This window comes from Lolium perenne, chromosome 2 (genome assembly GCF_019359855.2).
Source record: "Lolium perenne isolate Kyuss_39 chromosome 2, Kyuss_2.0, whole genome shotgun sequence".
NCBI lineage: Eukaryota > Viridiplantae > Streptophyta > Magnoliopsida > Poales > Poaceae > Lolium > Lolium perenne.
The window spans coordinates 190,461,306-190,533,394 of record NC_067245.2 but is presented as its reverse complement, the minus strand read 5'-3'; the positions used below and the strand labels follow the sequence as shown (position 1 = coordinate 190,533,394).

General features: G+C 43.6%; 5 protein-coding genes across 5 annotated transcripts; 3 read left to right on the top strand and 2 right to left on the bottom strand.

Moving 5' to 3' along the window:
• Positions 1-27,207: 27,207 nt before the first annotated feature.
• On the bottom strand, positions 27,208-29,585 carry LOC127309446 (uncharacterized). The gene is made up of 7 exons (XM_071825160.1): positions 29,401-29,585; positions 29,268-29,325; positions 28,543-28,662; positions 28,172-28,218; positions 27,841-28,056; positions 27,689-27,766; positions 27,208-27,611 (listed from the first exon to the last, which is right to left on the bottom strand). The coding sequence occupies exons 4-7, from the start codon at positions 28,209-28,211 to the stop codon at positions 27,448-27,450; spliced, it is 498 nt and encodes a 165-aa protein (XP_071681261.1). The 5' UTR covers positions 28,212-28,218; positions 28,543-28,662; positions 29,268-29,325; positions 29,401-29,585; the 3' UTR covers positions 27,208-27,447.
• Positions 29,586-37,615: 8,030 nt separating this feature from the next.
• On the top strand, positions 37,616-38,363 carry LOC127306854 (uncharacterized). Its single transcript, XM_051337560.2, has one exon. It carries the CDS (start codon positions 37,645-37,647, stop codon positions 38,164-38,166), a length of 522 nt encoding a protein of 173 aa, XP_051193520.1. The 5' UTR covers positions 37,616-37,644; the 3' UTR covers positions 38,167-38,363.
• A 2,181-nt stretch (positions 38,364-40,544) lies between these two features.
• On the top strand, positions 40,545-44,059 carry LOC127310210 (uncharacterized). The gene is made up of 2 exons (XM_071825557.1): positions 40,545-40,728; positions 43,450-44,059. Exons 1-2 carry the CDS (start codon positions 40,545-40,547, stop codon positions 43,854-43,856), a joined length of 591 nt encoding a protein of 196 aa, XP_071681658.1. The 3' UTR covers positions 43,857-44,059.
• Positions 44,060-50,549: 6,490 nt separating this feature from the next.
• Positions 50,550-51,072, top strand: LOC127310209 (preprotein translocase subunit SECE1-like). The gene has a single exon (XM_051340899.2). The coding sequence runs from the start codon at positions 50,690-50,692 to the stop codon at positions 50,921-50,923; it is 234 nt and encodes a 77-aa protein (XP_051196859.2). The 5' UTR covers positions 50,550-50,689; the 3' UTR covers positions 50,924-51,072.
• Positions 51,073-59,249: 8,177 nt separating this feature from the next.
• LOC127306853 (probable ribose-5-phosphate isomerase 2) lies at positions 59,250-60,400 on the bottom strand. Its single transcript, XM_051337559.1, has one exon. It carries the CDS (start codon positions 60,256-60,258, stop codon positions 59,470-59,472), a length of 789 nt encoding a protein of 262 aa, XP_051193519.1. The 5' UTR covers positions 60,259-60,400; the 3' UTR covers positions 59,250-59,469.
• Between the last annotated feature and the right edge of the window lie 11,689 nt (positions 60,401-72,089).

Here is a 72,089-nt window from a genome sequence, read left to right as displayed (position 1 = left end):
AGTTCCAGAGCCGCCGCCATCGCGAAGCCAAGATTCGGGAGACAGAAGTCTCTGTTCCGGCACACCGCCGGGACGGGGAATTGCCCCCGGAAGGCATCTCCATCGACACCACCGCCATCTTCATCGCCGCTACCGTAGCTATGTGGTTCATCTCTCTCTTTGTGATCAAGTTGAATATCATCTATGTGCTACTCTAGTGATGTTATTAAAGTAGTCTATTCCTCCTCCATGATGTAATGTTGACAGTGTGTGCATCATGTAGTACTTGGTATAAGTTACGATTGTGATCTCTTGTAGATTATGAAGTTAACTATTACTATGATAGTATTGATGTGATCTATTCCCACTTTCATAGCCTGACGGTGACGGTGTGCATGCTATGTTAGTACTCGGTCTAAATTGCAATGGTCTATCATGCACTCTAAAGGTTACTTAAATATGAACTCCGGATGTTGTGGAGCTTGTTAACTCCGGCATTGAGGTGCTCTTGTAGCCCTACACAATGAATGGTGTTTGTTATCCAACACGAGAGTGTAGAGTAGTTTTATTATGTGATCATTGTTGAGAGTGTCCACTAGTGAAAGTAGGATCCCTAGGCCTTATTTCTAAGCATCGAATCTCCGTTTATTTACTGTTCTGTTACATGTTTGCTTGCTGCCATCTTTATTTCAGATTGCAATTACTACTTACAATCATCCGTATTACTTGTATTTCACTATCTCTTCGCCGAACTAGTGCACCTATACATCTGACAAGTGTATTAGGTGTGTTGGGGACACAACAGACTTCTTGTATCGTAATTGCAGGGTTGCTTGAGAGGGATATCTTTGACCTCTACCTCCCTGAATTCGATAAACCTTGGGTGATTCACTTAAGGGAAACTTGCTGCTGTTCTACAAACCTCTGCTCTTGGAGGCCCAACACTGTCTACAGAAAAAGAAGCCAACAGTAGACAACAAGCTATTTTCTGGCGCCGTTGCCGGGGAGGTAAGGTAAAAGGTATTCACATCCTCCGACTACTAAGCTATTTCCTAGCACTGTTGCCGGTGTGTGAGTGCTCGAAGCTATTTCCTTTAGATCCTGCAATTATATCTTTTTGTTTCTTGTTTTTATTTCACTAGTTAGGCTTAATGGAAAACAACAAAAAAATTAGAGATCTTTATGAAATTTATATTGAATTAGGATATGATGTTTTTGAAGAGAAAATTACAAAACCTATGGAACTTTATATGCATGCTAATGGCAATGTTATTAGTATGAATGCTTTGAACACTATTGTTGCTAATGCTATGAAAAATTCTAAGCTTGGGGAAGCTGGTTTTGATGAGCATGATATTTTTAGCCCCCCCAAGCATTGAGGAGAAAATTTTCTTTGATGATACTTTGCCTCCCATTGATGATGATTATAATGATAGTGGTATTTTGGTGCCACCTACTATGGAGAGGATAAAGTTTATTATAATTATACCATGCCTGCAATTTATGATTACAATGATGGCTGTGATAGTTTTATTCCCACTATTACTAATAAAATTGATTATGCTTATGTGGAGAGTAATGATACTTTTATGCATGTGAATAAGAATGCTTTATGTGATAGTTATATTGTTGAGTTTGTTCATGATGCTACTGAAAGTTATTATGAGATAGGGAAATATGGTTATATGCATCTTAATAATATTAAGTTTCCCCTCTTTATGTTGAGAATCTTGAAGTTGTGCTTGTGTTGCCTTCCTATGCTTGTCACTTTGTTCTTCATGAATTTGTTTATTTACAAGATTCCTTTTCATAGGAAGTGGGTTAGGCTTAAATTTGTTTCATACTTGCTTTTTGATGCTCTCTTTTGCTTCAACTCTTATTTCTTGCGAGTGCATCATTAAAATTGCTGAGCCCATCTTGATGGCTATAAAGAAAGCACTTCTTGGGAGATAACCCATGTTTTTATTTTGCTACTGTTTTGTTGTGTCTTGGAAGTTGTTACTACTGTAGCAACCTCTCCTTATCTTTATTTTATTGCAATGTCGTGCCAAGTAAAGTCTTTGATAGTAAGGTTGATACTAGATTTGGATTACTGCACAGAAACAGATTTCTTGCTGTCAAGAATTTGAGTAGGATTCTCAGTAGGTAACTCAGAAAAATCTGCCAATTTACGTGAGTGATCCTCAGATATGTACGCAACTTTCATTCAATTTGAGCTTTTTCATCTGAGCAAGTTTAGTGCCCCAGAAAAATTCGTCTTTACAGAATGTTCTGTTTTGACAGATTCTGTCTTTTATTTCGCATTGCCTGTTTTGCTATGTTTGATGGATTTCTTTGTTCCATTAACTTTCAGTAGCTTTGTGCAATCTCCAGAAGTGTTAAGAATGATTATGTAATCTCTGAATATGTGAATTTTTGACTATGCACTAACCCTCTAATGAGTTTGTTTTGAGTTTGGTGTGGAGGAAGTTTTCAAGGATCAAGAGAGGAGGATGATACAATATGATCAAGAAGAGTGAAAAATCTAAGCTTGGGGATGCCCCCGTTCATCCCTGCATATTTCAAGAAGACTCAAGCATCTAAGCTTGGGGATGCCCAAGGCATCCCCTTCTTCATCGACAGCTTATCAGGTCACCTCTAGTGAAACTGTATTTTTATTCCGCCACATCTTATGTACTTTACTTGGAGCGTGTGTGTGCTTTTATTTTCGTTTTTGTTATTTTCATTCTCTGAATAAATTCATGCTTGTGTGGGAGAGAGACACACTCCGCTGTTGCATATGAACACATGTGTTCTTAGCTTTACTTTTAATGTTCATGACGAAGGTTGAAACTGCTTCGTTCATTGTTATTTTGTTGGTTCAGAAAATGTTGCATGTGGTAGTGGTATAATGAAACACTTGCATAATCTTGCAGATCATTGAGCTTTGATAACTTGATTCTTTGCAAGCGTTTTGAGGTATTTAGATGGTAAAACTTGCTGGATAAATAAGTTAAAATTAGTAGTGGATTGTTGTCTTTAAGCTTGTGCCGTACTACAAACTCTACTTAAATAGTTGAAGGTGTAGTTGGACTTGATAGCTTTCCATGTCTAAGATTTCATCGTAATAACTAAGTTGTGCTGAAGGTCGAGGGAGCTAGCGGCGTACTTGTGCCACCGTGAACGGTCCTCCTTGGAGTAAATTTTAATCATGCTCTTAATATTGAACCTACTAGTTGTTTGCAATAAGCTTGTGAGTTCTTTTTGACTAATGTTAAGCTACAGTTTTTGGCACTTCCACCATATAAATTTGCTAGCCTCTTCGGTACTGTGCATTGCCTTCTGCTCACATTGAGAATTGTGCATACTTCGCCAATACATCCAAACCCGTGGGAGGACTTTCTCTTGTTCTCCTACACATAAGCCATACATCTTCCTAAAAACAGCCACCATACCTACCTACCACAACATTTTCATAGCTGTTCCGAGATATATTGCCATGCAACTTCCATCTTACATTACATGACTTGTTTTCATTTATTATTTATATATTGCTTTGCATGATTCTATACAGCTGATGTGTGGTTACCCATGTTACGCTAGATCATTGCACATCCTGCTACACTGGCAGAGGCATACAGTTTTATACATCATGTTTTGTTCATTATGAGTTATTTGTACCAAAAAGTGTGTTGTCATATTAGGATGTTGCCCCTAAAAGTGAAAAGAGCCATGGAGGCCATCAAAAAGAGAAACAGAAAAAGAAAAGAAAGAAAAAAATAGAGAAGAAAAAGAAAAAGAATAAAGAAAAAGGGGGCAACATCACTATCTTTTATCCACACTTGTGCTCATGTTTTAGCACCTGCAGTATTCATAGTCATCATTTGTGCTCATCTTTAGCACCTACACTCCATATGAGAGAGTTTTCATGTTTTACTAGTATAACTATGTGGGGAATTTACACTATAGAACTTGGGTTGTATATTCCAATGATGAGCTTACTCAAAAGTGCTCTAGGTCTTCGTGAGCAACCAAGTTGGATGCACCCCCACTAGTTCCATTGGAGAGCTTTCATACACACATAGCTCTATGTGCATCCGTTGCATGGCAATCACTACTCCTTGCATAGCTTCGATTATAAGACTTCCTCTTGTCTAATAATCACTTATAGCTTTGTGATACTTTCTTTCATTGGCCTTCCAAACCCCCATTAACGTTCGTTTTGCCATAACATCCTGGTGCCAATACCAAATGCTTGCGCTCACCGGTTGAGTAGACTTCGAAACAGTTGATTCATGACGTTCATGTTTATGTTTACTTGACTGAATCCTTCTTTATTGTGAAAATTTACTTGATGCTTGGAATGAAGGATAGAACTTCTATGCTGGATACTTAAAACATCTTTAATGAACTTTGTATGGTTTCATGTCTTTAAAGCAATAGTTCATGAGAACTTCTAGCTTGTTTGACTCTTGCATTATCATCTCTTATATCAATATAGACATTTGCTTTGAATGATTTGATCTCAGTTCATATGCTTTACATCATTATTGGATCAAGATTATGTTGGTAGCATGTCACTTCAGAAATTATCTTTGTTATCGTTTACCTACTCGAGGGCGAGTAGGAACTAAGCTTGGGGATGCTGATACGTCTCCAACGTATCTATAATTTCTGATGTTCCATGCTTATTTTATGACAATACCTACATGTTTTGCTCGCACTTTATAATGTTTTTATGCATTTTCCGGAACTAACCTATTAACGAGATGTCGAAGTGCCAGTTCCTGTTTTCTGCTGTTTTTGGTTTCAGAAATCCTAGAAAGGAAATATTCTCGGAATTGGACGAAATCAACGCCCAGGATCTTATATTTCAAGGAAGCTTCCAGAGCACCGAAGAGGGGCCAGAGGGGAGCCAGGGAGGCCCCACACAACATGGCGGCGCGGCCAAGAGGGGGGCGCCCCCCTAATGTGTGGGCCCCCCAGAGCCCTTCCGACTCCGCCTCTTCGCCTATTTAAGCCTCCGTGACCTAAAACTTCGACACGGATAAGCCACAATACGAGAAAAGTTCCAGAGCCGCCGCCATCGCGAAGCCAAGATTCGGGGGACAGAGATCTCTGTTCCGGCACGCCGCCGGGACAGGGAATTGCCCCCGGAAGGCATCTCCATCGACACCACCGCCATCTTCATCGCCGCTGCTATCTCCCATGATGAGGAGGAAGTAGTTCTCCCCCGAGGCTGAGGACTCTACCGTAGCTATGTGGTTTATCTCTCTCTTTGTGATCTAGTTGAATATCATCTATGTGCTACTCTAGTGATGTTATTAAAGTAGTCCATTCCTCCTCCATGATGTAATGTTGACAGTGTGTGCATCATGTAGTACTTGGTATAAGCTATGATTGTGATCTCTTGTAGATTATGAAGTTAACTATTACTATGATAGTATTGATGTGATCTATTCCCCCTTTCACAGCCTGACGGTGACGGTGTGCATGCTATGTTAGTACTCGGTTTAAATTGCAATGGTCTATCATGCACTCTAAAGGTTACTTAAATATGAACTCCGGATGTTGTGGAGCTTGTTAACTCCGGCATTGAGGTGCTCTTGTAGCCCTACACAATGAATGGTGTTTGTTATCCAACAAGAGAGTGTAGAGTAGTTTTATTATGTGATCATTGTTGAGAGTGTCCACTAGTGAAAGTAGGATCCCTAGGCCTTATTTCTAAGCATCGAATCTCCGTTTATTTACTGTTCTGTTACATGTTTGCTTGCTGACATCTTTATTTCAGATTGCAATTACTACTTACAATCATCCATATTACTTGTATTTCACTATCTCTTCGCCGAACTAGTGCACCTATACATCCGACAAGTGTATTAGGTGTGTTGGGGACACAAGAGACTTCTTGTATCGTAATTGCAGGGTTGCTTGAGAGGGATATCTTTGACCTCTACCTCCCTGAGTTCGATAAACCTTGGGTGATTCACTTAAGGGAAACTTGCTGCTGTTCTACAAACCTCTGCTCTTGGAGGCCCAACACTGTCTACAGGAAAAAGAAGCCAACAGTAGACAGCAGTGGCCTTTCTCCGCCGGAGGTGGTTGGCCTGAGGCTAGGTTGTCGGATCGCGAGATCCACTATCCAGTTCTGGTTGCGAGTCGAAAGACATAGTTGCTGGTGAAAACTGAGCCGATTGGCGGGCGATGGTGGTGTTCTACATCGTTACCTTGATGAAGACATCGTTGATCAACGGTTGCCGACCTACTCGTGTTGCTCTGGGGGAAACCCTAGGTTCTGGTCTTACATACCCAATGTTCAATAAATCATTAATCTTAACTTATCGGTCGGCCTTAAAATGAGGATTAATCGCTTATCGGCTGATTAATCGATTTTATCGGTCAGCCATTTATCGGCTTATTTTTTTATAAATCCTAATTATCGACACTAAATTTTCTATGATATGCTATGCAAAAAATAATATTTGAGCGTTGCACATAAGTATTACCTTGATTCCTTGCATTTGAATCAATAATAATGGAGATTTTGAGCTAATGCATAATTTAACACAACCATAGGATGAAAATATGGATCGCCATACCAAATTTCATTGAAATTTCACTAACAATCAGAAGAAATATCGGCCATGAGAGTGAAAATCGGACGAAAAAATCGGCTGAAATGCAGAAAATCGGCTGAAATATTGGTGGCGCGATAAATTGGCCGATATGCTGAAATCTTATCGACGATCACCCAATTCACGATAAATCGGTATCTCGGCCGATTTTTTGAACAGTGTACATACCAGACGATGGTGGCACTACGATGTCGTTTTCTCTCTTGGGAGCATCGTTTGTGGAGCAGCGCCGGATGTTAGAGGCTGAAGGAGGAGAGGTCAATTCATGCCTAGCTAACAGGTGCTACGATCAGTCATGCGTGTCAGCCAGGTGCTACACACGACGAATCTTCCATGGTTGTGTCAACAACAGGTCTGGTGCTATACCAATCTTTGCCCTGAAGATGGACCTACGGTTCAATAGTGGTGACGGCTTATGAAGCGAGGGCATAAAGCGCTCGTCAAGGGTCTACCAAGCTGGTTGTGAGCTCCCGTTTTCGCCATAGGGTGCCCACGAATGCCCTTGGTTTTCAGTTGGTGCGGTGTTTGGAGACCCTAACAACATGTTACTTCACCCATTGCTGGATTTATAGATATTGAGCGGTGGCTTCGGATTTTATGATGCATAGTCTTGATAGTTTCTTGTTGCATCGTTTTGATTGGTGTTACGGAGGCATCTATAGAGGGAAACACACGAAACAGTAGTTGGTTTACAACGGTTTAATAAAGAAGGAAAATGCTTTGCTGTGGAGGGACCGAGCCGCACGCGCTGTTTGAGGGATTTTTTCGCGCCGCGCCATTTAGAGCAGGTCTAACAGGCCCCTTATTTCTATGCCCCGTATAACGCGAGTTTTTCCCCGTATCTTAAAAGTGCGTCTTGCTGAACCATTTCGTCTAGCAGATCCCGTATTTCGTCCTGTATTTTTAAAAATTAAAACCCTGGGAAAATTAAACCATAGTTCATCTTCATTGATCATACATTGGATCATACATATACATAGCGATCTACTCGATCCTAGCTACTCGAGGATGATGAATGGCACGAAAGGCTCCCTGGCGGCAGCCTCCTCCTCTGCCCTGGCGGTAGCCTCCTCCTCCGCCCTGGTGGCAGCGTCCTTCGCCTGGAATTCCGCCACGGCGGCGATGGCCGCCGCCTCCTCCTCTGCCTCCGCCCGAGCTTTCTCGGCGGCATCCGCCTAGGATTCGGCCACCGCACGTCGGTAGGCCACGTCCTCCTCCGCCGCCTCCGTGTCCTCCTCCGCCGCCTCCTCTTCCTCCTCGCCGCCTCCGCTTCCACCGCCGCTGGTGCTGCCGATGGTCGCCCTCCATGCCGCCTTCGCCGCGCGGTCGCGCTGCCACTCGGCGCGCCACTTCTCGAAGGCTTCGCCGCTCATCGGCTTGAGCGGCGGGTCTTGCCGGTACCACCGCCCACCCGCGGCGTACTCCCGGAGCGGATCCGGCACGTACAACGCGCCGGCGTACCGGCACGCCGCACGGCGGCTCCCCGCGGCGGAAAGCTTGCACTTCAGCCGCCAGGCTTCCTCCACGGTGTCCGGCGAGCGGGATCGCTTCGATCCGCTCGCCGGAGAGGCTCTATTACGGCGGCGGCGGTCCATGCAGGTGGCGGCGGGTGGAATGCGGCGCGGGGGAGCGACTAATTGCTCGCCGGAGCAGGAGGAGGAGGCGGCGGGTGGAATGCGGCGCGGGGGAGCGACTAATTGCTCGCCGGAGCAGGAGGAGGAGGCGGCGGCGCACGGCGGAGCTAGGGTTGCGAGTGAGGGGTTAACCCCTCACTCGCACCTGCGCCCGATATAAGTAGGGGACGGAGGGGCTGATTTCCTGGGCCCCGTATTCCGCCGAAATGGGGCGGCCCGAATACGGGGCCTGCTAGATGACCCAAACCGCGCCTGCCCCGTATCTCGCCGGAATTTTACGGGGTGGGCGGGTTATAAGGGGCCTGTTAGACATGCTCTTAGCCCGCATGCGCGCCACACTAGCACGCACCACCGACGCACGCACGCATGCGCCTCTGATACGTCTCCGACGTATCGATAATTTCTTATGTTCCATGCCACATTATTGATGTTATCAACATGTTTTATGCACACTTTATGTCATATTTGTGCATTTTCTGGAACTAACCTATTAACAAGATGCCGAAGTGCCAGTTGCTGTTTTCTGCTGTTTTTGGTTTCAGAAACCCTAGTAAGGAAATATTCTCGGAATTGGACGAAATCAAAGCCCAGGGGCCTATTTTTCCACGAAGCTTCCAGAAGTCCGAAGGAGAGACGAAGAGGGGCCACGGAGGGGCCACACCATAGGGCGGCGCGGCCCCCCCCTTGGCCGCGCGGCCCTGTGGTGTGGGGCCCCCGTGCCGCCTCTTGACCTGCCCTTCCGCCTAGAAAAAGTCTCCGTGACGAAACCCCCAGTACCGAGAGCCACGATACGGAAAACCTTCCAGAGACGCCGCCGCCGCCGATCCCATCTCGGGGGATCCAGGAGATCGCCTCCGGCACCCTGCCGGAGAGGGGAATCATCTCCCGGAGGACTCTACGCCGCCATGGTCGCCTCCGGTGTGATGTGTGAGTAGTCTACCCCTGGACTATGGGTCCATAGCAGTAGCTAGATGGTTGTCTTCTCCCCATTGTGCTATCATTGTCGGATCTTGTGAGCTGCCTAACATGATCAAGATCGTCTATCTGTAATTCTATATGTTGCGTTTGTTGGGATCCGATGAATAGAGAATACTTGTTATGTTGATTATCAAAGTTATGCTATGTGTTGTTTATGATCTTGCATGCTCTCCGTTACTAGTAGATGCTCTGGCCAAGTAGATGCTTGTAACTCCAAGAGGGAGTACTTATGCTCGATAGTGGGTTCATGCCTGCATTGACACAGGGACGATGTGAGAAAGTTCTAAGGTTGTGTTGTGCTTGTTGCCACTAGGGATAAAACATTAGTGCTATGTTCAAGGAAGTAGTCACAAGTTACATAAAGCACCATACTTAATGCAATTGTCTGTTGTTAGCAACTTAATACTGGAGGGGGTTCGGATGATAACCTGTAGGTGGACTTTTTAGGCATAGATGCAGTTGGATGACGGTCTATGTACTTTGTCGTAATGCCCAATTAAATCTCACTATACTCATCATGATATGTATGTGCATGGTCATGCTCTCTTTATTTGTCAATTGCCCAACTGTAATTTGTTCACCCAACATGCTGTTCGTCTTATGGGAGAGACACCTCTAGTGAACTGTGGACCCCGGTCCAATTCTCTTTACTGAAATACAATCTACTGCAATACTTGTTCTACTGTTTTCTGCAAACAATCATCTTCCACACAATACGGTTAATCCTTTGTTACAGCAAGCCGGTGAGATTGACAACCTCACTGTTTCGTTGGGGCAAAGTACTTTGGTTGTGTTGTGCAGGTTCCACGTTGGCGCCGGAATCACTGGTGTTGCGCCGCACTACATCTCGCCGCCATCAACCTTCAACGTGCTTCTTGACTCCTACTGGTCCGATTAAACCTTGGTTTCTTACTGAGGGAAACTTGCCGCTGTGCGCATCACACCTTCCTCTTGGGGTTCCCAACGGACGCGTGTCGAACGAAAAGACAATACGTCAACCACGCGCATCAAGCAAATTTCTGGCGCCGTTGCTTTGTTTTTGTCTTGCTTAGTTTTATTTACTACTTTGTTTGCTGCACTAAATCAAAATACAAAAAAATTAGTTGCTAGTTTTACTTTACTTGTTATCTTGTTTGCTATATCGAAAACACAAAAAAATTAGTTTACTTGCATTTACTTTATCTAGTTTGCTTTATTTACTGTTGCTAAAATGGCCAACGCTGAAAATACTAAGTTGTGTGACTTCACAACCACAAATAATAATGATTTCTTATGCACACCTATTGCTCCACCTGCTACTACAGCAGAATTCTTTGAAATTAAACCTGCTTTACTGAATCTTGTTATGCGAGAGCAATTTTCTGGTGTTAGTTCTGATGATGCTGCTGCCCATCTTAATAATTTTGTTGAATTATGTGAAATGCAAAAGTATAAGGATGTAGATGGTGACATTATAAAATTAAAATTGTTCCCTTTCTCATTAAGAGGAAGAGCTAAAGATTGGTTGCTATCTCTGCCTAAGAATAGTATTGATTCATGGACTAAATGCAAGGATGCTTTTATTGGTAGATATTATCCCCCTGCTAAAATTATATCTTTGAGGAGTAGCATAATGAATTTTAAACAATTAGATACTGAACATGTTGCTCAAGCTTGGGAAAGAATGAAATCCTTGGTTAAAAATTGCCCAACCCATGGACTGACTACTTGGATGATCATCCAAACCTTCTATGCAGGACTAAATTTTTCTTCACGGAATTTATTGGATTCAGCTGCTGGAGGTACCTTTATGTCCATCACTCTTGGTGAAGCAACAAAGCTTCTTGATAATATGATGATCAACTACTCTGAATGGCACACGGAAAGAGCTCCACAAGGTAAGAAGGTAAATTCTGTCGAAGAAACCTCTTCCTTGAGTGATAAGATTGATGCTATTATGTCTATGCTTGTGAATGATAGGACTAATATTGATCCTAATAATGTTCCGTTAGCTTCATTGGTTGCACAAGAAGAACATGTTGATGTAAACTTCATTAAAAATAATAATTTCAACAACAATGCTTACCGGAACAATTCTAGTAACAACTATAGGCCATATCCTTATAATAATGGCAACGGCTATGGTAATTCTTATGGGAATTCTTACAACAATAATAGGAGTTCACCCCCTGGACTTTAAGCCATGCTTAAGGAATTTATTAGTACACAAACTGCTTTTAACAAATCTGTTGAAGAAAAGCTTGGGAAAATTGATATACTCGCTTCTAAAGTCGATAGTCTTGCTGTTGATGTTGATCTTTTGAAATCAAAAGTTTTGCCTAATGAGAATCATCATAATAAAATTACTACTACAGCAAATGCCATTCAAGTTAGAATTAATGAGAACATAAGATTAATGGCTGAACTGCGTGCTAGGTGGGATAGAGAAGAAAATGAAAAATTAGCTAAAGAGAAGAATATAGCTAAAGTATGGACTATTACCACCACTAGTAATGCTAATGCTACACATGTTGCTGCACCTCCTACTCATACTAATAAAAGAATTGGTGTTAGCAATGTTTCCACTGTAATGCAAAGAGCGAAAAACTGCCTGAAACTGCTAAAACTGCTGAAACTGCCTGTGATAAAGCTGCTGAAATTTTTTCCAACATTGGGGATGATGATCCCATTGCTTTAGATTATAATGGTTTGAATTTTGATGATTGCCACATCTCTGAAGTTATAAAGTTCTTGCAAAAACTTGCTAAAAGTCCTAATGCTAGTGCTATAAATTTGGCTTTCACGCATCATATTACAAATGCTCTCATAAAAGCTAGAGAAGAGAAACTAGAGCGCGAAGCCTCTATTCCTAAAAAGCTAGAAGATGGTTGGGAGCCCATCATTAAGATGAAGGTTAAAGATTTTGATTGTAATGCTTTATGTGATCTTGGTGCAAGTATTTCTGTTATGCCTAAGAAAATTTATAATATGCTTGACTTGCCACCGCTGAAAAATTGTTATTTGGATGTTAATCTTGCTGATCATTCTACAAAGAAACCTTTAGGTAAAGTTGATAATGTTCGCATTACCGTTAACAATAACCTTGTCCCCGTTGATTTTGTTGTCTTGGATATTGAATGCAATGCATCTTGTCCCATTATATTGGGAAGACCTTTTCTTCGAACTGTTGGTGCTATTATTGATATGAAGGAAGGTAATATAAAATATCAATTTCCTCTCAAGAAAGGTATGGAACACTTCCCTAGAAAGAGAATGAAGGTACCTTTTGATTCTATTATGAGAACAAATTATGATGTTGACACTTCGTCTCTTGATAATACTTGATACACACTTTCTGCGCCTAGCTGAAAGGCGTTAAAGAAAAGCGCTTATGGGAGACAACCCATGTTTTTACCTACAGTACTTTGTTTTTATTTTGTGTCTTGGAAGTTGTTTACTACTGTAGCAACCTCTCCTTATCTTAGTTTTGTGTTTTGGTGTGCCAAGTTAAGCCGTTGATAGAAAAGTAAGTACTAGATTTGGATTACTGCACAGTTCCAGATTTCTTTGCTGTCACGAATCTGGGTCCACCTCCCTGTAGGTAGCTCAGAAAATTATGCCAATTTACGTGTGTGATCCTCAGATATGGACGCAACTTTCATTCAATTTGAGCATTTTCATCTGAGCAAGTCTGGTGCCATTTTAAAATTCGTCAATACGAACTGTTCTGTTTTGACAGATTCTACCTTTTATTTCGCATTGCCTCTTTCGCTATGTTGGATGAATTTCTTTGATCCATTAATGTCCAGTAGCATTATGCAATGTCCAGAAGTGTTAAGAATGATTGTGTCACCTCTGAATATGTCAATTTATAATGTGCACTAACCCTCTAATGAGTTGTTTCGAGTTTGGTGTGGAGGAAGTTTTCAAGGATCAAGAGAGGAGTATGATGCAACATGATCAAGGAGAGTGAAAGCTCTAAGCTTGGGGATGCCCCGGTGGTTCACCCCTGCATATATCAAGAAGACTCAAGCGTCTAAGCTTGGGGATGCCCAAGGCATCCCCTTCTTCATCGACAACATTATCAGGTTCCTCCCCTGAAACTATATTTTTATTCCATCACATCTTATGTGCTTTTTCTTGGAGCGTCGGTTTGTTTTTGTTTTTGTTTTGTTTAAATAAAATGGATCCTAGCATTCACTTTATGGGAGAGAGACACGCTCCGCTGTAGCATATGGACAAGTATGTCCTTGGTTTCTACTCATAGTATTCATGGCGAAGTTTCTCCTTCGTTAAATTGTTATATGGTTGGAATTGGAAAATGATACATGTAGTAATTGCTATAAATGTTTTGGGTAATGTGATACTTGGCAATTGTTGTGCTCATGATTAAGCTCTTGCATCATATGCTTTGCACCCATTAATGAAGAAATACATAGAGCATGTTAAAATTTGGTTTGCATATTTGGTTTCTCTAAGGTCTAGATAATTTCTAGTTTTGAGTTTGAACAACAAGGAAGACGGTGTAGAGTCTTATAATGTTTTCAATATGTCTTTTATGTGAGTTTTGCTGCACCGGTTCATCCTTGTGTTTGTTTCAAATAAGCCTTGCTAGCCTAAACCTTGTATCGAGAGGGAATACTTCTCATGCATCCAAAATACTTGAGCCAACCACTATGCCATTTGTGTCCACCATACCTACCTATACTACATGGTATTTTCCGCCATTCCAAAGTAAATTGCTTGAGTGCTACCTTTAAACAATTCAAAATTTATTACCTCTGATTTGTGTCAATGTTTTATAGCTCATGAGGAAGTATGTGGTGTTTAGCTTTCAACCTTGTAATTTACTTTTGACGGACTCTCATATGGACTAGTGGCTTCATCCGCTTATCCAATAATTTTGCAAAAAGAGCTGGCAATGGGATTCCCAGTCCCAAATTAATTAACAAAAATAGACACTCCTCCATGGTATGTGATTGTTGGACGGCACCCGAAGGATTCGGTTAGCCATGGCTTGTGTAAGCAAAGGTTGGGAGGAGTGTCATCATCATAATAAAACTAAAATAAAAAGGCACTCCTTCATGGTATGAGATTGTTGGCAGGCACCCGAGGATTCGGTTAGCCATGGTTTGTGAAAGAAAGGTTGGAAGGAGTGCCACCCAAAAATAAATAAAATGGGAGCCGCTCTTATAAGTCCGGTTGGCGAGGTAGTTAGTGTACCCATTACCATTCGTTGACAACAACAAACACCTCTCAAAATTTTACTTTTATTGCTCTCTACATGTTTTCAAAATCAAAGCTCTAGCACAAATATAGCAATCGATGCTTTTCCTCTATGGAGGACTATTCTTTTACTTTCAATGTTGAGTCAGTTCACCTATCTCTCTCCACCTCAAGAAGCAAACACTTGTGTGAACTGTGCATTGATTCCTACATACTTGCTTATTGCACTTATTATATTACTCTATGTTGACAATATCCATGAGATATACATGTTACAAGTTGAAAGCAACCGCTGAAACTTAATCTTCTTTTGTGTTGCTTCAATATCTCTACTATGAATTATTGCTTTATGAGTTAACTCTTATGCAAGACTTATTGATGCTTGTCTTGAAGTGCTATTCATGAAAAGTCTTTGCTATATGATTCACTTGTTTACTCATGTCATATACATTGTTTCGATCGCTGCATTCACTACATATGCTTTACAAATAGTATGATCAAGGTTATGATGGCATGTCACTCCGAAATTATACGTGTTATCGTTTTACTCGCTCGGGACGAGCGTAACTAAGCTTGGGGATGCTGATACGTCTCCGACGTATCGATAATTTCTTATGTTCCATGCCACATTATTGATGTTATCTACATGTTTTATGCACACTTTATGTCATATTTGTGCATTTTCTGGAACTAACCTATTAACAAGATGCCGAAGTGCCGATTCTTTGTTCTGCTGTTTTTGGTTTCAGAAACCCTAGTAAGGAAATATTCTCGGAATTGGACGAAATCAAAGCCCAGGGGCCTATTTTTCCACGAAGCTTCCAGAAGTCCGAAGGAGAGACGAAGAGGGGCCACGGAGGGGCCACACCATAGGGCGGCGCGGCCCCCCCTTGGCCGCGCGGCCCTGTGGTGTGGGGCCCCCGTGCCGCCTCTTGACCTGCCCTTCCGCCTATAAAAAGTCTCCGTGACGAAACCCCCGCACCGAGAGCCACGATACGGAAAACCTTCCCGGAGACGCCGCCGCCGCCGATCCCATCTCGGGATCCAGGAGATCGCCTCCGGCACCACTGCCGGAGAGGGGAATCATCTCCCGGAGGACTCTACGCCGCCATGGTCGCCTCCGGTGTGATGTGTGAGTAGTCTACCCCTGGACTATGGGTCCATAGCAGTAGCTAGATGGTTGTCTTCTCCCCATTGTGCTATCATTGTCGGATCTTGTGAGCTGCCTAACATGATCAAGATCGTCTATCTGTAATTCTATATGTTGCGTTTGTTGGGATCCGATGAATAGAGAATACTTGTTATGTTGATTATCAAAGTTATGCTATGTGTTGTTTATGATCTTGCATGCTCTCCGTTACTAGTAGATGCTGGCCAAGTAGATGCTTGTAACTCCAAGAGGGAGTACTTATGCTCGATAGTGGGTTCATGCCTGCATTGACACCGGGACGATGTGAAAGTTCTAAGGTTGTGTTGTCTTGTTGCCACTAGGGATAAAACATTAGTGCTATGTTCAAGGATGTAGTCACTAGTTACATTACGCACCATACTTAATGCAATTGTCTGTTGTTAGCAACTTAATACTGGAGGGTTCGGATGATAACCTCGAAGGTGGACTTTTTAGGCATAGATGCGGTTGGATGACGGTCTATGTACTTTGTCGTAATGCCCAATTAAATCTCACTATACTCATCATGATATGTATGTGCATGGTCATGCTCTCTTTATTTGTCAATTGCCCAACTGTAATTTGTTCACCCAACATGCTGTTCGTCTTATGGGAGAGACACCTCTAGTGAACTGTGGACCCCGGTCCAATTCTCTTTACTGAAATACAATCTCATCGCAATACTTGTTCTACTGTTTTCTGCAAACAATCATCTTCCACACAATACGGTTAATCCTTTGTTACAGCAAGCCGGTGAGATTGACAACCTCACTGTTTCGTTGGGGCAAAGTACTTTGGTTGTGTTGTGCAGGTTCCACGTTGGCGCCGGAATCACTGGTGTTGCGCCGCACTACATCTCGCCGCCATCAACCTTCAACGTGCTTCTTGACTCCTACTGGTCCGATTAAACCTTGGTTTCTTACTGAGGGAAACTTGCCGCTGTGCGCATCACACCTTCCTCTTGGGGTTCCCAACGGACGCATGTCGAACGAAAAGACAATACGTCAACCACGCGCATCAGCCTCCAATCCATCATGCTTGCTTAGCTAGCTAGCATTAGCTTGCTTTTATTTTTGAACGCCAGGAAATATATTATATTAAAACACAGAGTTATAAGTAGCGATTTTTTTAAATAATACATTTTTCTTTATTTTCAGAAATAATATTCGATTTTAGAAAAATTCACAAATAATATACATTCGGGGACTAGTATCCCGATTAGAAGATATCGGGGTACTGTTTCCCGATTAGTAATTTTCGGGTTAGACTAGCCCGACTAGTCAAAATTCAGTAGACCAGCCAACCCAACAGACTTTATCGGGCAAGCTCAGCCCGACAGACACCTATCGGGGGAGGTCAACCCGACTTCCCCATGCATGAATATTTTACTGCACACGTTTCTGCCCCTGCCCCATTTGCATGCTGCCAATTCGTCCTGCTAGCATGCCAGCTCCTTGAGGGCATGAGCAATTGTGGCATACACAACTAGCTGCTTCATGTAAAAAAGTTATCAGAAGCAACATGATCAATTTTATATCTTCAATGGAAGCTACAACTTTAGTTAGAAAAAAGAGAGAAGGAACCCCACAAATATAATACTATGTATCTCTTTCTCTTTTCAAAAAGCATGCTTTTCAGGCTTAAGATCCCACTTCCTGAAGAGGAGGTTGCTTTCTCATCCGAACCTACTTTGGACCACCAGAACTTAATTAAAGGTGTGAGGCAGTAGCTCTAGGGCAGTGCATTGGGCATGCCCTGATTAGCCTCTCCTGCTTGCATGCCAGCTCCTACGAGAATTAACCTGAATAGACATGGTGAGCAACTAAACAATTGTTATACAAAAAGAAAAAGAATTAGCCTGCCCTGCTGCTTGCATGTGCTCCTTGATTAGCGCTACCCTGCCGACTTTCTTTGCATGCGCTGCTTGCATGCGGTCTGCACAAGTGCACAGGACAGGTGGAGAGCAAATCGGGTTCGGCTATCCCGATTGGAAACAAATCGGGTTACTCTGATCCAATTACTAGAAAAATTGAGGACAGCCTCGCGCGGCGCAGAGATTTAGAAGAATTCGGGGTAGCCTACCCGACTATCTCTATTCAGGTTTGCTGTTCCCGATTCCTTCTAATCGGGGTACGTGTTTCCGACAGTGTATTATTTGTGACACATATTGAAACCAAGTATTATTTTTAGAAATAACGAAATAATATATTATTTAAAAAAATTTCGCTTATAAGTAGGCCTAATTTGGCAACAAAGTATTCCTAAAACTAAAGTATTACAAAACTAAAGTATTAAAATGCCGTGCAAAGGAGATACTTCGTTTTCTTGAAACTATAGTTTTTCTCAGTTTTTGATAAAACTGAAATGCTTTTGGCAACTTCAGTTTTACCGTAGTTCTGAAGCTTGAGTAATCAATTTTATTGAAGGATAGAACTTTACACTTGCACACCGAATCATATGAAGCTAGCTAGAGCCTAGAGGAGTGCAACTATTACTATCTCAATTACTCCATATATACCTTTTGTCTAGTGCACTACTAACACAACTAGTAAGAGGGTTGCTTGAATAACTACGGCTTGCCGTACATGAGCGGCCCCTCGTGCCGGAGTACCGGCCACTCTCGGTACTGCAACATAAGCCGAGACATCTTTTTGGTCTGGAGCTTGTACAGGATGCCGCAGGTGAGAGGGAGAGAGAGTAAAAATCTCCTCCACTAACTCCTTTCTTTCCCCTCCCCAACCTTATCTCTTCACCTGAGCTCTGACCAAGTTCGACCGGGCCGATCCTGAGCCCTCCGCGTCGGCTTTGCTGGCCGGGGATGGCGGAGGGGAGGTGCCGGAGTAGAGAGTAGGGATAGTTTTTTGTTTTTCGGCTGTTTGCAGGTAGATTGAAGTAGGGCGCTAGTGTTTCTTGGCCGGGACTGGTGTGTTGGCGCCGCATCTCGCGGCGCCTCTCTCTTCTTCTCCTACCTCTCTAACTCTCAATCTCACTTGTGTCTCTCACACAACACAGGATCACACACACACACACACACAACCAAAGAAGAAACACACCCAGCTTTGCCAAGAGCTCTTTCTTCTTGGTCACACGATAGGCTACATTGTGGCTGCTGCCCTCACGGCTGCTTTTCTCATTACTCAGCGTAGCATATATATACAAGATGGATAACTCACACCACTAACCACTAACACACGTACTCCACTTCCTGGAATCCCTCCAGCATGCATACGACCCGGCCGAACTAACCAACTAACTAATCCATGCATCCAACAGCTAACCCCATGACCTATTCTTCTGCTAAGTCTCATGCAGCCCGTTGGCTTCAGGTCTTGTGCAGCTGCTTCACACAGCACTCGGCATCTCGCATGTACGCCGCCTCGCACGGGCACTAGCATCTCACCATGCACAATCTCGTGCCGACGACTCGCCAGCTTTGTACGTATCACACGTACATCTCGCCGGCATACAACTGACCACAGAACACCTAACTACATGCATAACAATGCAGATACATGAATCAAGATTAATCCTAACAATCACTCCCTAATCTTGATTCTTCAATCTTGGCGCAACTTCAAAGAGCAGTCAGCTCGTCGCCAACGTCATCTCCTCGAGACGGCATCACACCGTCGTCTTGTCACCGCAGCCTCACACCACCGCCGCCTCCTCGCGGCATCGAACCACGTCGGGCTGCTAGCGGCATCAGACTGCCAGCGAGCTCAACCTCGCTCCACCGACCTCCACTTCGCATGGAGTCAGCCGCCACCACCATCGTCGACTTCAGCGGCATCGCACCGCCGCCGCGTAGGTCTCGGGATCTTCTCGCTCTGATACCACTTGTTGGCGCCGCATCTCGCGGCGCCTCTCTCTTCTTCTCCTACCTCTCTAACTCTCAATCTCACTTGTGTCTCTCACACAACACAGGATCACACACACACAGGTTATGGGCCCACCACGCTTCCACAGCTCTGATACCAATTGTTAGGATTAATCTTGATTTTGTATCTGCATTTGCGTTTCTTATTCTGCATGTAGCTTAGTGGCTTAGGGTGTTGTAGGACAGGTTCATAGCACGAAGGAGGCGAGATGCCAGCGGCCGTGAGAAGCGGCAAGGTGTGATGCCAAAGCGCTGTGCGATGCGGCGTGGTGCGTGAATGGTTCTTGCTTATTGGTGAATTAGGTCTGCATGTGTGGAGTTAGTGCGTGCGTTCTGTCCGAGTCTTGTGGAGCTAGAGAGATTCTAGGAGCAAGAAGAGATCAAGGCGTTCGTGAGTTAGTGGCACTAGAATATAGGCCAGGTTAGTTGTGTGCGTGGCCTATTTAAGGCAGTGTAAGCATCATGTTTAATTGACAAGATAATAAAGAGAGAAAAGCTTGGGCTGTGGAGAGGCAGCACAAGACCAAATACGATTGTCTATCTTGTCCATGCGTGTGTTGTGAGAAGCAAACCGAGGTAGAAGAAGGAGCTGCAAGTTGCAGCTCCTTACAAGTGTCCGCATCTCGCGGCGCCTCTCTCTTCTTCTCCTACCTCTCTAACTCTCAATCTCACTTGTGTCTCTCACACAACACAGGATCACACACACACACACAACCAAGGAAGAAACACACCCAGCTTTGCCAAGAGCTCTTTCTTCTTGGTCACACGATAGGCTACATTGTGGCTGCTGCCCTCACGGCTGCTTTTCTCATTACTCAGCGTAGCATATATATACAAGATGGATAACTCACACCACTAACCACTAACACACGTACTCCACTTCCTGGAATCCCTCCAGCATGCATACGACCCGGCCGAACTAACCAACTAACTAATCCATGCATCCAACAGCTAACCCCATGACCTATTCTTCTGCTAAGTCTCATGGAGCCCGTTGGCTTTAGGTCTTGTGCAGCTGCTTCACACAGCACTCGGCATCTCGCATGTACGCCGCCTCGCACGGGCACTAGCATCTCACCATGCACAATCTCGTGCCGACGACTCGCCAGCTTTGTACGTATCACACGTACATCTCGCCGGCATACAACTGACCACAGAACACCTAACTACATGCATAACAATGCAGATACATGAATCAAGATTAATCCTAACATGGTGCATTCGGCGGGCGTGCTGCGCCGGCGTCGGCCTTCGGTGGTCGGAGCAGACGACGAGCAGTACCAGGTACGGGATCTCCGCGAATAAGGTCAGTTTCGCCCATCCTTTGATCTGGGGTGCTCTCCTACTGCTGCTCTTCCTTCTGGCCTACCGTGGTGGTGAGGAGAGGAGGGGGAGCGATGGAGGTTTTGTTGGTTCAGGGTGGAGGGCGTTAGGTCCAGCACTTGAGAGCGATGCTGGGCGTTCCCTATTTGAGCTTCCTGGTGAACTTCCATGGTGGAGGAGACCGGTTTTGCTTTGAATGGTGAAGCCCCTCATGTTGAATAAAGGGCTCTCTAGTTGCTTCTTTCTTTGCAGGTGTTCCATGGTTGTTTTGCTCCTCCTGGCTAGCCGTGTAGGCAGGGGAGAGGAGCACCGCAACGAAGACTGCAGCAAGGTTTGTTCCCTAGCCGGCCTCGGTGGCGAGGGGGGAACGGCTTCGCTGTCTCCTGTGAAGAGCGGATTGGATAGGATTCGCTGGTGGCACCTGCTCAAGTGTTGCGCTGTCCGACTTCTTTCTCTGACCGGCCATGGAGGCGAGGGGAGAAGAAGGGGTGATGCGGAGCTTTCGAGTGGACGAAGCCAGCTCTATCTTCGGTGGTTCTTGTCCAAGCGCAATCACACAGTTGCCGCCATGGCTGCTGTCATCTGCAGCCGACGAGACGGCTGCCTCTCTGCCTTCAAGATAAAGGCAATTCCCTATTCCTACTGGAGCTCGACGCCACCTTGCCGCCAAGTGATTCGTTCCCGGCGGCGAGGAGGTTGCCAGTGGGAGTGGTTTCTCGCCGGACGAAAGAGTTCGAGCACCTTCTCTCCTTTCCTTGGCGGCGACGCTTTGAGGATGCCGGCGAGCTTCGACGGTGGTGCTCCAGGACCTGATCGCTTTTTCATATTTTGTCCTGGGGTGTTCTTTGTAAAGTTACAGGCCTTACCTTCAAATTCTAGGTTCATTAGGGCAAGTGTTGTAAAGGGCTTGTATGCAAATTGTACCCGTCACGTGTCACGTTAATGAAATACCACCTCTTTTTTTAAAAAAAAAGAGAGAGAGAGAGAGCACACTCGCGGTGACGAGATGCGGCAGAGCGGCGCCTTAACTTGCAAATCACGTTCAGATCGGCATGGGCGCAGGCGGATATGCATCGCGCTCCGTAGGGACCGTAGGTCATGGACGACGCGGTCCCCGATATTCTCGTCGATCCTGCCTGAGTTCCTCAGATCATCTCGGCATCAGCTGTTAGTTCGTGCGAGTCGCAGGTTTGCCATCGGGGCAGCGAGTCTGCTCACCGTGGACGGAACATAGACTAGCCTTTCTTCTCCTCGTCGCAACATCTCGGTTTCTCCATGCCGTCCAGGAGGAGCTTTAGAGACGACATGACGGGGGCGTCGACGGCTTGGAATAGCGAGCGGCAAGTGATACTTTGTTTTTCTCGTTCCTCAGTTCAGAAAAAGAGGGTCGGACCTCTTTTTTCAATACTTCTACAATTTCTAAAACTGTAGTATTAGCGAGATGTCGCAACATTTTTTGTGCATTTGCTACAAGTTTGTGTTTTCCTCCGACTTTTTCGATGATGTTTACATGCTTTTCAAAATGGCGCCAAACTTTCTTGTTGTAATCATTGGTGCTTTTGTTGAAATCATTTGTCTTTTTAGTTGGAAATTAGTTATGCTAACACGTAGCTAAAAAAATGTTTGATCATAAATTTGGTCAACAAAATATGAACTATATTTCACAAAAATTATGGCATTGTATTCATATTAAAAAGTTGCTTCCAATGGTATAATTTATGTGAAATATAATTTATAGTTCGTTAACCAAATTTATTGTGAAACTTTTTAGTTAAACTATGTGTTAGCCTAATAAACCGGTATAAAGGGAGTACGACTGCCTGTTCAGATTGGACAAGGAGATTAACCAAGACATGTCCCAATCATGTGGATTGTTTGCTTTTCTATTTGGTCATGCCAAACGCTAGTTTGATTACGCGAGTCACTTTTAGAAGCTTTCTCTTGTTCTCTTATTCTGTAGGAGGAGACACGTTTCCATTTTTAATAGTTTGGATTCGCATAAGGAGTCCAAGATTTTCGTTCAAGTCAGGTTGACGGCGCGAACCATATAAAAGTCCACGAACACGGTCATGTAAAGGGTCGAATATTTTTCAGTTTGAGAAATATGAAAAGAAAAGCCTCATGTTGGGAGGCACCAAAATACCTATGTTTTATGGGGTCCTTGAGGAATTTGTTGGTGTTGTGTGTGGAGATTGATCTCATCAATCTCGTGCTGAGTTTTTTTTTTTTGGCTTTCTTGCAATTCGCTTGATCCAGAGACCCAATCTACTACGTCTACGTATACTGCTGCTATTACGGCTATTGCTCGTTGAGGTTCTTGCTATATCTTTTAGTACGTCGAATGTAGTGTCACAGCAACCATGGCTCATCGTCGGCCCACTAACGATTTTGGCCATAGCCGCTCGTAGTCCAAGTCTTCTTCTCAAGCAGCGAGTCCATTTAAGACTTCCCCTAAAAACGTTTTAAAAAAGAGAATGCTCATCATTTCATACAACATGTCAGGGGGCATTTGCCCCCGCCCCACTTGCCCCAACATGCACGTACCTCCGACGTGGAGGGCTGGATTGGCCAGCCCGGGATGGTCGCTGACGTGGGGGTCCAACCTGTATAAAGGCGGTGGTCCTAGGGCCTCTCTTGCGTGAAGAGGAGGACCTACCGGAGGCTTCGTCTCGTGATCTGCCGGAGGGTTGAGTTCCGGAAGGCTCCGCCGGCGAATGTAACAGTGCTTTGCCTGGAGTTTGCTGGATCGGAGGTATTCGGTCGTGCGCACCCATGCTTTTATTCCGACCGTTTGGTTCTGGAGGGAGCGGCGCGAAGCTCTTTTTCTGTGTTGACATCAAGTGACTATGGATCCATGATGAAATTCGGAAGAAGAGAATTTCATGAAGGCCGGAGGGGAGGACTTGCTAAGGGAGGTTCAAGTCTCCGCGCAGTTGAGAGACTGGCTTGGTGTTCCGGGCTTCACAGCAGCGGTATGAAAGTGGGGGCGACAACACAGGTGAAGCGCAGAGTCCTACCTTTCAGGGTGAAAACCCAAGGTCTGGCCTTAACTGGTTGTGCCTGGCAATGACCTTGGTGGAGGCATTGTTTTGAGAGCGGGGACTATCTTCAGGGTGAAAACCTAAGATCTTTGATCGGGCGACGATGGTGTTCGAGCACTGTTCCCTTCTTGGAGGCGTCGTTTTTTGGAGAGTCTGTAATTCGGGTGTTGTCTTGGCGGTGGATGTACTGCTGTTGTTAGGCCCGAGATACTGTAGCGGGACTTTTGTTTCTTAGTTTTCTTTTCCCTTTTTTGGCTGTGTGCATCCGTAGTGCTATTAGGGTGGTGCGTTGTTGCAGAGGCTGGGTGTAATTGGTATCTTTTTGATATTAATATATTCCCTTTATCGAAAAAAAAGTACCTCCGCCACTGGTGAATGCGGATCTACATGCCCTAACAAAGATATCACTAAGACGGAGGGTAGGACGAACCAAAAACAGTAGGATGTTTACCCCGCTACGCTCCCTCAAAAGTTTCTATGGATAGTTCTGAGATCAAGTTTGTCCGCCACAAGATTGCCAAGCTTAAGCTCGAAATAAACTATAACCACTAAGTATAACTTTGTTGTCTGGGGTAACATGGGGAAATTTTGACAGATCAGACCACCTGTCCCAGTGAAATGCCAGAAAAGACCACCTCTGAGTGCAAATGTCAAAACTACCGTGGCGGCACGCTGGCCAAGCGACACGTCGCACATGCCGCCGTAGCCGGTGGCGGCAGGACTTGCCGCCGTGAGTGGTGGCGGCACGTTGGACGAACGTCGGGTGGTGGGCCCTGCCGCCACCGGCTGTGGCGGCACGCTGACGTGGCAACATGCCGCCACCGGCTGTGGCGGCACGCTGACGTGGCAAGACATGCCACGTCAGCGTGCCGCCACAGCCGGTGGAGGCATGTTGCCACGTCAGCGTGCCGCCACAGCCGGTGGCGGCAGGGCCCACCACCTAGCATCGCGGACGAAGCTGCCCAACGTGCCGCCACCACTCACGGCGGCAAGCCCTGCCGCCACCAGCTACGGCGGCATGTGCGACGTGTCGTTTGGCCAGCGTGCCGCCACGGTAGTTTTGACATTTGCACTCAGAGGTGGTCTTTTTTGGCATTTCACTGGGGCAGGTGGTCTGATCTGTCAAAATTTCTAACATGGGTGATCAATCCGCATCCGATGACACCTTAAAATTTCAGCCAGATGATTACACATGCATCAATAACCAAAGAATTGGTACCCATGTCTCATACCTTAGTTATTATCGTCCTTGAACAACGGTTTCCGTGGAAATCCTTACACAGCTGACTGTTATTCACAGAATGACAATAATTTTACTTACTCCTGCACTATTTTTATAGGAAACTGCTGGGCGTCCCCCGGGGGATCTGATTTCCCAGCCCCCGGGTCGCCAGCCGTCGGATCGGCCATCTTGGACGGTCAGATCTGGTTTTACTGAACGTAGCAAAAAAACACCTCCCGGCAGCAAAAAAATAACCCGCTTTTGCTACATTGTAGCAAAAAACGATTCGTCCATAAAATAAAAGAAAAAGTCTGAGCTCGCCGGAATCTCGCCGGAGACCTCGTCGGAGACCCCGTAGCAAACATATTACGCAGATGTAGCAAAACCGCAAATAAATTGTAGCAAATTTTTTTATTCATATGTTGCAAAATCTTGTAAGACACCTGCAGCTGGCAACAGCACCATCTGAGGTTGCAGCAACTCCATCCGCCGAAGACAGCAACGCTAGAAGCCGCTAGTAGCAACGGCCTACGCCTAGGGTAGCAAAGTAGGCCTCCGCCGGTAGCAAAAAATTTCCCTCCCCCGGTAGCAATGCCGGAGACCTAAGATAGCAAAACCGATTTCCTGACGAAGAAAAGGAGTACCACCTTGTAAGCAAAACTCCTTCCGCCCCGGCTTGTAGCACTGACGTGCCACCTTGTCAGCAGCGTGCACTATGGCAGCACCGCCGTGCACCACCGGTAGCAACACCCGACCTGCCCCTGGCAGCACCTCGTCACACCACTGGCAGGAGATGGTCAAGGAAGGAGGGGCACACGCGGGGCGCCGCTAGGTGTCACCGGCATCGAACGGAGTCGGGGACGGCCAGAGCTGCGCGGCGAGGTCGGACCTCCTACGGCATGGACGCGGAGAAGGGCGGCGCCCTCCACGCGGCGAGGTGGGCGAGCTCCGGTCTCAGCTCCCTCACCTGGGGTTCCGCCTCAGCTCCCTCGCTAGCCGCGGCCTGCGCTCCCAGCTCCCAGCCTCGCGTCGCCGCTCCCCCGCCGCCTCCTCCTCCTGGGGTGGCGCGGCGACGAGATCCAGGGCGCGCGGCGGAGGTATCCCCGGGGATCGGCGATGGGGTGCACGGTGGTTGGGCGACGGTGATGATGGCGGGCACCGGCGTCGGGCGCAAAAACTACGGCGATGGGGGCAGGGACGGGCACCGGCGTCGGGCGCAAAAAACGGCGGCGCCTCGGGAGAGGTCGTCATGGAGTTGGGCAGCGCTGTTATCTCGCGAGCGTGCGGTGAGGAAGAAAGGGGAGGCAGCGATATGGTGGGCCCTGCAGGACACGCGTCGCGCGCTGCGTGGGGAGGCTGGGGAGGACGCGATCCCCCGGGGGAATCAGATCATTTTCCATTTTTATATTAATGTGTGTATATGTACTCTGAAAAAAATTTCTACCACTATACCTTTGAACTTAAATGCATGAAAGGGAAATAATCTGGTGGAATTACCTAAATACGTCAAAATCTTATATTTAGATTTTATAGATATTATGTAGTATTTTGGATTGTGTTTCATTGTTTTGGAACGGCTAGGGAGGGTTGAGTTTCATTTTTGTGACCAAATCAAAACGAAGATATTAAGTGGGAACTGACCCATGACAGCACCGAGATGTTCCATTAGATCATAAATAGCCTAAGATAGTCACAAATTAAAGAACCATGATTCTGTATTCGGTGTGTGTTATATTATTTGCCTTGTTTTTTTTCATTAGGATAATAATAAGACGATGGCTCTTCATCTGAGCTGTTTACATGTAGATTAATAGCTGGCAATTGATACGTACTTTTATAACTAGTAATTGTGCACGTGCAATGCACGTGTAATCTTAGGTAATAAATATCATCACGTGTAATGCCTTATTGGAAGGAAATCCATCAAAGTACCAGATGCAGTCCATTCTCAGAACAACTACCAGACGACAAAATTCAGTCTTATACATGCAAACATGAAGGCAAGATTAACCCGTGCTATGTGAAGTTATGAACATGAAGCAGGCGTAAGTTTCAACAAGCAGGCGTAAGTTTCGTACAATAGGCAAATGAGTAGGTTGTATGATAAATATAAGAAAAATTCATTATAGCCACCTCGTACGTGTAATATATGAGATATATCAACAATTCAGGGAAGTATAATAGCATTAAAAAATTGCAACTTCAAAGTAGCAAAATCATCAAACCACGGAAAATAAACATTATTTTAGGCACACATGATACTTGAAGCCTGTATTAAACAGGTCATCCCTAAACGAAGGGAGAGCATGTACTTTTTATTTATTATTATTTTGAACTCTCGAGCTAATCTAGCTCATCCATCATAGTCGATCTCTTTACGCCCTGGGTCATGTAACCAAATAGATCCTATACAGATGAACGATTAGATCCACCATTATTAAGCTTTGATGTCTTGGATGGAGGTTCTTCAGTGACATCGATCTGACCCTCATATATGTCCCTTCTGTATAAGACCAATTTTTTCACGTGCTCCCGGATTGATGTCTCAGCACGGACGTGTTGCCTAACACCTAAAACATAACAAAAGAAATATTTAGACACTATAAAAAACATATTAGTAAATACTTGGTGTGTTTGTAATCCTTGCCTTCGAGAATATTAAACTGAGAGCATTTTGCGCATGGCTCAAATGTGACAGTGGTGGCACTGGTGTTATCAAGAGACTCTGAAAAAATAATCAATAAAGTCAACATATCTGGATTTAATATTTAAATTTGAGTACATAAATAATTAGCTTACTTGATTGATGAACAACCTCCATGTTGGAGGCCACAACAACTGCATTGTTCTGTTCTGCAGATAACAGCTGGTCGCCGAGTAGATAAGTAGACTCACCAAAAAAACGCAGGAAGATTGTGTTGTGTCCGCTATCAACTATAGCGATCTCCCTCATGCCGCTAGGGGCACAAAAATCAGCCTCAGCTGGGCCGACATATGTCACGCCGCCGGAAACATCTAAGAATGATTTACAATTAGTAAGCCTCAATAGTAAAGATTTGTGGAAGACATGAAACCTTACAGCCAATCAATATATGTAATCATGTATAAATTTTATATTAAACAAGAATACCAATGATAGTTCCGTTTGGGAGATCGAACACTTCGGACATATTGTTCCTGCAAACATAAGTAGCTATGGTTAATTAGGAAACACATGTACCTTATCGTGGTGTGGCAGAAAATTGAAGGCGTAGTTTGAAAAAAAATGTGAACCACCAGAGGGGGGCATGAGGACCATTGCTATATGGATGTAATGATTTGTAACGGCTTGAAAAGACAATATTCCCACTAAGTAAATCATGATTTGATCTATAAAAAGATATATACAATACTGACAATGTAGATGAAAACAAAATACTGATTAGCAAACCTACATAATTCCATCTACCAATTCGAACTACTTATTAATACTTTGTTGTTCAAAACCAAGTGATAGCAAACCCGGCAGTCGAGTTTGTCGTCCACCGGGGTTGACGAAGAGGCGGCTTGGCAGCGTCAGAAACCTAGACACCGACCAAGTGGTCCATGAGGTAAGGGAAAGGACTTGTGCGTTGGCTCTGGCTGCATATGGAGGGGATTATATAGTCAGCATGGCAAATTCAATCACTGTGATTGAGTCAACGTGAGGATCCTTGTAATTGTTATGGAGCAATAAGGAATGAGATGATTTCTAGAAGAAAACAAATACACAATCATTAAAGGTGATTGATATCACACCCAACAGAAAATGCAACTAAAAATGGAAGGGTGGGATATCATCCATTTTCATCACAACAGAAAATCAATCGGAATATGCTCAATTAATATTAGATCCATATAATCATGGAAGGGCACTCTAATTGATATGGAGCAAAAAACGTAATGGGATGATCCCTAGAAGGAAACGAATACACAGTCATTAAATGTAACGGGAAGCATAAGTTATTCTATTATAATTTAACAACAATCACGCAAATAAATAGTTTTAGGGTTCTCATGCATAATACTATTTTTGAACGTGCTTTTTTAGCAAACGCATGCAGATTTTTTGTGGTTGTATCACAAAAAAACATTATGGTCACTTTTAACAAAGCGTCAATAATTAGAATCGCTTTCTTCACAGGCCAGGGTACGGGTACCGTTAAAAATTGGCAGGACGGATGTCATTGTACCATTAAGTTCCTTACCTCGAAGTGTACACATCAAGAATCCGGTTGAGCAAAATGCTCATGCTTTGCTACAGATCTGAAACCAAATTACGTGCTCAAAAAACTGAAAATCGGAAAATATCAGGAGTCCAGATTACTGAAAATCGGGTACCGTCGTTTTGATTGTTGTTGTTCTCCCAGTTTCTTCTGACCTTCCCTACGATTTCATTAAGATCAGCTACAGGATGAAAATATTAGGAGTCCAGATTACTGAAATGAATAAAGACTTGATACATCTAACTGGTAGCCTTCTATCTGTTTCACCTCTTCTTCTATTTTGACAAATCATACAGGCCAAATCCCAAGCACCGCACTAAGAACTGTAGCACTTCAGTTTAACGTTTGCCTACAAAAAAAAGTGGTTGTTAACTGGCTTGCCCAAGTGTTACTGCATGATGCTACTACCCTGTGATAATTCAGAGTATCATGACCTCCATGCATCCACATAATGAGCAAAAATGTCGCCAAGTGATGCATTCAGAAAAATGTGGAAGAAACTAAGTTTTTTGATTTAATAATGGAGCACATTCAATGTCACATACTGATCCGATGCTAGGAAGTTCGAGCAACAAATTTAGATGAAAATGTCAAGTGTAGACGGTTCTTTTTCGAAAGAGGCAAGACCTGTGCAATTCATAGAGAAGAACAAAATTGGCCATAAATACTATAGGTTCTCTATTATGTTCAGAGATAACTTATTTGAAGAAACAAAAAAATTCCTTCCAGAGAGCTTACATACACCATATTATTTCTATGACTCTGGTCTGAATTATAAGATCACATATATATGATATGCATATATGTACGGAGATGCACACATATTTATTTTTCCGTGCTGAAAATTATTCAGAGAACAACTACAACTTGCATAGACCAAGTTATAGTAGTATTGCAGAGCTTGGTGGCATCAACGAAAGAGATTGGCTGTAATTGTATCTGGTACAATTGTGTACGTGCAATGCACGTGTAATATTAGGAGGCGAATCATCAACTGTTAATTCATTAATTATTATGTAATTGGTGGAGGGAAATCAAATTGTAAGACCTCTTTGGCAAATTTCCCTTGCATTGATTTAAAACACATGGCGAGTGAATTCTAAAAAGATCATCAAATATTTCACATGCCAAGCTATGTAAATCCACGAAAGTAATGCACAATCTAGATGTATTCATCTCCATACTTATTCTCACATGTACCAGATGGCAAAATGCAGTTAAATGTCTGATATCTGACAGAGTGCAAGATTGACCTAAGTAACCATTTAAAAATATATATGGAAAATTGAAATTCAAATTCAAGTGTTAAGATGTGGAAAATCTACCCAAATACATGCATCCCATCCTCACAACAAATTAAATACCAGAGAACGAAGTTCAGGCTTATACATGCAACCTGATAGGAAGGTTCGGTCCTATACATGCAAACCTGAATGCAATATTTGCCCGTGTTATCTGAAGTTCTAAACATGAAGCAGAAGATGGTTCGAACGAATTGAGTACATGTGTCCATAGATTCAAAATTTCAAAAAATTCAGTAGAATAGGCAACTGAGCAGGTTGCCTAATAAATATAAGCAAAATTCAGTATAGCAGGCAATCAAGATATTTCTCAATATACATCACGTTCAGATCTCATGAAGCAAATTTGCATATTGAGCAGGAGAAGGTCTGTATCACATTTTAGCACATTTTGTAATCAGACTCTCGGTAGCAAAGTGATAATGTTTATTTACAGATCAAATTCGATTTATATGAACTGGTGAACAATGAAACTCTGAATTCTCATGACAGTACAGAATCCCAAGCAATCTGATTTGGATAATAGTAGGTCATGTGAGTGTTACCTTTGGCAAACATTAAAATATCTGGCCTTGGAATTTCAAACTGCTTAACTTCAGATAATGTAATTGGGATTATTGATCTACAGACAAAAAAAATTAATATGTACTATGTGTGTAGCAACCATGCGACCATTACCTTGGTAAAACTTGATAAACGTCTAAAAATATTTCTAGAGGTCTGATGTAGCAAATATGCAACCATTACCAAGGGGGTTAAAAAATCTTACTTTTTGAGATCTACAAATGCAGTTGCTTATATTAGAAACCTCTGCTTGTAAACATTGCATATTTGCATAAGAGAGTTTCTTACTCCAATCAGCTCTCTGTAGGTCGTCATCCAGCATTTGAGCGCCATTCTTCTACGGACGGTCGTCCAGCTGCGCCTATGATCCAACTCCCTGATCAATCTTTTTTATGTGTTACATACTCCTCTCCGCAGTCCAGCCTCTCATCAGTCTCCGTTCAGTCTACAGCCCTTGGAGCAAAAGAGAGCTAATAGTTTAGACCTGGAAAAAATAACATTATTTGCACATGTACCAGCGCATAATAGACCTGTATCGCACATTACACTGCCAAGCCCCATGCCGATTGGCCTGTGTCGCATATCAAGATTTGAATGATCACAAGCTTGCAGTTTCACAGCAAAAAAAGGTTAGCTCTAAATGATATGTTAATAGGAAACACACATATACCATAAATCAAACAGAAAGAGAGGGCATAAGGATTGAATTGAGATGCCTGGTTGCATGTTTCCCCATCAATTTCTGTTATAATCTATCCATATCTTGGTTAAATTCTCCATTCCTGCACAAGAATCAATAAAGAAAAATCAAAGGTCCGTGTGCTTACATGCTCAAATCAACCAGGTGATTCCGTAGTCAGTACCAATACAAGCAATACCTTGGGGCGGCCAAAAGCATATTACCTAGGGAAAGCTGAGTTTGGTGGTGAGGTAGGGGGAGCATCCAAGCGGCGTCGTTGTACAGCAGCGGGTGACAAGCGGCAGCAAGCGGCAAGCGAAAGCGAGCGCGGCAGCGCGGCAAGCGGGCACGGGCGGCGGGGGACGGGCGGCGGGCGGGCGGCGGGCGGCGGGCGGGGGTGATTAGCGTTCGGGAGTGATCAGCCTAATTGTCAGCCTGGGCTGTTTTAGCGCTAATTGTGGTGGAGATTTGGAGCGTTAGATGGCCATCTGATGGTTGTGTTCCGTCGGTTCTGCCCCCTCTGTGCTTTTTTATATTGGTATAGATACTTTTATAATACTCATTCTTGTTCACAGATGAATGATGTTTTGGACCTTCGAATGTCTTCAAGATGTAACTTGGACTAGTACATATAGGTTGCATATAAACCCAATAAAATTATTATAATATTATCGAAATATTTTTTAAGGCTAATGGTGATACTATTCCAAGGAGAGTTTCCAAGTCAGAACATACCGACCACGATAAAATCTTGTAACGATACATAAACCATGGCAAACTACCATGGTGTAACAATTTCTATTTGAATGAAGTAGATAGGAAAATATAGGAAAAACACCAATGCCAAAATTACTACCCTCTGTGAACTATGTAATTGATCCGTGAAAGAAATATGTGGTTAAATTTCCAAACAATGCTCACTGCAAAATAGTGGTAACAGAAACTATGTATGTTTCCGATGCTTCGATAAGATAACAATGCTTTACAGTAGCTATGTTACTCCCACTATGAGCAGTAACATCACATAACTCAAGGCATTTTAGTGACATGACATAAGAGCATCCCCACTCGTTTGGGCTCCCCACGCCCAAATCCGGCGAAATTTTCGTCCGGATTGGAGGAAGATTTGGCGTGGGGAGGCCCATTTTCCCAGCCGCGAGCCTGGATGCAACGTAATACGACAAATTCAGACAAAATAGGCGAATTCGTTCAAACATAAGCGAAATTTAATGATATTTAACATATAGAGGCGAGTTCGTACATAAATAGGCCGAATTCGTACATATATTTGAATTAGGCGATTGGCAAACTAATACTAAAACTAAAAGCGGCCTCCTACATGCCGAAATGGCGGTAGAAGGTCGTGTAGTCGCCGCCGTCGTAAATCGTCGGCTGAGCCGAGCGTCGTCACAGGGCGGCGGCGCCTCGTACCAGCGGCTCGTGCCCTGGCCAGCGTCGCCGGCGCGTGGAGGCGACGGCCGGTAGATGTCGCCGTCGCTGCTCTCCTCGAGCTTGATCACCTCCTGGGCGCGGCGTTCCGCGAGGACGACGATGCGGCGGCGCGGGCGGCGAGTTGTCGCGCGGCGGCCAGATCCAACATCCGCCGCCGCTTGCTCCGCCTCTGGTGCTCCCGGCCGCGCTGGACCACTCCGGCGCGGCGTCGATGGGGAGGCTGTTGTCGGCGGGCACCAGGTCCTTCAGCGACCGGCGATCGCCTCCGCCACCGCGGCGTCCTCCGCGCGCTTCGCCTCCTCCTCGGCGAGCTGGTTGGCGGCGGCCGCGGCGGCCTCATTCTTCGCCGTCTTCCTCTTCCGCCCGCGTTGCGGCGAGGAGGGCTGGTCGCGGATGACGAGCGCGCCGCTGCTGCGCCCTCTGGTCGGCGGTGGAGACGCCGGCTCCTTCTTCACGGTGGCCGGAGACGGCCACTCCTTCTTGACGGTGGCAGGCGTCGACCCGCCGGACCTAGACGCCGACCTCAAGCCCGATGACGAAGAGGACGGCGCCATCCTCCTCGGTATCCAGGAACTACCGTGCCGGCGCGACACGGTAGCCGCCACCGGCGGCGGCATCCCCAGGACAGGAGGAGGAGGGCCGTCGTAAGCGGCGAGTTCGCGTTCGTACCTTCGCCGGAAGAACGCGATCCACACTTCGTGGTTGTCGGGGAAGAAGCGCGGATCCGCGCGCTGCTCGTCACTGAGAGTGACGAGCACCTCGTCGATCGCCGCTTCGAGTGCGCCGCCACCCGTTGGCGGCGGCGGCGGGATCGGCACGCCGCCTGCGCTCAGCCTCCAGCCTCCCGGCGCGCGGAAGTCCGACGGCGCAGGGTATCCCGCCGCGTGCAGGAGTCGCCCCTCCCATTGGTGGAGAGAGCGGCGGCCGAAGCCGTTGTTGGCCGCACCGTCGTTCGCCATTGCAGGTTCCTTCGAGTTCGGGGATGATTTGGGGGAAGACGAGCGAGGAGGTGAATGCGGGGCAGCCGGGGTAGTTCGGCGATAAATAGCGGTAGGCGCGCATGAAACCGAGGCGACGGCATTAACTCGCCGCGTGGAAGCTACGCGTCCGGCGAATGCTGACCGGCGGCAGGCTTTTACAGCGCGCGGAAGACAATGCGATGAGGACGATGATCGGTGTCTCTCGCCGACAAGTTGGGGCCACCAGATGCGCGGGAACGTTTCGCGCGCTTTCGTTTCGTCCGGAGTCCCCGAGCGCTCCCCGGGGGGCCGGGGATGGCGTGGGCTCGCCGGATGGATGAAGGGCCAAATCCGGACGAAAACGAGGAACCGGGGGCGCGACTGGGCCGAATTTCGCCGTCCGGATGGGAAAAACGTTGCTCGGGGGCCTCGTCGGGGGGACGAGTGGAGATGCTCTAACAATGAATGAAGAAAGAGAGTGAGGTGTCAACTAGCTATGTTACCATAACATCACACACCCCAAGACAAAATGAGTCTACAACATAATAAATGACACAATACATGACATCACATATAAGTTTCTACCCACTATGGAGGTAGTATGTTACTATTCTAAGTTACTCCTAACGCGGACATTTGGCTCATGGGTGCTCCACACCCCTATAGATCCTCCGTGTAGATTTGTTCCAAGATTGGTGCAGCGAAAGTAACGAATTTCTCTCACGCAAGCCAAGCCAGGAAGTCAGAATACAGATGAATACCAGTCGCTCTACCCGACACATTGTACTAGCGCTGGGCTTGATACAGTGTCATCTGCGGCAGCATTCATGAGAATAGTGTGGGTACATGTCAGTACAGTAATCCTAAGTCAAATGTGAATCAAATGCAACACCATGTATTCTGCCATGGCCTGCCATTCCACGCCTCCCCACCATTAAAACCAGCCTTCCCCTCCTCACTCCGGCGAACAGTAGCTTAGAGCTTGCAGCTATTATTTCTGGAGGACCAGCGCCTCCGTAGAAATCCCTTGCTGGTGATGTATTCTTTTACCTCCGGCCAGTGTGGCGTCTCTTCGGCGGGAACCAAGACCACCAGATCTGGAGCTTGGTTTCATGAGGGATGTGACTCCCTGATCCAGCAAAGCATCTGCAGGCCATTCGCCGGGAAGGTCGGATGAGACCTTGCTGATGTTGTTGCCTGCCAATGCAGACCATAGCCGGTGACTGGCGGAGACAGCGACATGGGAGCACTTCGAGGAGCTCGTGGACTGGGTGGAGGCACAGCGCCCGGCGCCCATGGTGGCGAGGGCCTACCTGCAGGTTGGTGACGGTGAGGGCACGGAGTTTCCCTTCAGCTCTGGATCAAGCGACGCGGTAAAGGACCTCAAGGCCACTCCCAGGATTTTTTGTTTTGTTTTGGTTTGGATCATGTGTTGATCTGCTCTGTACGTATATTTTTGGCCCGAGGGATTCTTCTTTACTTTATAAGAAATAATCGATGCTTTGCAAGTTTTGATCAGCTAACCTAAGTTCCTCCATCTGTCAGTTCAATGATAAGATGATTTATTACTTTGTACAGACTACATATCTAAAACTCATGTTTTAACACTGTTAAATGCGCAACCGTGTTCCTAATTTTGCTCTGAAGCCTTCAAATGTCCATTCACAAGATCTGAACCCTAATGTTGTACGATTTCAAGATCTCACAAATGTTCCAGGATTTTAACCCTGGGCAGAATTGTACGATTTCTTCATATATTTGATGATATTTGGTGTTAAGTGTGCTGCTAATCTAGTTTAGATAATAATCCAGATCTGTACTCTAGTAAAGTGCTCAAGGCAAGTTCCATAACATGTAATTAATTAGATTTGGAAATAATTTCCTTGGAATAATATCTTGAAATTCTTTGCAATGAGGTTCCTGGAACAAGATGTGCTCTTAGTATCAGGAAATATTTTTTATTTTCTATTTTCAATTATGAGATGATTTATATGTCCAGTCGAGACTACAGATCTGAAATTATGTTTTTGCACGGTTACCTGTGCAACTTTGTTCCTTGTTCCCCTCTTGGGCCCTCAAATGTGTCCTAGAAGTATTAGGACATGTAATTAATTAGATGATAAACTAATTTTCATGGATTATTATATTTAAATTCCTTGGAATAGGTGTTGTGGTTGTTGCTTTCTACTAAAACCTTTAGGTTAATAGAGAAACTAAAATTATTTTTTTAATCCCTGGAAGTAATAAAACAATAAAGTTCCTAATTGTTAAATCATATTCCTGGAATAAGATCTAATCTTTGTACTAGGAAATATTAAATTTGTTTTTATTAGAAAAATATTTAAAAATCAACCTATAAATTTAAGCTATTTATAAGTTGATTGATGGAAAGAAGTATAGCATGATGGAACGAAGTCTATGAAAAAGTTTTCACTCTTATTAAAGATGAGGGGTCCATGGTTGATAGCTTGAGGTTGCGGTAGAAAAAAGCAAGCTGCAACCGCATGCTTGACTTTTGGGCACCGACACAACACTGTCTTTCTGTCATTGTGGGACCAGTACGGCTCTATGGTGGGATACACACGCTGCATATGGTCAATACATGAAATACCAGATTCTTTATACAACATCAATCACTGGGCCTAGGGCAGGTGTCAGCTAGAAACATGGGTGTGTGTAGCACCCAAGAGCTCCATTGTAATTCTCAAGTTACTCCCCACTATAACTAGCCTAATATAGAGTAGTAACATGCACGTTATTACCTTCATAGTGGTTAGTAACATCAAAGCAGTATCATAGATGTCTTCATTGATTAGCTTGTAGATTTGTTGTATCTTGAGAAGTGTGATGTTATAGTAATACTTCATCCGTATCGATTTAACAGGCATGCACGCAGTTTAAGACAAAATTTAATTTTTTTAACAAAATATAAATTATATGTCTATAAAATTTATACCATTAGATTCATATTCAAATAAGGTTTTTCATGAACTACATACGTGTCTGTTAAACGGATACGGAGGGAGTATGTTACTCTCCTACTCTCTTCTCATTAACTCACTGCCACATAAACAAATTTGCTGAATTAGACATTTAATTACTAGTGAAGTTACTCCCACTATGACTAATCTAAGCAACTTCCGGCTTGGTACCGCAAAACTCGTTCATTATTTCATAATAACTAACTGATCATAGCTAATTAACGCTGCAACTCGTCGAGATGTTCTGGTGGTTTCCCTCACTTGTAATGTTTGGACTCTCTTTGTCATTCGAGGTCAATACAGAATGTCAGATTTAGATCAGACGGTTCCTGGAGGCGTAAAGCACGGCAGGGTATTCGATCCATTCCCTCGTGTCTTATCTCCGGCACCAGCCCGGCCGCTGAGCCAACCAAAGCGGTAGCCATGGTGACCGCGTCGACCACCCCGTTCCCCCGCCTCCTCGCCCCGGCCCGGTCGAACCCCGCCGCGCGCCCCTCCCTCTCCACCCGCCGCCCTCCCACGCTCTCCTCCTCCCGCTCCGTCGTCTCCGTCCGCCGACGTCTCGCCGCCGCATCCAATGATACCACCAGCGACAAAGAGCAGGAGCAAGAACCGTCCACGGCGGCGGGCGGACCCGCAAACCCCGCCGAGGATCCGCCGGTTTCTCCGGAGAAGACCCAGGAGGAGGTGGCGGCGGAGCTGAAGGAGGTGATGCGCGCGCGGAAGGAGGCGGAGGTCGCCGGAGGCGGCGGCGGGTGGTGGGCCGGGGTGACCCAGGAGATGTCGGAGATCGAGTGGCCGGCGCCCGGGAAGGTGCTGGGCACCACGGGGGTCGTCCTCGGCATCATCGCGGGCTCCACGGCCGCGCTGCTCTCCGTCAACGCCGTCCTCGCCGAGCTCTCCGACCGCGTCTTCGCCGGCCGGGGCCTCCAGGACTTCTTCTAAGGGTGATGTGGCATCCATCTGTCTCCTTTTGTATTTCGAGAATTCAGATAGGCGTATAGTCCGTTCGTTGTATCCATGGTTTCCAAAAGAGTATGGTTGTGTTGCTGCAAGAGAAATATGATGATGTCTGCGAGAAAATTGCAATGTGCTAACTTGTGGATACAGTTCAGTCTCTGGGAAAGAATTTCGCACTGTCATTTCTGTGTCATTTCTTCATCCACAACATTTCAGATCACGTTTTACCTTCACAAAGAGCCACCCTAGGGTAGTATTTGAACTAACAGGACATTCCTAACATTTAGTTCAGGGCTATACCTTTTCTCTGAACACGACCTATCGTGCGGACCTTAGATGTGCTACTGTACCGACATGCTTATCCAAAACCCCATTCAGGGCTTCAGGCAGCTCTCGTCACACGGAACTTCTATGTGCTACTGTACTCCATCTCATCCGTGAGCAGTGAGATCTACTCTGCTAGGCACTACCAGAGTGATGCTGTGTTCATCAGGCACAACCTTGGTTGTTGCCTTCAAACAAAAGATTACACCGGAACACAGCGTGCTTTTGCTAGCTTCGGGCCGGCCATCCCGGCCGAGCCAGATTAGTTTCCCTTTCATTTGATCTTTTGGTGGGTTTTGCCATGTTACCACCCTAATCTAAACATGCAACTCCTTGTACAGTTTGTGATGTTTTCCCCCTTGCTTAATGAAGAGGCAGTGCTCCTGTCGGTTGCTCCAAAATTTTTTTTGTATTCCTCAAGTTGCCACATTTTATGGCATGAACTTTCAAGGAAAAGTTGGCTCCTCAGAGGTTGATCTGTATAGTGTGGGCACTGATCGTGCCTGATCTATATCTAGGATCATGAGATACATATACACCACCGGGTTTTTTAATTTTGTGTGGTCTGTCTTTGTTTTGCTATGGTAAGTTCGGCCGATGGTCGTCACCTGCTTTGTTTTGCTGGGCTAATCCAGAGAGTGCAGTTAACCTCTGCCCATAGGTCCAACAGTTATGGACCTTTGATCTCAGCTGAATCAACGAGCAGCAAAAACATCCATACAACACCAAGTGAGAAGAGAGGGTGAGAAACTCTGTCCAGATTGGTCGTTTCTCGTTGATTTTCACCAAGCTTGTTCATCGAAGTCTCAAACATGGTTGGATTGACTCCAAACATGGTGAGTTCGTTCTACACTTGGAGCATGATTTGGCCAGAGAGTGGTTTAGATTTAGCTATCTCTAGAGGTTATCAGTAAGAGGGGACAGCAGATTGAGGACTCACCGTACTACATATTTCCCCTACTTGGTTCAGTTGTTTAGGAACGGTCTTCTGAAAACCAGAGGACAGAAACTATACCAGTTTTAGGTATCTCTTGTTTGCTCCTGTTAAGTTTTCGTGGTCTTGGCAAGTTTGGTAAGTTTTAACTCATGTTGCTGTTATTGTGATCCTCAAAAGATTCTCTAGAATACTCCATTTGTATCCACTTTGCTAATAGTGGAAGTTGGAGTGGGCCGGTTGGTCTTGTGTGCATGCTATTTTGTTATTCTACCGCTTGTTGGTTGATACTATTCACAAAGTTCATTGCAAGTTGAAGGGTTTGTGTAATGCATATGTGTCGGACCAGTGAACCAGTGCATTCTTTGTTGCTATCACCCCAACATGTTGCTGATTATGTTGTGGCAAAAGAATTACATGAACGATTTGTTTTACCATTACTGTGAACATTTCATAGCAAGGATTAGGTCAAGAATGGGTTCATCTTCTCAAGTTCTCTCAAGTGGCAGCACATATGTGCAAATGGAGCTTGTTACAGGACTTACAACCAGACACCAATGCAAAATGACACATGTCTGAGCCAACATGTTTAGAATAATACTACTGCTAATTACTTTTGATGGCGACTTGTAAATTTTCCAAGTATAGAACTATTTTTTGCATGACTGCAGCTAATGAATTTCACTTTCCAGACTGATTTCTGAACATCCATATATCTAACTTTGCTATTTGTTTATCTATTTTGAAATCCATAACAGAGATCTGTATTTCAGAAAAAATCCCCGTGAAAAACTGTACTGCTGTGTTTGGTTGCAATGAATTGGGCTCTGAATTGAATTGGCAATGGAAAACCAAATCAACCAATTCAATTCAATACCACAAATGTTGTTTGGATGCGCGTGGTATTCAGCTATAGAATCAAAAGATCAATGGAATTCTAAATCTTGTTTGGATGCACATTGTGTGGAATTGCAAAATTTATTGAATCAACACTTCTTCTTCTCCACCAAAGGGGGCAAAGGGAGCAGACCACCGGCCGGCGAGCTGGTGCAGGGGAGGCCGGAGATGCGAGGGCCCCGGCCGGCCGCGCGCGGGGAGCCGGGAGATGTGCCGCCTCCTGTCGGCCGCAGGGGAAGGCGGCGGAGCCGAGCAGGATGACAGGGAGGCGGAGGTAGTCGGGACCGCGCCGGTGGCAGAGGAAGAAGAGGCTCTCCGGCGGCGGCGCTCGTCTGGCCGGCGGCGGCACTCGTCCGCGTGCGCCGGCGGGTGGCCCGACGCCGGCGGTGGCGGTGGGTGGCGGTGGGCGGCGGCGGGTGGCCCAGCCGGCGGCGGCGGTGGTGGGTGGCGGGTGACGGCCGTGGCGTGGGCGGCGGCGGCGAGCGGTGGTGGGTGGCGGCGGCGACGGCGGTGGCGGCGGCAGTGGCGGCAGCGGCGGCGGGTGGCGGTGGGTGGCGGCGGGTGGCCCGGCGGCGACGGCGTTGATGGGTGGCGGCGGCGGCGAGCGGTGGTGGGTGGCGGCGGGCGACGGCGGTGGGCGGCGGCGGGTGGCCTAGCGGTGGCGGGCGGTGGCGGGTGGCGGCAGGCGGCAGTGGGTGGCCCGAGCCAATTCCGAGCCAATTCAGAGGTCTAGACCTCTGAATTGGCGGGGCAGAAAATTGCACTAGCGGGGCTGGACCTCGGAATTGGCCTCCGAATTCCACGGCCCAATTCCAAGCGCAACCAAACAGCCGAATTGGCCTTTTTGGACCTCAATTCCAATTCCGAGCCCCAATTCCGTGCAACCAAACACTGCCTACGTTAATTTGCAGTTGCTACATCGTTCAGTTGATTTGGATCCTTGTCTGCAATGCAACACTGTCTTTGTACTAGATATGGTGAAAAATCCTATTGGGTCGACAATGAGTACGAGATTTGTAGAACCCACACCACAGGATTGAACTTGCACTGGAGATGACAATGATAACATTTTTTTGCAGGCTGTTGAAGCACACAGAGTTCTACTTTCACATGACACTGTCTCAGGATTTCAGTGCCCTTCAAGCCTCCAATGAACAGTGGCAACCCAATTTACAGGACAGACACAACTCATTGTTCTCGGAAGGGCAATGGCAATCCAAGCTTCAGTAGGACTGAAAATCGCCGTGCGTACTAAGTTCCTGCCATCTCCCAAGTCCAACATTGTCTCGCTTTCTTCCTTCGTTCATGTTTTCTCCGTGCAAAACTATCTGCTCCTTTTTCGTCTATTCTGCTTTTTTTGTTTGAACATGGTATATTCTGCTTTGGAGAAGACTTGCTGGGTATCCTGTTTACTCCATCCAACTTTTATAGCACGGCTTGGTTGGATGCAGATGAACAACGTTTTGGTAGTTGAAGGCTATTAATTCTTCATCGTGTCATGACAAGCGATCATGTGGTTCCACCGAGCACGGCTCTTCTCACAAGAGGGCCTTTTCAAGCCAATCATGCCAACAGGTCTTTTTAGAAGGAAAAAACTAAAAAATGGCAGAGAGGAGAGAGTTAGCATAGAACCACCACATTTCTGGTTAAATGCTGATTTTAGTACACTTTACATTTGGAAGTAAAAAACTACCATTTTTTTTTGTAGATTTTGCAGAAAAAAAACTAAACACGAATTGATGCCTAATTGACACTGTTTCAAACATGTAGGGTCCAGTCTCCAGGCTGATGTGGCACCCTGGATGGTGCGTGGTCCGTTGTTTTGCAGATAGGTCCTTGCAGTTTTCAAAAAATCTCCTATTTATCTTTTCAAACCTTCATAACTTTTACTTACTAATTCAAATGGAAAAAACTTTTAAAATGAAAAGTGCTAAGAAATGTTTGAATATTTTAAATATAAACTTTTATAACTTTTAAACACCAATTCAAATGGAAAAAAATTTAGTATAAAAAGTGTTCAGAAATGTTTGAATATTTCAAATATAAACTTTTAAAAAGCTTCATAACTTTTAAATACTAATTCAAATGGAAAAAAATTAATATGAAAACTGCCATAAATGTTTGAATATTTCAAATATAAACTTTTTAAAACCATCATAACTTTCAAATACTAATTCAAATGGAAAAACTTTAATATGAAAAGTGCTCATAAAATGTTTGAGTATTTTGAATATATAAACTTGGTTCACTATTTTAGATAATTAAAATATGAAAGCAATTATATTACTTCAATTAATAATGTAATTTTTGGAAATTCATAACTTTAATTCCATAGCTCCAAATAATATAAATAATATGTCTACATTTATAGAAAAATCCAAGTAATCCATTTCCTACATCAACAATGCATAAATCAGATCAGTTCCTCTCAGATATTTTGATTATACAAGCAAGCCAAGCAAAAAAATGTGCCATTTTATTTGTTCCTGCTAGACCGCCTAGGTAGATTCAAATATGTGTCGCGATCGAAACAGAGAACTTGCATCAATGGTAGCGGCTCGTTTCTGCGTTATTTTCAATTATGCGGTACATGTAATGTCCCAGGTTTAGAGACGATCGAGGGGTAGATTTTAGAAAGGGATGTGCATTGCATCGAAAAATCTGGGGAAATTTCGCGCTTTTAAAAGAAAACTGCATCGAAGGGGGACACGTTTCTCTCTCGACACCTTACAGGGTTAGGGTTTCGACAGTGCGATAGATTTGGACCTAACTTCACTTAATTAGGGTTTTCGAGAAGAGAGGGGAATAGTGCATCTCAACTTAAGTTGCATGATTGAATTCAAATAAGTTATGTTTGAATTTCAAAATTCAAACATCAATTGAATATATTATAATTCAAATTCATTAAACAAATAGATAATCAAACATATAAAAGAATATCACATATATTTAAAGCTCATTAAAGAAACTTTGAGCTTTATTGATTAACACACATGATACAAAGTCATTTACAATATTCACATGAATAATTAGAATTACAACACATTACAGAAATCACATAAATGAAAAAGAAAATACAAAATTACAAGGATATGTATAATTGGCTAAGCTAGCTAATTGTCCTTGGGTTCTTGATCAACACTTGATCATCCAAGGACACGGCCAGCGACAAAGAGCAGGAGCAAGAACCGCCACGGCGGCGGGCGGACCCGCAAACCCCGCCGAGGAACCGCCGGTTTCTCCGGAGAAGACCCAGGAGGAGGTGGCGGCGGAGCTGAAGGAGGTGATGCGCGCGCGGAAGGAGGCGGAGGTCGCCGGAGGCGGCGGCGGGTGGTGGGCCGGGGTGACCCAGGAGATGTCGGAGATCGAGTGGCCGGCGCCCGGGAAGGTGCTGGGCACCACGGGGGTCGTCCTCGGCATCATCGCGGGGTCCACGGCCGCGCTGCTCTCCGTCAACGCCGTCCTCGCCGAGCTCTCCGACCGCGTCTTCGCTGGCCGGGGCCTCCAGGATTTCTTCTAAGGGTGATGTGGCATCCATCCGTCTCCTTTTGTATTTCGAGAATTCAGGTAGGCGTATAGTCCGTTCGCTGTATCCATGGTTTCCAACATGGTTGTGTTGCTTCGAGTGATATATGGTGATGTTTGGGAGAAAATTTCAATGTGCTAACCATTGGATGCAATTCAGTCTCTGGGAAAGAATTTCGCACTGTCATTTCTGTGTCATTTCTTCATCCACAACATTTCAGATCACGTTTTACCTTCACAAAGAGCCACCCTAGGGTAGTATTTGAACTAACAGGACATTCCTAACATTTAGTTCGAGGGCTATACCTTTTCTCTGAACACGACCTTTAATCTGATGGGTTGATCTATCGTGCGGACCTTAGATGTGCTACTGTACCAACATGCTTATCCAAAACCCCATCCAGGGCTTCAGGCAGCTCTTATTACAAGGAACTTCTATGTGCTACTGCACTCCATCTCATCCGCGAGCAGTGAGATCTACTTTGCTAGGCACTACCAGAGTGATGCTGTGTCATCAGGCACAACCTTGGTTGTTGCCTTCAAACAAAAGATTACACCGGAATGCTGCTAGATCATTTGTATTCCTCAAGTTGCCACATTTTATGGCATGAACTTTGAAGGAAAAGTTGGCTCCTCAGACTTGGTCGATCTGTATAGTGCGGGCACTGATCATGCCTGATCTATATATAGGATCATGAGATACATGTACACCACTAGGTTTTTAAATTTTGTGTGATCCGTCTTTGTTTTGCTGTAGTAAGTTCGGCCGATGGTTGTCACCTGCTTTGTTTTGTTGGGCTAATCCAGAGAGTGCAGTTAACTTCTGCCCATAGGTCCAACAGTTATGGACCTTTGATCTCAGCCGAATCAACGAGCAGCAAAAACATCCATACAGCACCAAGAGAGAAGAGAGGGCGAGAAACTCTGTCCAGATTGGTCGTTTCTCGTTGATTTTCACCAAGCTTGTTCGTCGGAGTCTCAAACATGGTTGGATTGACTCCAAACACGGTGAGTTCGTTCTACACTTGGAGCATGATTTGGCCAGAGAGTGGTTTAGATTTAGCTATCTCTAGAGGTTATCAGTAAGAGGGGACAGCAGATTGAGGACTCACCGTACTACATATTTCCAAGTTTCACGCTACTTGGTTCAGTTGTTTAGGAACGGTCTTCTGAAAACCAGAGGACAGAAACTATACCAGTTTTAGGTATCTCTTGTTTGCTCCTGTTAAGTTTTCGTGGTCTTGGCAAGTTTGGTAAGTTTTAACTCATGTTGCTGTTATTGTGATCCTCAAAAGATTCTCTAGAATACTCCATTTGTATCCACTTTGCTAATAGTGGAAGTTGGAGTGGGCCGGTTGGTCTTGTGTGCATGCTATTTTGTTATTCTGCCGCTTGTTGGTTGATACTATTCACAAAGTTCATTGCAAGTTGAAGGGTTTGTGTAATGCATATGTGCCGGACCAGTGAACCAGTGCATTCTTTGTTGCTATCACCCCAACATGTTGCTGATTATGTTGTGGCAAAAGAATTACATGAACGATTTGTTTTACCATTACTGTGAACATTTCATAGCAAGGATTAGGTCAAGAATGGGTTCATCTTCTCAAGTTCTCTCAAGTGGCAGCACATATGTGCAAATGGAGCTTGTTACAGGACTTACAACCAGACACCAATGCAAAATGACACATGTCTGAGCCAACATGTTTAGAATAATACTACTGCTAATTACTTTTGATGGCGACTTGTAAATTTTCCAAGTATAGAACTATTTTTTGCATGACTGCAGCTAATGAATTTCACTTTCCAGACTGATTTCTGAACATCCATATATCTAACTTTGCTATTTGTTTATCTATTTTGAAATCCATAACAGAGATCTGTATTTCAGGAGTATATAGCATAAAACTACCACTTTCTATGCAAAATTTCGGAAAACTACTACTTTTCGTTCCAATCGCATAGAACTACCACATTTGACGAAGGTTGTCTCAGATAGCACTAATCCTGAATTGAACACGAATTGATAGCCGTTCCGACAACGCTGGCCCACTGGCAGGCATGACGTGGCAGCCTAGAGTCCGTCGTTTTGTAGATAGGTCCTTAAGTGGCCCACTGGCAGGCATGACGTGGCAGCCTAGAGTCCGTCGTTTTGTAGATAGGTCCTTAAGTTTTGAAGGCAAATTACGCAGGGGTCCCTCGTGTCTCTCAGTTTTCAAATAATCACATATTTATTTTTCAAACCTTCATATCTTTTAAATACTAATTCAAATCGAAAAACTTTTAATATCAAAAGTGCTCAGAAATGTTTGAATATTTCAAATATAACTTTTTAAAACCTTCATATCTTTTGAATACTAATTCAAATGGAAAAACTTATAATACGAAAAGTGCTCATAAATGTTTGAATATTTCAAATATAAACTTTTTGAAACCTTCATAACTTTTGAATACTAATTCAAATGGAAAAACTTATAACATGAAAAGTGGCCATAAATGTTTGAATATTTCAAATTTAAACTTTTTAAAACCTTCATAACTTTTGAATACCAATTTAAATGGAAAAACTTATAACATGAAAAATGCTCAGAAATGTTTGAATATTTCAAATTTAAACTTCTTAAAACCTTCATAACTTTTGAATACCAATTCAAATGGAAAAACTTATAACATGAAAAGTGCTCAGAAATATTTGAATATTTCAAATATATAAATTCATTTCACTATTTCAGATAATTAAAATTTACAATCAAATAAATTACTTATATTCATAATGTAAACTTTAGAAATTCATAACTTCAATTCTATAACTCCAAATAATATACTCCCTCCGTTTCAATCTATAGTGCCTATATATTTTCTACATTTGTTTCATAATATAAGAGTATATGTGTGTTTATTTGCAATATCTCCCCCGTTTCTGTTTTCACTTTCCTTATTTCTCTCCTACTCCGCAAAGGACTCCACAGCGGGATCGAGGGATCGGTAGATCGGGAGTATTTCTGTGATCGTGGTTCGGCTCTTAAGGAGGTTTTGTGTTAAAAAATGAGTTGCGCTAATTACCGTGCAAAAAATCTATATGCACTATAGATTGAAACGGATGGAGTAAATAATATGTCTAAATTTATTACAAAAATCCAAGGAATCCATTTCTAACATAGAAACTCTGCATAGAAAGTGGTAGTTCTATTCTATATACTTTGCTTGCGCGGGTACCTGACCAGCCCCATGACCACGAACAAGGGAAGCGCAACGGGCAACTAACGGAGTTGGCGCGGTGGCCTGCGCTGATCAGGGAAGGTTACCTGGTCGGGCGGTGGCGCGGCGGCCCACCCTGCCGAGGGCGGTTGTGTGTTGCCCGGATCTGCCGGCAATAATGCTCGTCCACTTGTCATTGATGGGGAATCGCAATTGCGACAGGGACCGACATACTTCAGGTAACTGACGTGTAGCAAAGACGGAGGCGCACAAGAAGCACAATCTAAGGTTATGGATGTTAGAAATAGATTCCTTGGATTTTTCTAATAAATTTAGACATATTATTTATATTATTTGGAGTTATAGAATTGAAGTTATGAATTTTCAAAGTTTACATTATGAATAGAAGTAATTTATTTGTTTGTAAATTTTAATTATCTGAAATTGTGAACTGAATATATATATTTGAAATATTCAAATATTTCTGAGCACTTTTCATGTTATAAGTTTTCCCATTTGAATTGGTATTCAAAAGTTATGAAGGTTTTAAGAAGTTTAAATTTGAAATATTCAAACATTTCTGAGCATTTTTCATGTTATAAGTTTTTCCATTTGAATTGGTATTCAAAAGTTATGAAGGTTTTCAAAAGTTTATATTTGAAATATTCAAACATTTATGGGCACTTTTCATGTTATAAGTTTTTCCATTTGAATTAGTATTCAAAAGTTATTAAGGTTTCAAAAAATTTATATTTGAAATATTCAAACATTTCTGAGCACTTTTCGTATTATAAGTTTTTTCATTTGAATTAGTATTCAAAAGATATGAAGGTTTTAAAAAGTTATATTTGAAATATTCAAACATTTCTGAGCACTTTTGATATTAAAAGTTTTTCGATTTGAATTAGTATTTAAAAGATATGAAAGTTTGAAAAATAAATATGTGATTATTTGAAAACTGCGAGACACGAGGGACCCCTGCGTAATTTGCCTTCAAAACTTAAGGACCTATCTACAAAACGACAGACTCTAGGGTGCCACGTCATGCCTGTCAGTGGGCCAGCGTTGTCGGAAAGGCTATCAATTCGTGTTCAATTCATGATTAGTGCTATCTGAGACAACCTCCGTCAAATGTGGTAGTTCTATGCGATTGGAACGAAAAGTAGTAGTTTTCCGAAATTTTGCATAGAAAGTGGTAGTTTTACGCTATATACTCGTATTTCAGAAAAAATCCCCGTGAAAAACTGTACGTTAATTTGCAGTTGCTACATCGTTCAGTTGATTTGGATCCTTGTCTGCAATGCAACACTGTCTTTGTACTAGATATGGTGAAAAATCCTATTGGGTCGACAATGAGTACGAGATTTGAAGAACCCACACCACAGGATTGAACTTGCACTGGAGATGACAATGATAACATTTTTTTGCACGCTGTTGAAGCACACAGAGTTCTACTTTCACATGACACTGTCTCAGGATTTCAGTGCCCTTCAAGCCTCCAATGAACAGTGGCAACCCAATTTACAGGACAGACACAACTCATTGTTCTCGGAAGGGCAATGGCAATCCAAGCTTCAGTAGGACTGAAAATCGCCGTGCGTACTAAGTTCCTGCCATCTCCCAAGTCCAACATTGTCTCGCTTTCTTCTTTCGTTCATGTTTTCTCCGTGCAAAGCTATCTGCTCCTTTTTCGTCTATTCTGCTTTTTTTGTTTGAACATGGTATATTCTGCTTTGGAGAAGACTTGCTGGGTATCCTGTTTACTCCATCCAACCTTTATAGCACGGCTTGGTTGGATGCAGATGAACAATGTTTTGGTAGTTGAAGGCTATGAATTCTTCATCGTGTCATGACAAGCGATCATGTGGTTCCACCGAGCACGGCTCTTCTCACAAGAGGGCCTTTTCAAGCCAATCATGCCAACAGGTCTTTTTAGAAGGAAAAAACTAAAAAATGGCAGAGAGGAGAGAGTTGTTAGCATAGAACCACCACATTTCTAGTTAAATGCCGATTTTAGTACACTTTACATTTTGGAAGCAAAAAACTACCATTTTTTTTTTGTAGATTTTGCAGAAAAAAAAACTAAACACGAATTGATGCCTAATTGACACTGTTTCAAACACGTAGGGTCCAGTCTCCAGGCTGATGTGGCACCCTGGATGGTGCGTGGTCCGTTGTTTTGCAGATAGGTCCTTGCAGTTTTCAAAAAAATCTCCTATTTATCTTTTCAAACCTTCATAACTTTTACTTACTAATTCAAATGGAAAAAAAATTTAAAATGAAAAGTGCTAAGAAATGTTTGAATATTTTAAATATAAACTTTTATAACTTTTAAATACCAATTCAAATGGAAAAAAATTTAGTATAAAAAGTGTTCAGAAATGTTTGAATATTTCAAATATAAACTTTTAAAAAGCTTCATAACTTTTAAATACTAATTCAAATGGAAAAAAATTAATATGAAAACTGCCATAAATGTTTGAATATTTCAAATATAAACTTTTTAAAACCATCATAACTTTCAAATACTAATTCAAATGGAAAAACTTTAATATGAAAAGTGCTCATAAAATGTTTGAGTATTTTGAATATATAAACTTGGTTCACTATTTTAGATAATTAAAATATGAAAGCAATTATATTACTTCAATTAATAATGTAATATTTGGAAATTCATAACTTTAATTCCATAGCTCCAAATAATATAAATAATATGTCTACATTTATAGAAAAATCCAAGTAATCCATTTCCTACATCAACAATGCATAAATCAGATCAGTTCCTCTCAGATATTTTGATTATACAAGCAAGCCTAGCAAAAAAATGTGCCATTTTATTTGTTCCTGCTAGATCGCCTAGGTAGATTCAAATACGTATGTGTCGCGATCGAAACAGAGAACTTGCATCAATGGTAGCGGCTCGTTTCTGCTTATTTTCAATTATGCGGTACATGTAATGTCCTAGGTTTAGAGACGATCGAGGGGTAGATTTTAGAAAGGGATGTGCATTGCATCGAAAAATCCGGGGAAATTTCGCGCTTTTAAAAGAAAACTGCATCGAAGGGGGACACGTTTCTCTCTCGACACCTTACAGGGTTAGGGTTTCGACAATGCGATAGATTTGGACCTAACTTCACTTAATTAGGGTTTTCGAGAAGAGAGGGGAATAGTGCATCTCAACTTAAGTTGCATGATTGAATTTAAATAAGTTATGTTTGAATATCAATTGAATATATTATAATTCAAATTCATTAAACAAATAGATAATCAAACATATAAAAGAATATCACATATATTTAAAGCTCATTAGAGAAACTTTGAGCTTGATTGATTAACACACATGATACAAAGTCATTTACAATATTCACATGAATAATTAGAATTACAACACATTACAGAAATCACATAAATGAAAAAGAAAATACAAAATTACAAGGATATGTATAATTGGCTAAGCTAGCTAATTGTCCCAGGGTTCTTGATCAACACTTGATCATCCAAGGACACGGCCAGCGACAAAGAGCAGGAGCAAGAACCGCCACGGCGGCGGGCGGACCCGCAAACCCCGCCGAGGAACCGCCGGTTTCTCCGGAGAAGACCCAGGAGGAGGTGGCGGCGGAGCTGAAGGAGGTGATGCGCGCGCGGAAGGAGGCGGAGGTCGCCGGAGGCGGCGGCGGGTGGTGGGCCGGCGTGACCCAGGAGATGTCGGAGATCGAGTGGCCGGCGCCCGGGAAGGTGCTGGGCACCACGGGGGTCGTCCTCGGCATCATCGCGGGCTCCACGGCCGCGCTGCTCTCCGTCAACGCCGTCCTCGCCGAGCTCTCCGACCGCGTCTTCGCCGGCCGGGGCCTCCAGGACTTCTTCTAAGGGTGATGTGGCATCCATCTGTCTCCTTTTGTATTTCGAGAATTCAGATAGGCGTATAGTCCGTTCGCTGTATCCATGGTTTCCAAAATAGCATGGTTATGTTCCAAGAGAAATATGGTGATGTTTGGGAGACAATTGCAATGTGCTAACTTGTGGATACAGTTCAGTCTCTCGGGAAGAATTTGGCTTTGTCATTTCCGTGTCAACTACTTAGAAAAGTGAAACATAGCTGAGTTTCTATGTCGACCTAATCAGGTAGCTGTGGGGATAAGAACACACAACTATCACACATACAAAGTAAAGCTGGTTAATGTACTTGCTGAATTTGAGAACTTATGAGTACTATTTGACAAGATTTTTGTTTATGGTTGAGTGATTTGCTGAAGCTACTCCTCATTTCTTCATCCACAACATTTCAGATCACGTTTTACCTTGACATAGAGCCACCCTAGGTAGTATACCTCTTCTCTGAACAGAATATTCTGAACATTTGGTTCGAGGGCTATACCTCTTCTCTGAACACGACCTTTAATCTGGTGGGTTGATCTATTGTGCGGACCTTAGACGTGCCACTCTACCGCCATGATTATCCACAACCCCATTCAGGGCTTCAGGCAGCTCTCGTCACACGGACCTTCTATGTGCTACTGTACTGAGATCTACTCTGCTAGGCAATAGCAGAGTGATGCAGTGTTAACCAGGCATAACCTCGGTTGTTGCCTTCTAAGAAAAGATTACACCGGAATGCTGCTAGATCATTTGTATTCCTTAGGTTGTCAGATTGTATGGTTTGAAGGACAAGTCGACTCCTCAAACTTGGCTGATTGTATGGTGCAGGTACGGATCGGGCCCGATCTTTCTCTAGGATCATGAGATACCTATATACCACTGGGTTTTGAATTTTGGTGTTATTCGTCTTTTCTTTGCTATGGTAGATTCAGCCAATGGTCGTCACCTGCTTTGTTGTGTTGGGCTAATCCAGAGACGGCAGTTCAACTCTGCCCATAGGTCGAACAATTATGGACCTTTGATATCAGCCGAATCAATGGCTGAGATGGCCTCCTTGAGAGAGGAGAGAAAGGAAGAAAATCTTAGTCTATTTTGCCCCTTTATACAGAGCTCAGTGGTTGCTGCCAGAGAGCAAGAAGAGCATCAAAAATCTCCATACAGCACCAAGAGAGAAGAGAGGGCGAGAAACTCTGCCCAGATTGGTCGCTTCTCGTTGATTTTCACCAAGCTTGTTCATCGGAGTCTCAAACATGGTTGGATTGACTCCAAACAGGGTGAGTTCGTTCTACACTTGGAGCATGATTCGGCCACAGAGTGGTTTAGCCAGATATGTTTGTTGAGAATTCACAGGTCAGCAGTCTCTGCAGGTTATCAGTAAGAGGGGACATCAGATTGAGGACTCATCGCCCTACATATTTCCAAGTTTCACGCTACTTGGTTCAGTTGTTTAGGAACGGTCATCTGAAAACCGAAGAGGACAGAAACTATAGCAGTTTTAGCTCTCTCTTGTTTGCTCCTGTTAAGTTTTGGTGGTCTTGGCAAGTTTAGCTTGTGTTGTTGTTATTGTGATCCTCAAAAGATTCTATAGAATACTCCATTTGTATCCACTTTGCTGCGGTACGATGCTATAGAACAGATCCTGTTCAAGTAAGATTCTATAGAATACTCCATTTGTATCCACTTTGCTAATAGTGGAAGTTGGAGTGGGCTGGTTAGTCCCGTCGATTTAACTTTCAACAGGGAGGTTTTCCACGAAATCAGCGTGTCTCTTGTGCATGCTATTTTGTTATTCTGCTGCTTACTTGTTGGTTGAGACTATTCACAAAGTTCACTGCCAGTTGAAGGGTTTGTGTAATTCATATGTGCCGTACCAGTGAACTGGTGCATTCTTTGTTGCTATTCACCCCAACATGTTGATTATGTCATGGCAAAAGATTTACATGAACAATTTGTTTTTCCATTACTATGAACATTTCGTGGCAAGGATTAGGTCAAGAATGGGTTCAGCTTCTCAAGTTCTCTCAAGTGGCAGCGCATATGTGCAAATGGAGCTTGCTACAAGACTAACAACTACTAGTAGACACCAATGCAAAATGACACTTGTCTGAGCAAACATGTTTAGAATAGTACTACTGCTAATTACTTTTGATGGCGACTTGTAAATTTTGCAAGTATAGAACTATTTTTTGTATGACTGCAGCTAATGAATTTCACTTTCCAGACTGATTTCTGAACATCTATATATCCAACTTTGCTGTTGTTTATCAATTTTGAAATCCATAACAGAGATCTATATATTTAAAAAACGATGAAAATCTGTACTTTAATTTGCGGTTGAAAATCGTTCAGTTGATTTGGATCCTTGTCTGCAATGGAACACTTCGTCTTTGTACTGCTAACAACCAAGACATGGTGAAAAATCCTATTTGGTCGACATGGAGTATGAGATTCGAAGAACCCACACCACAGGATTGAACGCAGAAAGTGCCTAGTTTTTAGGAGAAAATCAGACGGAAACGTACAACAACTGGGCTAAACCCACACCCACAACCACCCACACGCCGCCGCGAGGGTCACACCTAGCCACCCCGGCTACCCGCAGAAGCTACACAAACGTGAAGTTCAAGTCGCCCTATGCCAAACAGATGGCTCCTCGAGAAGAGGCCGGCAGCTCCGACATCGAAGACGAGTCCTGGAGAGGAGATGCGCAAGACCCGCGCTGAATATGACCTTCACCACCGGACCGCCCCCCGAAGGTCATCATACACCGCCGAGGCTGCTTCGACTTCACATCAAGAGAAGGCCAACACGAAGACACTCGGACACGCTGGAACGGAGCCGACTAACACTATCTGCCGCTACCAAACCTTGCTCATCACCAATGCCATTTCCTCACAAGCCTCCACCCGGAAACGTCCGCATCTCTGATTGACCTCCTGCCAACCCATATCCTGTGTGTGTCTGGCCCATCGGGGCGCACGAAGAGGATCACCGGCTTCAAGACGGCGCTCGGAAGGGCAATGGAAATCCAAGCTTTAGCTACCAAACCTTGCTCATCACCAATGCCATTTACTCACAAGCCTCCACCCGGAAACGTCCGCATCTCTGATTGACCTCCTGCCAACCCATATCCTGTGTGTGTCTGGCCCATCGGGGCGCACGAAGAGGATCACCGGCTTCAAGACGGCGCTCGGAAGGGCAATGGAAATCCAAGCTTTAGCATGACTGCGAGTCAAGGTGCGTACTATAAGTTCCTGGCATCTCCCAAGCCCAACATTGTCAAAACTTCCTTCGTTAATGTTTTCTCTGTGCAAAACTATCTGCTTCTTTCGTCTATTCTGATTTGGTGAAGACTTGCTGGGTATCATGTTTGCTCCATCCAACTTTTATAGCATGGTTTGGTTGGATGCAGATGAACAATGTTTTGGTAGTTGAAGACTATTAATTATTCATCGTGTCCATGAGCAGCGATCATGTGGTTCCACCGAGCAACACTCTTCTTAATAGAGGGGCCTTCTCAAACCAATTAGGCCAAACAGGTCTTTTTAGAAGAAAAAACTCGAAAATGACATAGCTGAGAACCTGCACAAGAATGAAACCTCAAAAGGATTTTACCATGTTGATAACATTTCAGTGTTCACAGGTTTTTATTAGAACTCCTCCCAACGGGGAGGTTTTCACATAAATCAGTGTCTTTTGTTCATGCTATTTTGTTATTCTGCAGCTTGTTGGCTGAAATATCCACAAAGTTCACTACAGGTTGAGAGGATAGCTGCTTGTTGATTGAGACTATTCACAAGCTTCACTGCAAGTTGAGGGGGTTGTGTAATGCATATGTGCCGTAAATCTGTGCATTCTTTGTTGCTACCAATCCCAACATGTTGTTGATTATGTCGCGGCAAAAGAATAACATGAACGATTTGATTTACCATCACTGTGCCAACATTGCATAGCAATGATTAGGTAAAAAATGGTTTCACCTTCTCAAGTTCTATCCAGTGCTGGTGCAAATGTGCAAATGGCACTTGTCTGAGACTCTGAGCAACATGACACTTGTCTGAGACTCTGAGCAACATGTTTAGAATACTACTCCAGTGCTAATTACTTTTGATGGCAACTTGAAATTTTGCAAGCAGAGAACTTTTTTTTATTGTATAACTGCAGCGAATGAATTTTGTTTTTCGGACTAAATTCTTAACATTCATATATCTAACCTCGTTCTTTGTTTATGAATTTTGAAATTAAATCCATAACAGAGATATGTACTTCAATTTTTTTCCCCAATGGAAATCTGTACTTCAATTGCGGTGGCTACATCGTTCAGTTGATTTGGACCCTTGTCCGCAATGCACGCATTGTCTTCGTACTACAAACCGGATATAGTGAAAAATCCTATTGGGTCAACTGGGAGTAGGAGATTCGGTGCACCACAGGATTTAACTGTACTTTGTCGGAAGTTATTTTGCGCTGGAGACAATGCAGACAGCAATTTTGTGCACTGCTGCATGCTGTTAAAGCACATAGTTTTATGGAGAAGTTCTACTGACCTGGATTGCTCCCCAAGTGTGTCAGCAACCTCCACAAAACCAGGTTCGCTAATGCTCCAAGCCTAGATTTCACTACCATCCAAGCCTCCCATGAACAATGGCAACCCAAGGTTCTACGGGGAACATGTGATGATCATGTGGCAAATAATAGAGGTATAAAGAAAAGTGTGGCAAATTATAAAATCCTCACGTTCTACAGGACAGACACAACTCGTGCGCTCGGAAGAGCAATGCCAATCCAAGATTCAGCGTGCTCAATAAGTTCCCAGCGTCTCCCAAGCCCAAACATTGTCTCGCTTCCTTCAGTCGTTCATGTTTTCTCTGTGCAAACTATCTGCTCCTTTCCTCTATTCTGCTTTGCAGATATCATGTTTGCTCCATCCAACTTTTGTACTATGTTTGGGTAGTGAAGGCTATTAATTCATCGTGTCCATGAGGGGTTCCACCGAGCACCACTCTTCTCAAGTTATCTTGAACTGTACCATGTCACAAGATATTTTGCGCAGGAGACAATGCTGATAACAAGTTTGTGCACGGCTGCACACTGTTAACGTAGAGTTTTATGGAGAAGCTCTACTGATTGCTGCCCAAGTGAGTCAGCAACCTCCAGAACATCAGGTTCGTTAGCTAGGGATCATGAGTACCGAGGAGGCGAGGATCAGACACGATTTCACCGCGCTCCAACCCTCCGATGAACAATGGTAAACCCAAGGTTCTACAACACAGACAGCACAAAACTCGGTGCGCTCGGTAGAGCAATGGCAATCAAAGGTTCAGTATATCGAATCGTATATCAAATAAATACGAAGACTAGGCGGGACCATATCTTAATTTTCAAAAGTAGAAAGAACCGTGCGTGATCTTAGCGATTTGTCCAGGGTCCGATCCCTAGCGGTGCCAAGTATAGCACCTGACTAGGGATTGAATAAGGAATATGGAATCCTATCACATAAATACGAAGATTAGCCGGGACGATATCTTTGCAAAAATAGCGAAATAACCGTAATTTTAGGGCGTTACTTCTTAATTTGCCCCTGTACCTCACGCTTATTGTTGGGTATACATACATTAGAACACCCAAACGAAGATACCTGTCATTGTTTCTCAGGAAGCCTACTTTGCTATAGACGAGGATCAAAACAAGCTCGGCTAGTAAATTTCTCCATGGACAAGTATAGAAACCGTTTCCATTCACCACTCATACTCTCCGTGCTTCTTCTCGCCTGTTTCGCTAGCCATGTCCATGTGCAGTGTAAGTTGTCTCCCGGTGGACATATTTTGATGCTTCAGTTGAATTGTCTTCCAAAAACTAATCTTGCAACATTAAGCAGTTCATGCTCATGCTATGCATGATTTTTATTTCTTGAGAAGCTCTTACAGCTTTTCGGAGTGATTGCATATTTTGTTTGTTTGATTGTTGTAATAAATATATTAATTGGTTTTCCTGTTCCAAAGGTAGAACATTGGAAGAGTTGGAAAGCGTTAAGATCAATTTACCGTACGGACTGTGTGTCCGTGGTCACTCATGCGAGAATATACCGGGTTGCTACTACTGTTGTTCACTAGACGAGCTCTGCTATCCAACAGTCCAAATGTGCAAGTCTGAATGTGCCAGGACTTCTCCCCTGGACCATGTGGTGGCGGCGACGACTCGTGCACCATCGCCTCCTATTTGATGTACCGATGAATAATTTAGATAATAATAAATATCATAATACTTGATGTGTTTCATGAGTTGAGAAATTAAGTTTATATAATTGTGTACATAAATTAGTTTGTGTTCTCCTTTGTTTGGCGTAGCATCTTGCGTCGTAAGGTAACTCTTTTAGAATATATATTTGGTGTCCTAAGGCTATCTTCATTCTCCATCTCCATGACCAAAAATATATAAGCAGAGAGGAAGCCACCTCACACGTCAAACAACTCGATCCAATGGTGCGACAGCGGTGCCACAAGTGACGACATGGCCGTCCCAATGATCTTCAGCGTATAACCTTTAAGCATGATTGTTCGTTGAATTTTTGGAAAATGCAGTCTGTAGCGGCAGTTTGAGTTTTTGAAAACTGCACTTCGTAGTTTGAAGCCAGATGCGGTTTTGTTTTGCAAGTGTCGTGTAACCTTCAAGCATGATTAGTTACAACCTTGCAAGTCACTAAATCCCCATTCCCTATGAACAATGGCAACCCAAGGTTCTCCAGGACACACACTACACAGTCCTCTCCGAGGAGCAATGGCAATCCAAAATTCAGCATGAGTTCGAATGGTAGTGCACAATAGGTTCCTGTCATCTCCCAAGCCCACCATTGTCTCGCTTCCTTCCTTCATAAACTTACGTTTTCTCTCCGCACAACTATCTTCTCCAACCCTTTATTCTGCTTTGTAGAAGACTTGTTGGGCAGTATCATGTTTGCTCCATCCAACCTTTATATAACGGTTTGGTTGGATGCAGAAGTAAAAAAGAATTGGTGGTTGAAGGCTATTAATTCATCGTGCCCATGAGCAGAGATCATGTGGTTCTACCAAGCACCACTCTTTTTACTAGAGGGCCTTCTCAAGCCAATGAGGTTGAACATGTCTTTTTTAGAAGAACAAAAACTCGAAAGCGGCATAGCTGAGAACTTGAACGATCATAAAACCTAAATACTACTATTTCACCTAAATACTACTATTTCCCAAGTCTCTGATGTCTGACCTTCCCTAGGCACCAAGTCTGGATGTCTATTCATCTCCTGGTTGAGGCATTGTCTAGATTTTAGTAGGACTTCCTTTTTGGGTGAAAACCTATGATTTCTGATTAGGCAAAGATGGTGTTTTTGTGATGTTAACTGTTTGGAGGCGTCATCGTTTCTTGTAGAACCTTTTTTGCAGTCTAGGTGTGGCCTTTGGTGGTGGTAATTTCTACTGCCTTGCTAATCAGTTCGGCGGGTTTTTTAAAATCTTTTTTTGATGTGTGCATCTTTCAGACTACCTGTTGAAATCATATTGTTGCAATATCTTTTTAATATTAATTTTTTTATTAAAAAACCCATCCATATAACGATGTCGTGGATTTGTCTAAATTCATATGTATCATACTAAAAAGTATATAGATACATCTAAATTTAGACAAACTTGGGACATCCTTTTATGGACAGAGATAGTACTACATTTTCCCTAATAAAAAAGTTTTTACCCTGTTGATAACATTTCACAGGTATTTAATAGAAATCCTCGAAATGTTGTGGTATGCTCTTTCCTGCCTTTCTCAAATTTTCTGGTAGTCATTTGATCATAATTTGTATGATCTACTGGTTTCTTTAAACAAACTTTATGTTTTCAAAATTGTGCAGACAAAGAAGTCCATGTTTTCAAATTGCGAAGACAAAGCAGTGGCTGAAAAGAGTGGCCACAATTGGATGGCAGAAAGGTGATTACGGGCAAAGGAATGGCAAGGAAAGCTCCTCCATAAAAAGTGACACTATACAGAAATCTTGTGCATTGAATCTGTAGATTGGGCATCCTTCACAAAATCAGCCGTGCACATTCATTCTATCCACGCCCAGTTGAGAGTGATGATTTGGACCTTACTGGACATGAGCCAATCCATTTCCTGTGATGGATTGGTGAACACATAAAAAATATAGGCAGATCTGCACATGGCTACTACTCCAATTCATTGATTGGTGAGTACATAAGAGAGGAAACTGACAGTTGAATAGCTGATGTAAGCAATACGGAGCATCAGGTCTAAGAAGCAGCGAGTCAAAATTGGGGGTTTGGTCGAGCGATGAAAAAAATTGACTTGATAAACATCATGGAGCGAAGTCGAATAGTACTTATTAAGCTGGGCACCATCGCGTTACTACCCATGATGATAATAAAGGAGGAGGAAACGCAGTAACAGTAACGTACGCAAGAAGAGCATAATCAAGAGCCGAGCTGCTTTGCGGGTTGCTTCAATCTCGGCTTATTCCCTGGTGAATCCTCAGCCGTTTGGCCGGCGGGCAGGTGCTACTTCTTGGTGAGTACGGCGACGGTTCCGTCCTTCTTGGCGACGATGACGGATGTGGCCATGCCGAGGAACATGCCGTGCTCGACGACACCGGTGATGCGGAGCAGGCTGTCGCTGATGGCGGTTAGGTCGCCGCGTATGCCGTCGTCGAAGAACATCTCGACGATGTGGTTGCCGTTGTCGGTGACGAAGAGATCGTCCTTGCCGTCCCCCGCCTTGGACACGACGGTCCTGAGCCTGGCGCTGAACCCGGGCACCCCGTCGAACACCTTGCGGACGAGGCCCAGCGTGTATGCGCTCCCGAAGGGGACGACCTCGACGGGGACGGCGCCCGTGCAGCCGAGGCGGGGCACGAGCTTGGACTCGTCGACGATGACGACGAAGCGGGCCCCGGCGCCCTCGATCATCTTCTCGCGGAGCAGCGAGCCGCCGCGGCCCTTGACGAGGTTGAGGTCCGGGTCGACCTCGTCGGCGCCGTCGATGGAGAGGTGGATCTCGGCGGCGTCGGCGAGCGCGAGCATCGGGATCCCGGCGCGCGCGGCGTGCGCCTCCGTCTTGAGGGAGGTGGGCACGCCGGCGACCCCGCGCAGCGCGCCGCTGCGCAGGAGGTCCCCGAGGCGGTCCAGCGCGTGCGCGGCGGTGGAGCCCGTGCCGAGCCCGAGGGTCATGTTGGAGCCCACCATGGCCACGGCCCGGTGCGCGGCGACGCGCTTGAGGTCCTCCTGCGACGCCGTGGGCGGGGAGGCGGCGGCGTCCAGGGTCCGCGGCGGCGAGGCGGCGCTGCCCATGGTGGGAGATGGGGGGGTGGGGAAACGAGGGTTTCTTGGAGGGATTGGGGGTAACGGGAGGTGGGGGATTTAGGCGAGGATTAATGGCAAAATGGGGAGTTTTAGGAATGGAGGCGGCGGGAAAGGGGACGGGGATAGGAGGAGGGGATTCGGCGGCATTTATGGGCATCGGAACGCGTGAAAGGTGCGCGCGGCGAATCAGGGTAAGGGCATCCGTGTCCGACGTGGTGTGGTGTTCATCGGATTTTTTCGTTCCTCACGCACACTGCAAAGTCCAAATGGATTGGGCCTCTAACATTCCTACACAGACTAGCAGGCTGGATTTTAGGTGCAATGCAAGTTTGCCCTCTTTTAGGTGTGGAACTTGCTTATGCTGCCGCATAGAAACTTATGGTGCCACATAAAGTTTCTATAATTTTCTACAAAACTTTCCATGATCATGGGAAATCGGAAAATTGCAACTTCATCGCTACTTTGTTAGAACGTTGAAGGGAATGAGTACAAGAGCCTCCGCATCAACCAGTTTAGCAAAGCATTTCAGCAAAGGCAACATGCTACATTGCACTGCTCTCCCCTTTCGTAGGAAACTTCCCTTTCTCGATGCCTCCTATCCTCACCCTATATTACGTTGTTTTTCCTCTTCTCATGCACCAAATTCGCTAGCTAGGAGATAGTGTACAAAAGAGATGCCATGGAACTCTTGAAGGGGGGATGGAGGGAAAACACATAATATCAGTGGATTGATATATAGATTCTTGCCCAGGCGCAATGCCCATGGACACACGGAGAGTTGTTCAGCAAATTCATTTCGCAACTCCCGCATTCATGTTGCACGAGGATCTTCATACATAATGGATGCATCCACCGTGACATATATAGTATAGGTATGTAATTTCCCTTTACGTGATTCTGACCATCAACTTGTATTGCCCACCTCAACAATTGGTGTTCATTTACGAAATTTAAGACGATAATTAGAATGCATTTAAGAGTTGCAACGTTCAATTAAATCCGTGATCAATTGGATTAAAGTTGGATGGACGGTTCAGGTTCTTCAAACTAGTACCTTTTATATTTGGACTCATGTTTTAGCTTTAAAGTTAAACTTAAGTTATCAATAGCACGTGGTACGTGTAACTGTTGTAAAAAATATATACATTACATTCATACAAATTAGATTGAATTCCACTTCTTACGTTAGTTTTTTCACGTGACTTTTTACGTTAGTTGTTGATACGTTTGCTGTTGATGCACTAATAGTTTCCTCGATATGAACGCATGTTCATAAATGGAAGAGATTGTCTTATCAATAGTGGAATTGATCCTTACCATCTTTCATCACTGCATGGTACTCCCTCGATACGGGTTTACAGGACAATTACGTATTTCGAGAAAAACTTTGACTACTAATTTGGTCAACAAAATATAAGATATACTTCATAAAAAAAAAATACTGTTGAAAACTTCTTTTGAATATGAATTAATTGGTATAACTTTTGTGACATAAATCTTATATTTTGTTGACTAAATTTGTAGTCAAACTTTTTTCTCGAAACGCGTAATTACCCTATAAACCGGTATGGAGGGAGTAGTAACTTCTTGTTACCGACTCCCTCCACGCCGATTTATTAGGCAGTTAGGCCTCTACCTACTTTAAGAAAAACTTTGATCATTCATCTGGTCAACAAAATATGAGATATATGCCACAAAAGTTATATCATTGAAATCATATTCAAAAGAAAAAGTTTTTGTCAGTATAAATTTTGTGGCACATCTTCTATATTCGGAGGCCTACTAAACCGATATGGAGGAGTAATATCGATTGAGTGTGGTTTTTTCCTGCACTTTTCGTTAGTAGAAGATTGATCGTGTCATTACCTAGCCTTGCATAAAGTTTATGTTTAGGGACAATGAATGTCTTATTACACTTCCGCATATCATCTAGGAATTCTAGATATGTGTTTAGATCAATTCCATTTTTTGGATTTGTTAGATAGTTCTCAGCCACTTCATTCAATATGGTCCAGAGTTAGCATTTTCATCGATTTTTATCTCTCTAGAGTATGCTTACTATCACAAATTATCCATGGTTGATATGAAATCAGGGACTTGTGTGAAGATAGACGGTGGCATTAAAACATAATGCATTAATTGTGTTAGGAGTGGTGAGATTTTACATGCTAGTTGATAGACAAAATATCTTGATCGAACTAAATAGGATCCTAATTAAGCAGCATTGCCTCCTATATAAATGCTAATAGGTTAAATGATGGTGAGACTATACTATCTAAATGTCTATTTATAGTTGTCCTTACCACACTGCAACGTCCAAATGGATTGGACCTCCAACACTAGTCACTTCTTTCTTACACGGACTAGCAAGCTAGATTTTAGGTGCAATGCAAGTTTCCCTCTTTTGCGTGCAAAATTTGCTTATTGTACCATATAAAGTTTCTATAATGCCCTAAAAAAGTTTCCATAATCATGGAAAATTGGAAAATAGCATATCCATCACTACTTTGTTAGAATGCCCAAACGAAAGAGTACAATAAGCTCTAGATCAACCAGTATATGAGCAAAGGCAACATGCTACACTGCATTCCTTTTCCGCTTCATAACAGACTTCCCTTTCTCGATGTCTCCTATTGTCAACTTAGATCACGTTGTATTTCTGTTCTCGTGCATCGTATTCGCTAACTGGCAGATAGCAGAGGAAATATATGGAGTGAAGCTCTTGAAGGAAGGATGGAAGGAAAACACCACGTCGATGGCCGTATATAGATTCTTGCATGGCACAATGTCAATGGTGCATCGCTCCTGAACAATTCAATTAATGTTGTATGGGGATCTTGAAACATAATGGTGACGTCCATCGTTACATATATAGCATAGGCATGCCATTTTTACGTCGTTCTTGCCATCAACTTGTACTGGCCATCCCAACAAGTTTGTAAGTTTACAAAATTTAAGATGATAATTTGTGTGCATTTAATAATTTATAATGTTCAACTAAATCCGTGATCTATTGGACTAAACTTGGATTGGCGAGAGGTGGGGGTGAGGAACGAGGATTTCCTATAGGGATTGGGGTAACGTGAGGTGGTTTTTTTTTTGGCAAATCAGGGTAAGGGAATCTGTGTCCGACGTGGTGTTTATCGGTTTTTTTTATACTGCACGCACACATCAAAGTTCAAATGGACCGGGCCTCCAACAGTAGTAACTTCTACGAACTAGCAAGCTGGATTTTAGGAGCAAGGCAAATTTTCACTCTTTTAGGTGTGGAACTTACTTATGGTACCATATAAAGTTTCCATAATGCCCTAAAAAAGTTTCCATAATCATGGAAAATTGCATCTTCATCACTACTTTGTTAGAATGCCGACACAAAAGAGTACAGTGATCTCTAGATCGACCAGCTAGACCAAGTATATCAGCAGAGACAACATGCTGCATTGCACTCCTTTCCCACTTCGTAAGAAACTCACCTTTCTCGATGTCTCCTATTCTAAATCGAGATTATGTTTTTTTCTCTTATCATGTATTGTATTCGCTAGCTAGCAGAGAGTGTACCAAGGAGATGGTGTGAAACTCTTGAAGGGAGGGTGGAGGGAAAACACCGTGTTGGTGGTCTTCTATAGATTCCTGCGGGGCACATTATCAATGGCCGCACAAAGAGTTGTTGGGTACATTCATTTCAGAACAATCACATTCATGGTGCATGGGGATCTTTGTACATAATGGATGCAGCAACCGTGACATGTATTGCATAGGAATGCAAATATTTTTTACAATATTCTTACCACCAACTAGTGTTGGCCATCTCAAAGATTGGTGTCAACTTATAAAATTTAGGATGATGATTAGTATGCATTTAAGAATGCAACGTTCAACTGAACACGTGATCTATTGGATTAAAGTTGGATGGGCGGTTGAGATTGTTCAAAATAGTACCTTTATATTGGTACACGTGTGCTTGTTTTAGGTTTAGAACTAAATTGAAGTTATTAGTAACAAATGGTACTGGTTGACCATGGTAACAAATATCCATTACATTCACACAAATTATACATATAAAATGGTAGAGAATATAACATCCGTTTAGAAATAAGTCACAATTTTTTTTTCATATACAGATTTATCTACTCATTCAGATAAGGATGCATCTACACACTGAAATGTCTCTAGATACATTTGTATATCGACAAAACGGAGTCACTTATTTTCGAGCGGAGGGAGCATTAGTTCAAATGCCGTAATGAAATCGATCAAATCATTGTATCTTTAGTCATACCCATCAAACAAAAAAAAATATTATCATATAGCAAAATTAATACAAAAACTGCATTAAACTTATTGTACTCGGGAACCGTTTGGTTCCTTAATTTTAGTTCCGTCTATATTCCCATCATAACCCTGAAATATTGCTTGGTTGGTCACTCTGGCTAAGCCCAAATGACCATTTCCTCGTTGGTTTGTCCCTCAAACGACCATTAGTTATTGATATGTTTGTTGTTGATGCACTAATAGTTTCCTCGCTATGTTCATATGTTCATAAAATGGCAGAAACTGTCTTAGAAATAATGGAACTGATCCTTACCATCTTTCAATCACTTCATGGTAGCAACTTCGTTACCTAACATCGACTAGGTTTGGTTTTTCCCGCACTTTCCTTTAGTACAAATATTGATCATGTCATTACTTGTACTTGGGGAAAGTTCATGTTTTGAGGCAATGAATGCCTTATTACACTTTTGCATATCATATATAAGATCTAGATATTTGTTTGGATCAATTTTGTTTAGGGGTATTAGATAGTGCTCAACCATTGCATTCAATATGGGCTAGAGTTAGCTTTTCATCAACTGTTATCCCGCTAGAGTATGCTCACTATCACAAATTGTCCATGGTTGACATAGGGACTTGTGTGAGGATAGATGATCACATTAAAACATATCGCACTAATTGTACTTGAAGTGGTGAGATTTTACATGCTAGTTGATCGAAAAAATATCTTGAGCGACTAAATAGGGATCATAAGAAACATTGCATCTTTTATCAATGCGGTAGGTAAAATGATGGTGGTTACAATACTAAACCAATGTCAATTTATAGTTACCCATATTTTAATCCATATATATTTGCAAAATTCTTATTTTGAGAGGTTCTATATAAATGTAAATTGTAAATCAATTTTCAAACCAGCCTTCTTGTAGGTATTTTAGAGTAGAAATGTACGATTTGTGGATTATATTTATGGGTTCTCATAAATTATGATCACATGGATACCATTACACATTATCTGTATCAAGGTTGATATAAAAGGATTCATAAGCGATGATAGATTCTAGCTATCAAGTATCAACACATATGGCTTCAATAATGAATGTACTGGTGAGATTTGCAGTTGAGTTCGTCGACAAGATGCAATGAGACATGGATGATAAGTCTCTTGTTGTATTGAATTTTATTGTAGGTTAAGATTGTTCAGAATACGCAAACATGTGCTACATTGTATATTGGTATAGAAAATAGTAAATGGGTATCCTGGGGTGTATAGTTGGTACACTCTCCAAGTGTGGGAGCTTGGAGGTGTGTGTAGGTTTTTCCCATGAAGCTTGCTCAAGTATGTGCACATATTTTGGAATTAAAACGCAATAGAAGCTTTACAAAGTATATACATTTTTCATCTTTGTCATCATTATATCCTCTTGGTGAGACATATGAATTATATCCCAATTAATTTATCTACTTTCATATTACATATTTCATGGATTGAAGATAATGGAACTCGAGACAACAAATAATTGGTCATTTCTTTGTATGTTGCCTTCAACGAAAACCCGTGTTACACCATATGTGGTATTTGAAATCTAATGATGATGAATTCCAAAACCATGGAAGGAGCTCAGGCAGATTTTTATCTCAGTGGCAGAACAAAGCAAAACAAAAAGTTATCTATAAATTTGAGTGTATGGCACTTGCTGGAGAAGGTGCTTAGACTACCTTCTTGTTATACTCTCACCTTTGTATGTATAGACCTGCATTCCAAAGGGCCGTGCTATAAAATCCAAATTTTGATGGAAAGACTTCTTTTTTGGTAACTTCAATTTTCCTTGTACTTTGGGAACTAACTTCGAAAAAATCTTGTCCAACTTTCGGAATTTTTAAAATTTGTAGAATTGAAGTTATGAGCTTCTAAAATTTTCTAAAAGAAAAATAGAATTGAAACTTAAGATTTTCAAAGCACTCAGAATGCAAATTTTAGAACTTTCAGAAAATACAAAAATTAAGAATTGTAACTTCCAAATTATAAACTATCTACTAGGGGTTCAAACATTAAACTTCTAGATCTTCTAGAAAAAATACCAGTTCTCTCCCTAGACTTATCTGCATATGGATATAGTAATAGGGCAGAGAAAATCAAGTGCCACATGATGGCAATGGTTAAGGCGTATACCAATTTTATTAGGACTCCAAGGGCCAAGTGTTGTCACAAGCGGGTTATTTTCCACACTAATAACTCAGGGTATAATATCGATAATAAGAATAAGAAATGCTATGTAGTCCTCTTCTTCTTCAAATAAAAACGAAAACTAGAAAACAATAAAAAATGTACTTCTTTAAATAAATAATTCTATACTTTAAAACCACTAGGAAAGTGAAGTAAACGATGTTTCTTATATGAGAAACTGAATCGGTTCCGTGGGTTCACTTGATCGCTCTCTAGAAAACATGATCACAGAAAGTAAGAATCATATGTATGAAAAAAGCATGATAAATACAAAATGCACATTCATATATGTCCAGTGTTGATATATGAATATGGAAATCGTGTACAAATATCGGACATCTTGCATACTCATAAGTCAACCACAAATATTCCCTCAAGGGCATGGGTTGTTCGCTGACCGAGTTTAGGTAGAAAGGCATAGTATTTCTTTAAGTACTATTACATGATGCTAAGCTTAGACGGCTACTTGGAGGCTCCTCACCCGTTTTATTCCTAGTGAGGCTTCCTAATTAAGGAGGTTGCTAGTGGGTCTTAGTGCTTTTACTATTACTATCACCGAGCTAATAACACTACATGTCCACTCCAACTTACTCACATGCCCTATCTCCTAGATTGATCAAGTCTAGCATCAAGAATTGCTAATAATATGAATAAATCATATATCAAAGACAAATAGTACTCAAGGTTGCATCTAAATAAATAATTCAGAATATAAAGATCCACCATAGATCAATAATGCATAATAGCGACCATATATCCATAATCATGTGGTGAACTCATATGGTTCTAAACCACCGATCACACATAGACAGTTTTGATCAAGTACTTGCACAAAACCCATCATATGGGGGTGTAATACTCCCTATAAATCATGGAGGCATGGGAGGAGTGGATGTATTATTTGGAGGTATGATAGAAAGAGATTCCTAAGGCGGGTTGCCTTCCAATCTTGCTCGGTGGAAGGCATTATCTCTTTGTTTTGGGTTCCATCTTGTATCTCTCTCTCTCTCTCTCTCTCTCTCTCTCTCTCTCTCTCTCTCTCTCTCTCTCTCTCTTGCGCGGAAAACCCTAAAAGGGGTATGTATAAGCGGCTTAGGTCAATACAGAGTCCTCGGAGGAAGGCGGTGTAAATTGACGATCTAGGTGACCCATGAGCCACCATGCAGCTAGAAGGCAGGAGGGGTGGCCACCTTAGACTAGCCACAATGAGAGTATCATAAGTAGTATCATGCATGCCATGTTGACAAAAATCTGATGCACCGCACTAATTAATGAGGTGAGAGATGGAAGTGATATCATAATATGGTACCGTATCATAGCATGTAAAACTAGAAACCTTAATGGCTACACAAATTTGCGTTGAGATTCTACAAAACATTAAATATGATGATACTATACGAAAATTCGTTTTGAAACCCAGCTCCAGATGCTCTCTTTATGTGCACCAACCATTGGCTTCCACATCGGTGAGATTGGTTGTATTTCTAGTTGTATTCTGGAGTAGCCAGCACTTTATGAATAGTGACCATGCCAGGCGCCTGCAAGCATTAACTCCTATGAACAAACGGCATGCACCATCGCCTCCACGGTCCGCACTTCACACCTGGTGTTGGGCTTGCACATTACCAGGTTGCAAGGTAATCATCGTTGTAGCAGACTTTTTAATTCCAGTTCTAGATCTCTATATACTCTCATACATCTTCAAACAAATATATGCTCTATTAATATATAGTGTAAACTATTTATACAATATTTTATGCAACTTGCCAAAAAAAATTTGCGGGGAAAAGCTCATTAATCAAGGCAACGGAGTGCCATCCTGATTACAAGCTAAACGGGCTTCATCTGGACCCGATCGAGGCCAGATCCTACTGCAAGAGTTTACACGTCCAAAACGAGCCAAACAGTGGCTTACATTATTAATATTTCTACTAATGTGCCTAAACGCACAGGATCTCGACACACTCAACGCCTTCACTTCATAAACCAACGCTGCCAGGTCGGAGCGGTTGGGACCAGGGTCGTTGATCAGCCGGATTGCTTCAAGACAGTCGCTCTCCACTATGATCGGCTCGTCCGTCCATTGCATGGCCAGATTCAAACCATGAATGCATGCTTTCAGTTCCGCCTCCAACGGACTTCCACATGGAGCCAAGGACCAGCAAGCTGAGCATGTAATATCGCCTGCTGCATCTCAAAGAATCATGCCAGCACCACCATTGCTTTCCTCCCCTATCCACGCCGCATCAGTATTGACCATCCTTGCGGAGGACTTCTCCAGGATTCCAGGGTAGTTTTTGATGATGAGGCCCGGTCGGCCTGCCGCCCTTGCTTTGCTTTGCTGACATAGCAGATGGTAGTCTTCCCCTTTACTGGATCTGCCATAGGGTTTTGCTTGATTACAAGCAGAGAATCGACATAGCTGCGGAGAAAACGCCTCGACGCTTCGATTGGTGGCGCGGGCTTATGGTGCACCACTTCGTTGCGGACATGCCAAGCCCGCCACCAGGTCATCAACATCATCATGCGCGTCGTCTCTGGCACCTGAACCAGGGCTTGGATGATCCATTCTTGTCCGATGTTCTTGATGCTCTCCAGAGGCGGTAATGGCCACACCTCCTCCATCGCCCGCCAGAGATCTCTCGCCATGGGACAGCGGCAGAGCACATGGAAGGTGTCCTCGCATTCCAAACCACAAACAACACAGATATTAGAATTCACAATCTTACGTTTCATTTTATTTTCCCAAGTAGCTAGACCATTCGTAGCAACACGCCAGGCAAATACGCGTACCTTCGGGGGAGCAGGGAACCCCCATACCGTGTCCCAGACGGTACGGCGACCGTCCGGTGCCCTGCTCGCGGTGCACAAGTTAGTGCGATGAGTAAGTTCCCAGGCCAACTTATACGCGCTTTGCACCGAGAAAAGGCCCCGCCGATCAGGACCCCATGCAATCACATCCTCCATATGCCGGGTAGACAAGTTGATCTTCAAAATTTCCTCCACATCAGGAGCTAGGAAGTGTTCACGGATGAGCGGCTGGTTCCAGGTACCATCAACATTAATGAGAGCCTCAACACGGTGAAGGCGGCAATCACCTCGGGCTGAGATCGGCCTATATGATAGGGGTCTTGGAAGCCAGGGGTCGCGCCAAATCCGTACTTGACTGCCGTCGCCTATTCTCCAGAGCAGGCCTTTCTTCAAAAGTTCGAGTCCATGCGTGATAGCTTGCCAAGTAGATGACGCATTACCTGCAAAAACTGTATCCTCAATACGTCCATTCGGGTAATATCGGGCCTTTAAAACCAGGGCACAGAGGCTGTCCGCTTGGTAAGAAGCCGCCAGGCCTGTCGCGCCAAGAGGGCTTGATTAAACAACCTGAAATCTCTGAACCCCAAGCCACCACACCGCTTAGGGTGTGTGAGAACATCCCAGGATTTCCAATGGGTTTTCCTCTTTCCTTTTTCTGATCCCCACCAATAATTCCTGACCATGCGGTTTAAGTCATCGCAAAGAGCTAGAGGAAGTTTAAAAACACTCATAATATATGTCGGAATGGATTGGGCAACAGCTTTAACCAGAGTTTCCTTTGCTGCCTGCGAGGGAAAGGAATCACCCCACTCCATAAACCTCTTGGTCAATCACACCTGCAAATTCTGCAACTTACCCTTGTTCATGCGTCCCTGTGATGTCGGAAGGCCCAAATACTTGTCCTCAAACTCGGAGCGTTGGAGCTGCAGTGTCCTCTTTATAGTCTCTTGAATCGGCAGCAGGCATGAGTTTCCAAGATTACATTTACTGAGATTGATTAACTGTCCTGTAGCCTTGGCATAATCATCCATCACCGCCTCAATGGCGACAGCCTCTTGCACATCAGCTTTGAAAAACAAAAGAGTGTCATCCACAAAAAGGAGATGAGACACCCCCGGTGCTCTGGTACATACTTTCACTGGAGTAATAGCCTGCTGATCCACTCTCTGTCGAAGTAGGGCCGACAGACCATCAGCCACAAACAAAAATAAGAATGGTGACAGGGGGTCGCCTTGCCGTAGCCCACGCGACGGTGCAAACGAATCCAAGAAAGCTCCATTGAATTTAACAGAGTACCTCACCGTGGTGACACATGACATTATCCACTGCACCCACCGGTGAGAGAAGCCTAACTTTTGCATCGCTTGCCTCAAGAACCCCCAATCAACCCGATCATAGGCCTTTGACAGATCAAGTTTATAAGCACAGAAACTTTTCTCTGGGTCTTTTTCTTGCTGAATATAGTGGAAGCATTCAAAAGCCAGGAGGGCATTATCAGTAATCATTCTTCCTGGAACAAATGCACTTTGGTTTGGAGACACAATTTCATCCAGGATTGGTCTCAGCCTATTCACCAGACACTTCGCAACCACCTTATAGATTACATTGCATAGACTTATTGGTCTGAAGTCTGTAACTTTCTTTGGGTCGTCCACCTTCGGTATTAAAACAATAGTCGCATCATTGACACCGGCTGGCATGACCCCCGTAGCAAAGAATAACCTGACTGCAGGGATGATCTCCTCTTTCAGTAATCCCCAATTGCGCTGGAAGAACCTAGCAGGGAAGCCATCAGGCCCTGGCGCCTTCAGTGGACCAATTTGGAACAAGGCATCAGAGATTTCCTTATCTGTAAAGTCTGCACATAGTGTTATGTTCGTATCATTAGTCACTTTTGCATCCAATAACTCAAGGACTGGGCTCGGGTCAATAGAAGGGTCAGCAGTAAAGATAGTCTGGAAATAATCAGAGACAAGATTACCCATTTGTTGCTGGTCCGTGTGACTAATGCCCGCATCATCAATAATCTGTTTCACCCTATTCTTCCGAGCACGCCAGACAACTCGACTGTGGAAAATTTTTGTATTTCTATCACCTTCGCGGAGCCAATCAATACGTGATCGCTGAAGCCACATCATTTCTTCTCTGTACAACAGCTCATTCATATGATCAGACACTTGGCGAATTTCTTCCCTGTCCGCGTTCATACGCATAAGTTCCTCCAGCCTCGTGCGTGATTTCTCCAACTCAATTTTAACCTTGCCAAACTTCTGCTTACTCCATACAGACAAATGTTGCATGACCTTCCTTAACCCTGTATGAACCTGGCCCAGATTCGCTTTAGGCCCAGCATTGGCCCAAGCATTTGAAATATGCTCCGGTAAGCTCTGTTCCCGCTCCCACATCACCTCGTACTGTTTACTGCAGGGTTTATGGCCACATTCCTCTTCCTTAACACAGTGAAGAATAATCGGGCTGTGATCCGAACAGGGAGACACCAAGTGTACCA

Excerpts from the sequence above, each read along its gene's own strand:
- LOC127309446 (XM_071825160.1), bottom strand. The coding sequence starts at position 28,211 with ATGTCCGAAGTGTTCGATCTCCCAAACGGAACTATCATTG. Across the intron at positions 28,057-28,171 it reads CCCAAACGGAACTATCATTG|ATGTTTCCGGCGGCGTGACA; the intron begins GTATTCTTGTTT and ends AATCATTCTTAG. Across the intron at positions 27,767-27,840 it reads GGAGGTTGTTCATCAATCAA|AGTCTCTTGATAACACCAGT; the intron begins GTAAGCTAATTA and ends TTATTTTTTCAG.
- LOC127306854 (XM_051337560.2), top strand. The coding sequence starts at position 37,645 with ATGGTGACCGCGTCGACCACCCCGTTCCCCCGCCTCCTCGCCCCGGCC.
- LOC127310210 (XM_071825557.1), top strand. The coding sequence starts at position 40,545 with ATGTGCCGCCTCCTGTCGGCCGCAGGGGAAGGCGGCGGAGCCGAGCAG. Across the intron at positions 40,729-43,449 it reads GCCCGACGCCGGCGGTGGCG|CTAATTGTCCTTGGGTTCTT; the intron begins GTGGGTGGCGGT and ends TGGCTAAGCTAG.
- LOC127310209 (XM_051340899.2), top strand. The coding sequence starts at position 50,690 with ATGCGCGCGCGGAAGGAGGCGGAGGTCGCCGGAGGCGGCGGCGGGTGG.
- LOC127306853 (XM_051337559.1), bottom strand. The coding sequence starts at position 60,258 with ATGGGCAGCGCCGCCTCGCCGCCGCGGACCCTGGACGCCGCCGCCTCC.